This window comes from Homarus americanus, unplaced genomic scaffold (genome assembly GCF_018991925.1).
Source record: "Homarus americanus isolate GMGI-L3 unplaced genomic scaffold, GMGI_Hamer_2.0 scaffold43778, whole genome shotgun sequence".
NCBI classification, from domain to species: domain Eukaryota; kingdom Metazoa; phylum Arthropoda; class Malacostraca; order Decapoda; family Nephropidae; genus Homarus; species Homarus americanus.
The window spans coordinates 1,387-73,475 of NW_024722395.1; the positions used below are offsets into that span (position 1 = coordinate 1,387).

General features: G+C 40.5%; 2 protein-coding genes across 5 annotated transcripts; one reads left to right on the forward strand and one right to left on the reverse strand.

The window, feature by feature from the left end:
• Positions 1–1,552: 1,552 nt before the first annotated feature.
• Positions 1,553–33,647, reverse strand: LOC121862735 (ectonucleoside triphosphate diphosphohydrolase 2-like). 4 transcript variants are annotated; one of them, XM_042361054.1, is made up of 13 exons: positions 33,581–33,647; positions 29,629–29,812; positions 27,696–27,816; positions 26,641–26,768; positions 22,357–22,474; positions 21,502–21,649; positions 20,385–20,553; positions 18,436–18,557; positions 13,603–14,125; positions 11,322–11,454; positions 8,980–9,098; positions 6,624–6,823; positions 1,553–2,712 (listed from the first exon to the last, which is right to left on the reverse strand). In XM_042361054.1, exons 2-13 carry the CDS (start codon positions 29,746–29,748, stop codon positions 2,667–2,669), a joined length of 1,947 nt encoding a protein of 648 aa, XP_042216988.1. In that variant the 5' UTR covers positions 29,749–29,812; positions 33,581–33,647; the 3' UTR covers positions 1,553–2,666. The 4 variants fall into 4 exon arrangements, with proteins under 4 accessions (XP_042216988.1, XP_042216987.1, XP_042216989.1 ...); XM_042361053.1 differs by having other exon boundaries at positions 33,534–33,637; XM_042361055.1 differs by having other exon boundaries at positions 33,523–33,610.
• A 236-nt stretch (positions 33,648–33,883) lies between these two features.
• Positions 33,884–34,523, forward strand: LOC121862737 (AT-rich interactive domain-containing protein 5B-like). The gene is made up of 2 exons (XM_042361063.1): positions 33,884–33,976; positions 34,218–34,523. Exons 1-2 carry the CDS (start codon positions 33,956–33,958, stop codon positions 34,521–34,523), a joined length of 327 nt encoding a protein of 108 aa, XP_042216997.1. The 5' UTR covers positions 33,884–33,955.
• Positions 34,524–72,089: the final 37,566 nt, after the last annotated feature.

The window sequence follows — 72,089 nt, forward strand, 5'->3', positions numbered from 1 at the left end:
TAACCCCCAGGCCTCTGGTCATATCATATGATGTGCATCTGTAGAGCTTTGGGTCACATCACATGAGATTTTGATCTTTCATAAGCCTATTTGAATAAAAAAGGAGGGCCTGGCTAAATTATGTTGCCAAGTAGGTACAGTATTTACCTTTCACTCACACATGAGAGCCTCCCAGTCTCTTCTCATCTTTTGTGATGTGGGCATCTCACCCTTGGACTTAACTCACTTCACCAAGTGTTTCTACCCCCTAACCCCAAGTCTAGTATCATGATCAATTACTAGAGCAGTAATATTGGTTTGTTAATAATTGAACCTAAGTTTTGCTGTGAATGAGGTTCAAAGTGTCACCATATTCAGTATAATGTGTGCATCACTGCCCATTCCTTCTAACAATGGCCATCCCTGAAAATACACTTGAAAACTCACGTGCCTAACCACTCGTGCATACCATGCTACCAATTTATTTGAGAGGTTCATTGTGGAGGTTTTATTCTAAAGATAAAGCCTGGGTGGTGGCAGCTCTGAGTTGCAAGTAAAATAATTACATGAGTGTGTAAGAATAGTCAAGGATGTGGTTCTCTCAGGTTAACCCACATAATACCTATAACTAAATAAGATGGAAATAAACAAATAAGTAAGACACTGAAAGAAATACAGTAAGTACTTTGAGAAAATGCTTTGGAAATGAAAGAAAATAAAAACCTAGAAACAAGAGTAAAAGAGAGAAAACCAAGGTTATAGAAATAAAGTGAAAAAAACAAACAAACGCCAGAGGCATACCACTAGTTTTGGCACACTGATCATATCATATAATTGGATTTAGATCATATTAATAAATATCAATTTAATGGCGGATCCAATTTTGATTGACTTGACAAATAACATGGAGTCGCTTTAATTATGGATCAGCATGTCAGCAACCAGTGCCGACACGAGAACATATCATCACTGGTCAATCAAGTCAGAATCTTTTGGGGAGGTCAGGTCAATTATGAGTTGACCACATATGTGACCCTGATTTGACCTTACGTGATCCATACTGACTTCTCAAGTTATCCCTATTGGTCTATTCTCACAAGGACTTGACCTGAATGTCAGAAGAGTTCAAAGATACCAAATGGATGACTTTTTCCAATGTTCTGTAATTTGTGACTGTAAATTACTATGTTTATGTATTGTGGATAAAATAATTTTAATAAGAAAAATTGTAATAAATTTATCTTTTCAGTCTATATGGAGTGTCAAAACTTACCCCATGAACATTCAGCTTACCTCATAATCTGCAACTTAGAATACCATACATATTCCCATCTACAAGTAAGCTAATACTATACAGTATATTATATAATGAAATAAAGGTAATGGTATTAAGGTTCCGTGAAGCCTTGAAAAGCCTTGACTTCGGCTTCATTACCTGTTTAATATCTGGCTTTGGCTTCAAAGCTGGAGGCTTGGCTTCAAAGTCAGAGGCTTGGTTTCATCCCCATGCCTGCTCATGACTTATATTTAAAAAAAAGTGTAAAGCACAGTAAAGATTAATTAAAACAAAATGCACAGTGTATTATAAAATTTATATCACAAAACATTTACAAAATTTGTTACAAATGTATACTTTCTGTAGTTTATGTAATGGAATGGCTGATTTGAAGGTTATTGACATGCTGTCTTGTAAAGCTATATACCTGTAATAAAATGAGTATTATAAAATATGAGGAACATGAATCAGTGCATCCTTCAGAAAGTGCAGTACTGTATAACTACAGTATAACATGTAAAATTTTAATACCCTTAATAACTGGGTCACTTGGTAATTCATCCGCAGCTAAGACGTTTCCCTTTACTACTTCTCCTAATTCATCTCATTTCTGTAATTTCTTTCATGATAGACTTTAGTAAATTATAGGTCATTGCTTACATTTCTCTCTCCAATACTATTTGTCTGCCTTTTTTGAGGTTTCTGAACCAGTTGATCTAGCCCACACCGAAGCAGGAAGAAAAAATATACCGTAATAGGTAAATGGAAAACTTCCTTCTCCAATAGCTGACCTAAAAAATTTAGTAAATCTTTAAACAATAATGAACTCTGTACATATATGTGTATAACACACACCACCAATTTTCCAGGAACTGATGGTCCGGCACCTCGTTTAGTCCGGACAAAATTACAAGAGGGCACTTGAAATTCCCGCAACTGCCAGACTGTATCATTTATACTAATGTACGTATTTCATTAAATCATTTAATTTACATTTAATATGTTTAATTAATAATCCTGTTTCATTGATACTAATAAACTTGTATCATTTATACTAATGTACAGGATATTTCATTTAATATTTGTTTAATTTAAGTTTCTAACAGTCCATGGTGCTTTAGAGACACAGGAGGTGTATAGTGATTGGGTCAGAGGTGTGTTGTTGAATTATTATTACATGACCTTTAAGAAGTTTTAGGGTCACTAATGTAAAATTCCTTTCCACGTTTTACTGAAGCTACAGGTTCACATCTTAGTTGGCTGTTATTCTGACGTGGTGTGGCCAAGCTGGCCACCACCATTGTCATTGCTCTGGGAAGGGCCATCTCTTCTTGCCGAGAGGTCATTATCCCACAAATTATGGGAAATTGTGTAACTATTTTTTCACTGAAACTTGGTCTGCATTTTCATCTCATATAAATCTATGAAGCTCCTGATCAATGTGGTCTGCAATAACCCTGCAAGGAAATAAGGCATGAGACACCAACTGTTATATATATATATTTTATTATTCAAAAGACAACTTTATTGTACTGTACTACATCACTTAATATCAAAGGCGCTCCACTTCATCTCTGATACATTTTAGACAAGGAAATAATTTTTATTAAAATTATTTTTTCTTTGCACTGTACCTTCATTATCTTAAAATAAATGAAACATTTTTGTTGCTTCCCATAAATGTGGGATGGCAGACCTAAGGCAAGAAGGGATAACTTAGATCAGAGCAATACCATTGCTTGTGTTCAACTCAAACCTACCTGGCCATGTTGATGACACTGTGTCTCATGGCTTTGGGAATCCACAGCACTACCAAGTCATAGAGTGTCAAGATTTTCACAATACTGTATGAGAAAATATTTGTATTTCTACTTCACTAATTTATTTTTATTTATTTTTTTTTTTACGGGAATTAGCCCACCCGGGCACAGGTCAAACGACCCACAACGGGGCCTGGGGGGCAAAAAAAAAAGAACAAAGAAATTGAAAATAGAAAAGAAAAATGTTATACTGTATTAATCTACACCACGAAGATGCCGGAAAACCATCTTTTTAAAGTGAGACATTGTATAAGTATGGAAACACAGGAGGAGGCAGAGCATTCCACAGTGTGGCTGTGTGAGGAAAGAAGGACGTACTATAACGGGTTATTCTCGTGTGAAAAGAAATGTTTAACATATAAGAGGCAGTTCTAAGGTTTGTAATTCAAGCTGGATTATAATTTCAGTACATCATCTATTTTCCTAGACTTCTGCCATTTTTCTAGAGTCCATTTTCCAGTGCAAATCCTCGTTTTTATACGTCATTTTTGTTTTTGTTTTAATTAATTTTTTTTTATGAAGTCAGAGTGCAGTAAGACAACCTCATATTCATGAGTATGTGCAGAACCCCAGGCCCTGTTCCCAGAGTTAGCAGTCAATCAAATTATAGTACACTACTTCAAATCAACATACTACTATGCACCTCACTTGAATTTTGAACTTTCCACAATAAACAATAGCACTATTCTGAGATACTTCTGAAAGCATGACCTATTTAAGTAAAATTTTGCAGAGGTATATGCATTGTTGGCCTACTTTTGTAGTCTTGACTTAAAATACAGTAATGAAAAAAAAAAGGATGTGGTAGTATTTTTGTCTGCAAAGCTGTCAGTGTGGCCAAAGCAATGTTGGTGTAAGCAAAGCAAAGCAAAATCTCTACTGTATTAGTGATACTGTAATGGACACCTACAAGTTTTAATTACCATACATTTCCTTTACATGAAAACACAAGTGAAAATGCAACATCCCCCCCATCATCAAGTCTGAATAAAGAGTTATACACTCTACCTTCGTTAAATGGGATCGTTATAATTTGGATTTCAACTTAATTCGTACGTTTTTTTTTTAAATGAACTAAACTATTTGAATTCGGAATGAATCTCAAATAACCAAGTGGTTTAAAAAAGTCGATGATTATTATTATAGGAATATAATATGAAATAGATCAAGCTGAATGAATTATAGGAATAAAATGTGAATTATACAATACAGTACTGTATTAAGTGTATAAAATTATGTTTGGGCGCGTAGCAGTGGAGAGATGGCGGCGGGAGGGAGAGAGGACAACTCGCAATCTCCTGCTCGGTAGCCCGTGATCCCTTTATAACGGCAGCATATAATTTCACCCATAACTCCCATATTATTTAGGTTCATTTAGTGCAGAGTTAACAAAAAATTATCAAAAAATAATAATTAAAAAATAAATAAAAATCCCACACTCAACCCCAGATAAGCTGTTGTGCTGTAGTATATTCCTCTCATTTACAGAGCGGCAACAGCTGATCATTCATGCTCTCCCTAACAATGTTGCCAGCACTCGCCATCTCTCAACCACTGTTGTTGTCACTGCTCAAGAGGATTGGTGCTTACCACAGGATCTGTCTTGAGCGAGTAATATTGTAATGTATTTATCAGAACTTAACCATTATTATTGTAATGTATAATGTGTATCCATTAGCCTTGGTTTATTTACTGATCACTTGTCTTAAGTGCAAAGCAGTCAAATTGAGCCATCATGTATTAATTAATTTTAAAATAGGAATTAGAAACTAAAATGATATAAGACAATGGTTTAGTAGTGCTGTTAATGCGTGTGCTGTGTAAGTGCACTATAACATCGCCTCGCTTCATCGGCTCACCTCAGTGTTACATTTATTTATTACTGTATTATTTACTTTATTATTGTATGTACATTTAAAAATATTCATGTTTGCACAGTAATTATACAGTAGATTATTTTATGTGGCAGCCAAGGCATGGCCAGATACAAAACCAGAACAGAAAATTTAAGAATCAAACAAAAATATCTTTAATTGTCGAATGTCAAAATATTCTGAACTCGGTTAATTCGGTAATTTGAGTGACCCAGACCTTTTTTTTCTTAAATTAACGAGGGTACAGTGAATGCAGTATTTACCAAAGCCTAATTAATCCTCTCGTGCAATCATTGGGTAGCATTATCTGCATTGGTGACGTGAATAGCATCATTAAACTGTTAAAAATTTGCCAAAAAAAGTTTTAAGATAAATGCATGATCTTGAGGGAAGCTTCCAGAAAGTACCAAAGCGCAGGTGGAGCTCTGCTGTCCATTAATGTTCTCCTGTCAGCCGTGCTGGTAGGTCACATTTGTCTCATTATTTCCTCTCCCACCCTCCCCACAATTAGTCGCATCAAAGTTCCAAAATCACCATTGGAAATCTCACAAAATTCCACTTTACGCGTTTCTACGTTTACGCGGTACCCTGCCGAACACGGAATGCTCACTTTCCGCGGTGTGTGTACCCTTTTACGCGGAGAGCGGCGCGAGCAGGGTGCACACAAGGTCGCCCGGTCATCAAAACATCACCGAGTTCTTCACCCGCCACCCACCACAGCCGGCCCAAGTCAGTGATAGTGAGGATATGGACTTTGAGGGGTTTGACAAAGAGGCCCTGCAAGCCTCTGTGGTGGATAGTGATACAAGTGATACAGGTGAGGGCCAATAATCTGCCCTCTGTCTCGGAACCAACCCCCCATCCCCGTGTGCCCAGCCATCTTTTCTACTAATGTAAGTGTTAATAAACCTAATATTATTGATATTTCTCTTAATTATTAATTGTGTGTGCATACCATCATAAAGTTAAGAAGTTATTTTTACTACAACGTAGGTATTGTGTCTGAAAAAGTGGAGTTTGGGGGTCGGCCCGGTCTCTATTTCAATTAATCCCATATGTTATGTTGTTCACTTTACGCGGGCTGCCGTGGGTTCAATTGACTGCGTAAAGTGAGGGTTCACTGTGTATATATATATATATATATATATATATATATATATATATATATATATATATATATATATATATATATATATATATATATATATATATATATATATATATATATATATATATATATATATATATATACAGTATATATATTTTGTATTGATATATGATATTTCTGTATAGGTTTGTAAGAAAATATTTAAGATATGATGCCGAGAATGATTTTTGTTTTCTTTATTCGGACTTTTGTCATGATCACGGAAACTTAAAAGCTTATTACGTGTGAGAGAGGGTTAATATGCGACTACTTTTCTTTTTACACAAAATAAATGACAAGTTTTTGAGAATTATCCCACATATATATGTACAAAACAAGTAAGGAAGCAGGTAATTTCTTTTTATTCAACTATACCAAGGTTGCTAGGAAGGATTCAAACAAATGTCACAAGTAGATTAAAAATAGAACAATTTAAAATTTATTTTGAACACATCATATCACAGAATGCTACTCTAGATCTACACTAACACCACCCAACAGTTAGCTATGCCTGGTGAAGCTCACACCTTTGGTATGAAGCACTATTCCTCTTTATTTTTAGTGAATGTCGGAGGAACAGTATGCCACTGATGACAAAGGCTGAGAAGAGAAGCACCAATAACATGAATGTAGTGATGGTCAACAGTTGTTGAGGTGTCTCGGAGACAAAGCTGGAGGTGCGGTTCATCATAAAACCCTGTGGCCACACTACCTCAGTGTTGTTTAACTGAAAAAAAAAAAGCATTTAAGTATTAAAAGTAACAAGTTTAGTGTCAAAAAATATATAAATATAACATATACATGTGAAAACTAGAAATAATTCTCTGGCCAAAGGAGCAACTAAAATAAGCATAATGATTTAAGGTATGCCACAACTCCGCAAGTGACATGGGACACTCACACGTGGAGCAAAACAGACTCGCTCACTAACCCAAATACTGATTTTACAACTGGATGAACATGACTAAATAATACTTACTTCCATATTCATATCAAGAATATAATCTCATGATATTACTTATAAAATCTTAATTTATCAATACAGTCCTGTACTTTCCAGCCAAAAATTAAAAACACCATTTTAAGGAATACCGGTAAGTGTTTCCAACATTCCAGTTATGAAAGATTTCAGTCACGACAAGCTCATGGTGCATACAAACAAACTGCTAGTTGAAATGATCCTATTAACTGTGTGGAGAGGGAATGTCTATGAATCTTCTGTGCCAAAGGCTGATAAATTTCTCACATAAATATGACTTGGTAAAGCCTGGAAATTGGAGAAAGGCAGGAGTAGTGCAGTTTGTGATCAATGTTACCCATTACAGGTATCATGAAGCTGCAACAGAGGCACTCGAATCATACCTAAGGGGCAGATAAAAATTAACTGCAGGCCTCAATGTAAATCAGGATACTCGGGCTAATGTAAACCAGGATAATCATGCTCTGGGAAGATTGAATCATCCAAATAAACTCGTTCGTGACAGGAGTTGCAGCCTCTTCAGTTTTAAGTACCAGTAGCTGTGGTCAGTGGCTATAGAAGTTCATGGAAAGGGGGGACGGGAAAGTCTCCTGAATCTCAAGATAAGGCTATGTAAAAGGATACCCATTTTATTTTTCATTCACATTTTTAGCAAGCATATTTTATTTACAAAACAGTAAAATAAGCAGATATACACCATGTTTAATTTGCAGTTGCCTGTACAGTGTACAGGCAATAGTATTCATAGAACACAAAAGTTTCTTAGCAAAAAATATACAGTACATACATGTTAAAATAAAACACATTGTTCTCTTCTAGGATTGTTGCAAATTAAGTACTTAGCTATGAAGTTTATAGACAGACAGAGTACTAGCTTACTTGTGGGGGGGGAGAGAGAGAGAGAGAGAGAGAGAGAGAGAGTATATCAGCTTACTTGTGAAGTCCAAATTCAAGTAATCAGTTCTTACGACCAAATTCATTGATGACCTCATCACAATTCAGTTACATATCTTTGTGGACAAACAGTAAAGCTAATCCATTTAGACTGTGTTCTACCACAATGTAACAGAAACAACTTCAGATACTTTAGGCAGCTGAATGAGCATTCACTTGTAGCAGTTGTCACAGGAAGTATTGCAAGAAATATATCAAAGTTTGGATGTTTTGGTATGTGCCAAATTCTATGCAAACTTTTAGTGAGTCAACAATCGTTTTTGGTTTGTCTTTCTCTTCACATCTTTTCCAAGTGTTCTGCCATCTTGCAAATTCTGCTTGTACACTCGGGGTCTGATGATTTTCCAACTGAACATTCCCGTTGTCTCATGAGGGTTAGATGGCCTGAATGCTTGACATTTCGTATTTAATTTGGTAGGCCGAAATTAGCTATTTCATTGACAATATTGAATTACTTTGTTACAATATGAATATGTTATATTAAATGTTCCACACACCGTGGACTACAGTAACCATGGAAGTGGATGAGTTGCCATATAGGAATGCATTTTATGTTTAGCAAAATTAGTGGATATAGCAAAGGTATGATATTATTTTGCAACACTTCTGACACCTATCACACAGCACCACAAGCTTGAATTATCATCATCTTTCACCTGCAGTGCTGCAAGTGTCAATTTTCGGGCAAGTTTTTTGATTATGGTAGGTTATTTGGGCGGAAAATTTGGGTATTGAAGTGGGAAGCTAGGGGTTATTATGAAAGCTGAAGGAGGCAAAAGACCGGGAGGAATGAGCTTTAATAACTCGGAATGGTTAGAGCCCCATATATTCAAAGTTATCAAGAGTTTACTGTACCTGTCTTAACATGGACAATAATGATACATACTGTAATAAAATATGAAAACTTACTTAAGAGTCAAATTAACATCCTTGTACTGTACACTACTAACCTCATCAGTAAACTGAACATTAGTCCAAGTTGAGTTGTTGATGCCTAAACCAAGAGTGAAGAGGGTGTACACAAACATAGCATCAAAACAAAGATCCTCAACTATCTCCTTCTCCAGTCCTGAAAGTATCATATAAATCTGTCAAATTAACTTCAACAATAAATGTCTAAATATACTACATCTTACCAACAAATAGTTTAAGTTATTTTTGTCAGCTTTGGTGCTGTTCTGTAGTTTACTCAACAGTAAGCCATCCAAACATATCCAGAACCATTTACTGTAGATATACTGTATATATGTATTATACAGGCACTGTAATCTCTGTAGGGTAACAGGATTGAAAAGTTGTGTACAATAACCTCAATACTGTATCAATGGAAATGTTTATCAAAACTAGTTTAAAGAAGAGTACTGTACAGTTTGTGTGAATAGCACAAGAAATGCCGTTACAATGAGACATAAGGAAGGCAACAAGCAGGTGTCATGGAGTTGCAAGGTACAGTGTGTCAGACGTCAATTGCACCTTTCACGGACACTAAGATCTAAGAAAAAATAAATAAAAATAGACCTACAGTATTGGGCTTAAGTAACTGGCATTGCACTGTACTCTGTGACAGAAGATGTACTAGTGTGAAGCAAATGTAAAATTTCACTGTCATATTTTTTAACTATTTTGCCTTTGCATTTTCATATGGAGTGGAAGATACCAAGACTGAAGCTGATGTAGATAATGAGGGGGGGAAGAGAGAGGCTGTGGAATGTTAAAATTAATCACAGTACAGGATGTACTTGAATTTTATGGATTTAAATCAACAGGTAATCCAGAAAATCATATGAGGAAGAGACAGAAGGAAGGTTGAAAGCTTATAGATGAACTACTGGCAATAGAGGAACTGACTAATTGCTGGAATAATGTACCATAGGATAAAGGTTGGAGACAAAGAAATCTACACAGGGAAACACTGAAGATTCTAGTTAAACGAGGTTCTACTAGGTAAGCGAGCTTAAGCTAAATTTAAGATGGTTTCTTTTTTTCAGCATCTTTTAGTTCCCAATTAATTTAATTTTAAGCATTTGGAAATACAGGTATCCCCGTTGTAGAAATTTGCCCATACAGAATTTGTAAATTATGACCACTAAATTTGGGATACGGCTTGTAAATTCAACTTTACAGAAATGGGGTAAATTTTGAAAAATGCAAAAATTTATATATATATATATATATATATATATATATATATATATATATATATATATATATATATATATATATATATATATATATATATATATATATATATATATATATATATATATATATATATATATATATATATATATATATATATATATATATATATATATATATATAAAATCACTGTTCAGTGTATTACCCTTATTCAAGATGAGTGGAAAGAAGCCATCAAGTGCAAGTTATAGCAGTAGTGCTAAAAGATCCCATAAAAGAATTACGTTAAATATAAAACTTGATGTTTTATGGGGTTTGATGCAGAAGAAAAACTTAACCAGATTGCAAAAACATTAGGGCTTGCTACATCTCCCAATAGTTCCCAATGCACTACCTCACCTCATGCAGCACTCAACATTGTTTGTGGCAAGTTTAATTCAAGTGTTTTATATATTATCATAAAATAATCAGTGTATGTGTTTAAAAAAAATTATTTTCATTCAAAAGGGTGCTTGTATTACTTCTTTTTGCTGAAAAAGTATCTTTAGGAATGCATCTCCAATTATATAAAGGAAGTCAATGGTACAATGGGGTTCACGTGACAGAATTTCACATTATGTAGTCAACTTTTCAAGGACACATTTCTTCAGTAACCCAGGGGATTACTGCACTTGTACTGCAATTATATACAAAGAGTTGATACCCAATACATCTGTACAGTATTTACAGGTGTATTGGCTAAATTTACCAGAATTTTTGTCAGCCTATTGCGCCTGTCTAGGAAAGGCACTTCTGCACTAGCTTACTAGTTCCTCAACATAATTTTTCTGTAATTACTACCCACCTTAAGTACTGTACAAGTAGCCATGTGGTAATTGGTTGAATTTATGTAACCATATTTATACATACCTAGTGCCTCTGTATTAAAGATAAGTATTTCTGTGTATTGTTGTGTGCTTCTCTCTAAAACATTATGATATGGGTTGGACGAGAGAAGGGTGCTGTCCAGTGTGACTCTACTCAACATTGCACGATTCCTCCAACACTAACACTGGAGAAAAAGCCAACTGACTAGTAAGCTGATAAGCAGTGAAGAAGTAAAAAAAAAAAAAAAAAAAAAAAATTAACACTACCAGGCAGTGAAACCACATACCAGGGTATGCAGTATAAAGCACTTCTGACTCCAGAGAACAAACATCAAACACAGCTTTCTTGAACTCTTCTAGTGTGATGTTTGGTTGTACATGGAGTAGCAGCATCAGGTGGTAGAACAGACCAGAGAAGGCCTACAAGAAAATAATAGTACTGTAATAATACACAACAACCTCACACTCACCACTATCTGTTTATTTAATAACAGATGAAAAGTACCTTTCTACTATTAGTGACAATAAGAGTTTATCAATACTGTATTTCAGTCATTTCTAACTCTTGCATAAGTTGCCTCTAGCAATTCCCTTCAGGTTTGTTTCCCTGACTCGGAATACTACAGTACAGTATTGATAACAGATACACCAGAACCTCAACATAAGTGAACTTAACTTTTGCAAATTCAACCATCCACGAAGGAGCCTCAGAGGTTTATAACTGAAATAACAAAAAGGTAACGTGCCTATTTTAAAAATTGCAGGCGTCTCCCTTGATGTGACATCATGGCATCCTGCCATATCCCACGCTGCTGTATTCTATTGCTGCCATGTTATTGCTGTGCTTCAACAATGAAGGTCTTTAAGTGCAGAGCATGGTTAATAGTATTGTACAATGTACACTAGTCCAACAACAATAAAAAATGAGAAAGAACTTTGTGTTCTCCCACCAGTCTTGTCTTCAGTTGTCTCTGTTGTTGCCAGGCTGAAAAAATTCTTACTCCTCCTTTTCCTCCTGAGCAATTCTAATTTTAATTATAACTTTGTCATGGCTCCCAAAATGAAATTAACTCGTGGCAGTGCATCTGGTGCAAAGAGAGTGATGAAAGTGATGACTCACACAGAAAATTAAAGTGTTAGATAATATCACTTGCGGCATGAGTGAGTCATCTGTTGGCCATGTGTTTTGAGTGAATGAGTCAACCATTATGACTATGACCCATCAATGGTGCTAAGCATCATTGTGAAATGGAATATCAAGAATGCTTTGCAACCATACCAAGAAATCTATGAAGAACTAAAAAAGAAAGCCAGACAATTGCCAAGCACAATGCTTTTAATGTCGAGATCCAGCCGCCCCCCGACTCCCGTCTCTCTCCTCACCAATCAGCTTGGAGTCATCTGCATCACCCTTCCTACACTCACAGCATGCCTCTCTTCTTCACTCCATTGATACAGCTTCCTCACCTGCTAGCCCTTCATCAGACATTCTGGATGATCCCTGTCCAGAGGTCTTAAAGGAGGAGCAGTAATACCTTCGGTATCATTACTGAGGCCTCTCTACACCAGCTCATTATGAGGTAAGAAAAGTAAACTTCATATACAAAAGTAGCACTGCTAATTATTTTGCTTTCATAATGTTGATATTACATTTATGACTGGGATAAATTATATATTCTTCCCAGTATAAGTTTGTTAAAGGAAAACATAATATTCAGTATGTATACATGTTTCATTCACAGTGATGCATGTCAGGTGTGCGTTCATGTGTGTGTTGATGACACAGTGGTGATACGAGCAGTGTGGGGCAGGCCACATGCCGCAGACTACACGTCAGCGCTACTGCAATCCAGTTGACTTCCCTAATATCACACTTGCTTTCTCATTTAATTTCTTTTTCTTACCACTAAATACAACTGTATAAAGTAACTGTACATAAATGTGTAGCATTTAGAGTACTTAAGTAAAGTTTTTTGCTCTATTATGATATTTTTAGCCTTTGGTCTTTAATTTAAGGTATAATATATATCATATATAATATATATAAAATATATATCATGTTTTGTAAAAAAAAAATTCTAAAAATGTCTCTCTTTATAAATGTTCTTAAAAAAGCAGCAGCTGTCAATTATATTAAAATTTGCTGTTAAAAACATTCACCATTCATCTTACAGGTTTATCTTTTTTTTTATACTGCTCTCATCTGACATTCTCTAACCATGTTAATTTCACATAAAACAAACTTGTTGAACACGAGTTAAATCTTCCTATTATATGGTTGTATGTTTCATCATGAAGGACTTCCTCTGAGGAATCATTCCTTTGAGGAAGTCCTTCATGACGATACATCAAGAGTAAAGTTGTCGTCTCTCTCACCCTGTGTTTCCATTGCTACCATCCAACTACTTATCCAAATGAATATTACTTTTCCAAATAAAGCAAAGTTTCTTGACTTAAAATTGGATTAAGTATGGGATAAGTTAAGTGTGGTTAGGTTAAGTCAAGCTATGATACATTAGGTTAACTCGAGGGTTGAGGATTTAAGGAGTTCTATTAAAAAATACTTACAACAAGGGTACCATTGACAGTGGGGACAGACTGTGCATCCATGCAGTCACCATAAGTGAAGGTATTTTTGCATAATTGGACATCAAACAACTGACTCATCTTCTGTGCACATGTGGCAGCATTACTGGATCCTTGGACATAGAGGGGACTTGACTCATCATCACCTTCACCATCCTGGGTTGGGGTAACTTTTTCTGCACTAGTTTGTATGAGAGTAATGCCATGAGGTTCACTATTCCCCTTTGCACTGTCTCTCTGATAATTTTTGAATATCTTTTTCAATTTTTTGTGATCAACATTAGTAATTCCTAATAAAACAGGCTTTGAATCATCTGTAAGTGTACAAGGTCCATTAATATCTTGTGGCAAGATTTTATGGGTAACACCTTTTGCTAAGCATGGATCGATGGTCACTTCTGATGGGAGGGATCCCCCTTTGGTTTTATTTCCATTAATGAGGAGAAAATCATACCGATGTTGTGCTTGTCCAATCCCATAACAGAGAAATGACTGACTGTAGACCCTATAAAAAAAAAGAAAAATAGTCAATCGTATTAATAAAATGAATTTTTTTTGTTTTATATAATACTAGGCGATGTCTGAGGAAGGTATAAGCATGAATACAATGATTTATGTACAAACATTTAGTGAATATAAAGAGTGACAGACAATAAATATTATACGTACAGTAAACCCGTGATAACTTGGTACAGTATTTGGAATTTCATATAACTCGGCATGTACGAGTATATGGTCTCGGAATTTATTTAAAAAATTTCGGGAAATGCTGAGCTATAAAAAATTATCCGGGAAAATCTAGGCATATTTAGCCGCGTGGTTAACACTCGCCATGCTGCGCTCCACACTTGCTCAGTCTGGTGTTCGTTATTGTTGTGGTCGGGCGCACGCTGGATCACTCCACCCAGAACATAGACATGGAGGGTGCTGTAGCACCCCAATATTTCAAGTATAAGGTACTATACACTGCATCAGAGTATCTAGGACACCAGAATTAATATTTAGCACTAAATATGGTTTTTGCAGTACTGACCCAGTAACACCCAACAACCTCCCCCATTCATGTCAAGCCGCTGTATGCAGAACATCTCCACTATTATGGCAAATCCAATGTCGTAGACTTTATTTAATTTAAGGTGCAGTTCATTTTATTCGAATTCCAACTACAGTATCTGAATCTTCCAGGTATCCCAACTTGTCCCCTTTGATAAAAACTCTAATTTAGTCCAACAATCCGAAAGCAACTGAAGTCATTTATTCGTGTGTCTGACACCTGGAGCGCTATAACCGCTTTTTAAACAAAAATTGCTGTCTTAAACAATAAAATTGATACACAGCATATCATAATATACAATATCACAAATTTTATGTAAAAAAATAGTTCCTTCCACACTCAAACCATCATCTAAGTGACGCCACAGTTCAGCCTGGCAGTCAACCAGCTGACAGAAACGTGTATGCATCTGTGCATGTGCTGTGATGTCACATGGGAGGAAGAGAGCTGGGCGAGTCAGCCTTGCAGTACAGCTCACTGCCTTCACATATGTTCACCCCCCCCCCACACACACACACACTTATTTTCTTAATTGTTCTTAATTTTTAGTTTTATATTATATTTTCTTTATTTCTAAGGCATATTAGAGTTAATTTTTACTCTTTTGCTCTATAATAAAGAAAGCAGTTTTACTCGGGTGGACTATAATCTCTTTAGTGATCTAATTTATGTTTATTTACATACCGGGTACTCTGATTTATTATACGTAGACAAAACAATTATTTTTGTTACAATTTATTTTTTATTTTGTACAAGTGACCAATTACAGTAGTATGCATAAGTGCCGCACTGTTTGCTGTTATGTCGCGTTCCCCCATCACCTACCATTCCCTGCATCACCTACCATTCCCCTGCATCACCTACCATTCCCTGCATCACCTACCATTCCCACCACCATTTCTCACTTCCTGCATCACCTACCATTCCCCTGCATCACCGACCATTCCCCTGCATCACATTCCCTGCATCCTACCATTCCCCTGCATCACCTACCATTCCCTGCATCACCACTTCCATCACGATTCCCTGCATCACCTACCATCCTATCACCCCATTCATCACTACTTCTCACTCCATTCCTGCATCACCATTTCCTGCATCACCTACCATTCCCCTGCATCACCTACCATTCCCTGCATCCCGCATACCATTTCCTGCATCACCTACCATTCCCTGCATCACCTACCATTCTATTACATTCCCTGCATCACCTACCATTCTCCTGCATCACCGACCATTCCCTCTCACCATTACACATTCCCTTTCTGCATCACCGACCATTCCTGCATCACCACCATTTCCCTGCATCACCGACCATTTCCTGCATCACCTACCATTCCCCTGCATCACCTACATTCCCTGCATCACCTACCATTCCCCTGCCACCATTCCCTGCATCACCACCATTCCCTGCATCACCTACCATTCCCTGCTCACCTACATTCTGCATCACCTACCATTCTCCTGCATCACCACCATTCTCCTGCATCACCTACCACTCCCCTGTGTCACCAACCATTCCCCTGCGTCACCTACCATTCCCCTGCATCACCTACCATTTCCCTGCATCACCTACCATTCCCCTGCATCACTTACCATTCCCCTGCATCACCTACCATTCCCCTGCATCACCTACCATTCCCCTGCATCACCTACCATTTCCCTGCATCACCTACCATTCTCACCATCACCTACCATTCTCCTGCATCTACCATTCCCTGCATCACCTACCATTCCCTGCATCACCTACCATTCCCCTGCATCACCTACCATTCCCCTGCATCTACCATTCTCCTGCATCACCATTTTCACCATCACCCTACCATTCCCTGCATCACCTACCATTCCCCTGCATCACCTACCATTCCCTGCATCACCGACCATTCCCTGCATCACCCGACCATTTCCCTGCATCACCGACCATTTCCCTGCATCACCTACCATTCCCCTGCATCACCTACCATTCCCTACATCACCTACCATTCCCCTGCATCACCTACCATTCCCCTGCATCACCTACCATTACCCTGCATCACCTACCATTCCCCTGCATCACCTACCATTACCCTGCATCACCTACCATTCCCCTGCATCACCTACCATTCCCTTGCATCACCTATCGTTCCCCTGCATCACCTACCATTCCCCTGCATCACCTACCATCCCCATGCATCACCTACCATTCCCCTGCATCACCTACCATTCTCCTGCATCACCTACCATTCTCCTGCATCACCGACCATTCCCCTGCATCACCGACCATTCCCCTGCATCACCGACCATTCCCCTGCATCACCGACCATTTCCCTGCATCACCGACCATGCCTCTCACCTACTACAATGCTTCATTCTTCACCTGCATTGCTGTTAAGTGTTACTTTTTTTAAATTAGGAATTACAGGTGTGCGTACATGGGCCGATAATTTTTTATTGTTGTATTTTTGTAGGGGGGAGGTGGAGGAAGTGCCTCGATAAGTCGTAATTTGGGATAATTCAGCAAGGCCAGAGCCCCATACGTGCCGAGATATCGAGGTTTTACTGTACGCACCAACAGACATTAACTAAACACAATGACTAAGAAAGAAGCAATAAACAATGACAAAATTATATTAATTTGACATAAACACTAATGAATTACCTGGGTACATGACTGATAAACATAAAGGGCATTTGTTTAATACACTCTGACAGACATGAGTTGAATATAAACTGACAGGCAGAGTTAAATACCAAGATTAACAGACATTAACTGAATACAACTACCAACAAAATTTATGAACCAGATGTCTAAGCCCACAATACACTGAGAATCAATATTAAATAATAAAGTTGATGCTGAGAATAAATTTAGTATGTGAAATGAGGATACCTGTATGAGAGAATCTGTGGGTATTTCTCCTTGTTGTCTTAGCTTCTATCAGTAGCCTTCAACACATATCTTGCATCACTCTCCCCTCTTATCTAACCCTTTCTTAAAGAGATTTCTGTATTCCTTGGCTCCATCCTAAACAACAAATTATAGTGGGAAAAGAGTAAAGATAGTGTATAAACAGGGAGAATATTATGGGCTAAAAAAAGTGAACTGATAACTAATTACTGGTATTACACACAATGGGTGTCACAAGTGTTTCTTATCCCTTGAAGATTTTGTGTGTCATTCATAGAGGTTGAGAGAAGCCATACATACTAAAAGAATAGATGCACTGTGGTGTATTCCCTATTAAGGAGATAGTGTATGATGGGTAGCTGCTGTGAATTAGTGCTTACAATGTAACCCCATCCCCAAACTTGGTGTAACAACTCATATGGGCTGTTTGGAATGGCATAGAAGGCAAAGAGTGTAAACTGTGGAGTGGTGGAATGGGTGAGGAGCAGTTAACTAAGATGATATGGAAATGTGAGAAGGATACAGGACAGGATAATAAAGGGAATGTAGCAAATGTGTTGGATAGAAGGAAATGATCTACATTGTTGAAAGAAAAGGTAGAATAAAAAATTAGGGAGGAAGCAGAGTGGAGAATAAGGCCAAAGGAGAAAAGCAGTAATAATGCAAGCTGGAGATTCTTTTGTCATGGCCACCCCCACATAAGGCATCTTCCTGGAGGAATGAGGATTCACAAAAATGGTTCTCAAACTGTCTAAAATGTGAAGTTGCCACCCAAGGGGTCACGCTATGGGTTGACTCCTAAACGTTCACTGCAGGTTACATTCCCCTTCAATCATCCACAAAAAGTAATAACATACAGAGGACATACACTTACTTATGAGTTTGATTAAAAAGTGTGATATTTGTGGTTGTGAGATTATCGGATTGCGATTGCTCACTTGTCACCTGCATGGAGGCCCCTCCAACATCCAAGACAGCAGCCGTTGCTTTCTGCCACTGCATAGAAAGAATAAAATTCATTAGAAGCTACAAAATCACAGCTTCTAATGCACATACAATATTCTAACAAATCTTACACAAGAATAATATGATCCATTACCTTTTCAAAAATCTTAATACAACTCTAAAAAAAAGAAAATCGTGATTAGATTATATAAGATAATACTGTATGTAATGAGCCCCTCACTTCCATACATGATTAAGTTTAAAGAGCCAAACTACAAATCACTGACGATTATTTTCAATAATTATTTGTTGTTGGGTTGCTTTATGTTTGCAAGTTAATATCAAAATATTTATGCAAATTTTTTTTTTATAGGGATACTGGTACAATGTACCAGTGGTACATGTTCTACAATGAGAGAATGATGCTACATTGTGTGAAGCAATATGAGTAAACCAGATACAGTAGATATCTTGGAACTTACTTAGGAAGGGGGGAATACTGTAAGTGAACACATTAGTTACAGCAGTGACAGTGACTTAATAACAGCAAAATAAGGGGAAGCCTTCACTCTCGCTTGGCTCTAGCCACTCTGCAGTGTGGTAAGAAAAAAAAAATTGTTGAGGACACAAATAAAGAAAGTGGATATGGCGAGTATACAGCGGGAACAGTTTTGTGAGGACACCTGAAGTGGATCAAGGAACTCAAGGAGCCAAGTCTCTGATCTTTAGCTCCTTGTGTATGGTGTTGCCTCTGAGCTGAATAAAATTGTCTGCATTAGCCAAATAAATTATTATAAGTGGCATCCATGTCGCTAAAGAGTTAATGAAGGTCTCCCCTGTGGCCTATTTCTCTAAAACTTTACCTTACATCCAGGCACATCTTGTTAACAAAAGTTCCCGAATGAAGGAAAAAATCTGTCAATTACAGTACCTTTAACCCCTAGGCTTCAGGTCATGTCATATGATGTGCATCTGTAGAGCTTCGGGTCACATCCCATGAGATTTTGATCTTTCATAGGCCTACATGAATAAAAAGGGAAGGCCTAGCTAGATTATGTTGCCAAGTAGGTATTTATCTTTCACTCACTCACACATGAGAGCCTCCCAGACTCTTCTCAGCTTTTGTGATGTATGAATCTCGCCCTTGGACTTGACTCATTTCACCATGTGATTGTACCCCCTAACCCCCAAGCACAAGTCTAGTATTGCCAAGGATTGTTAATAGTGTAAATAGTAATAACAGTAAAACAAGTGTCCTGCACCTCATACTGCCTACAAATTAGTGTTGTTTACCTCGTTACTCCTGCATCACACACACACGTCACTTCACAAACATACTCAACTCTTCCTAGCCCATGTTGCCAACCTGTGCTAAAGACATTTATTTATTTCTTGTTTATATCATGCATGGCCCGCTTGTAAGACTAGAATTGCTTTTTATTTGTTTTTTAAATGCTCCCGAATATACCCGTGTAGGGGTAGGGGCAGATGCTGACCACAGCCCGAAGCCAAGGGGTTAATACTCTCCTACTTTTGGGAGGGGTAAATCAAAATACAATGCTGAGAAGCTATAGGGTAGTGCAAGGCAAGTGGAAGAGGCTAGAACAAGAATAAATACTGTATGGCAAAAGCACTATATCTACCCTTATACAGGGAGACATAAAAAAATACACCAGACTGAAAATATCAGCAAGAAGCAAAACCAAAGAATATAGAAAAACAAGATGGAAGGTAAAGAATGCTATCAGAAGTACAGTTTATGACAAAAATGTTTTACCTTTGTTCTACAACTGAAAATTCAGTCATAATCTTTGAGACCTGAACACCCACTATGACCAAATATCAAAGCACTACACTAAAACATATTACACCATATACCTGTTTTAAGTGATTCATCAAATAATTGACGATGATCCAGCCACTTATGCCTTCCTCTGAACCAGACAAAATGTTAACATTGTCATGGACAACTTGGAAGGTCGTGTTTGTGCCAAGAAACTCTCGTATCGTTGCCAGTACTGCCTGTGCTCCCTCTGGATCAAATTTTCTGGATGATAAATAAGTGATCATAATGAAAGTATTGGATATTGAGGAAACTTAATACAAACACTTAGAATTTAAATCTAATATTGATACCTAACTTTTCCAGAAGAAGTGAAGGAAGTCGGGTGCAGTGATGACCTCCCTAACTTCTTGTGTATCAATGGCTTATTACACAATATGCTGTATCCATATTGTCTCTAGCGGGCCATCAGGACTAGAGGACCCACTTTCGCTTTCAAAACCTATATCTAAATTTAGATATCTATGACTTAATTCAAATACTGTACTGTACTGTGCAGACACTTTATAACTAAATCTTGGTGATTGTACATTTCCAAATCTTTATGTAATTATGTAATACAGGTCACAAACTGTAGTAGGCAGCTACCAAACAGGGAGGTACTACCATCTGGAAAGACATTGGAAGCATAATCTATTGTCTAATAGTAGACCCTGCTGCCATATGGCATCAAGAAAATTGTGACCAAGTCCCAGGTTGCTGATCTGACTTTCTGCCTCATTTACACACAATTGCAGGGTCTCAAGAGTTTCTCTTACTTTGACAACACAACATACATACGTATATTGTTTCTCCCTTTATTATTACTATTATTATTATTAATATTAGTGTTATTATTACTGTATTATTATTATTTTATTATTCTATTTTTAATTTTGTATTTTGTATTATAAATTCTACCTTTGGTTTGTCTAATAATTATCCCGACAGTGATACAGCCGAAAACAGATCCACCAATCACAATCACCTTTACCAAGTATTGCCAGGTAAAATTGTGAGCACGAGACCCAGGGTGGGGTCAGTGCATTTTTGGCTGACTGTACAATTCTCTCTCGAGTGGTGCAGCCAAGTGAGTAACAAGCCAGACCCCGGGTGTCTTGCGGGAGAGCACCAAGAGTGTTAAGTAGCTCCTCCAGCTCATCTGAGACTAACCTAAGTATCCTCATTCCAGCAGTGGCTCCAACATACAGCAGGGCATCAGGGCGATGGAAGCTGGGTACAAAGGCCTCGGTCTCAGCCAAGCAGGGTCCAAAATACCGCCTCAGATCATCAGCATGGGTGGCAAAACTATTTACACCACCTGAAAATTTAATCCTGTCTAGTTTTGACTTTACTTGGGTCTTCTGAATTATTACTAATAAAAATAAAAATGGAATATACAGTAATAGTTTTTTTCTGCTCTGATGCAGTGACTAGAATCAAAAGCAATATACAGTACTACTGTACTCTCTCTCGCTCATTTGCTGTCCCAAAATTTACATTTTATACAACCCCATATCATACATCAGCAGCTTGTCCATCCCCATAAACCACTTGAAACCTTGTTCCTCAGTCACACACACAGTGTAGTGCTTCCTTGATGTTCATCCCTGTCCTATGTTGTACAGTAACTCCTTCATCCCATCCTTTTATCTCCTTGAACTCTTGCTTTCTACCAACAAACCACTTTTGAATTACATGTACTGTACAGTACATACACTTTCTTTCTAATTTTTATTTCGGATTCTCTCAATATTTGTGTCACCTTACCAAATTCTGATTGGCTTTTTTAGTCTGATACCCATATTTAAACAAAACATCAGTTGTCATATCCTTTATGTCATTTCCCTTAATTTATGGGATGGCAAACCTTAGGCGAGAAGGGCTAGTTTAGCTCGGAACCTGAGTATAGTTGATGGCCAGTTCCACCTGGCCAAAGGATTTAACCCATATCTCTTGAGCTGGGAGTCCTAAGTACTGCCCAGTGAGTCATCAAGTCCTAAAGACAGAAAACAACACAAAAAATACCTGAAATAAAACAGCGATGAAGAAGCTTGACGTCGGCAGTTCCAAGAGGCATTTCACCATTCCATGTGAAGACAAACACCTCACTGTGAGATGATCCAGCATCCACCACCACACCAAACTGGACATGAAAGATAATTTCTATATAAAGAGAACAGACACATTTCAAAGTTAAATAAAATTAATCATTTTTGTTATGGAATGTAGATATACTGTAGCCTGTGTTTATGATAGCGTGTCTACCTACTCATCTATCAATCTATTGTGAGTTCACATAATTTCAATACATCTAAATATTTACTGGTACAAGTGCTTAAAATAATTTTTGGGAAGTGCAATAAACCCTAGATAACTTGGTAATTGATAACTCGGCATGGATATGGTCTCGGAATGTATTAGTATAATTCGGGAAATGCCGATATATAAAATTATCTGGGAAAATCTCAGCATATCTGGCCACCCGCATCACCTACCATGCCTCTGTGTCACCCACCATGCCTCTGTCACCCACCATACCTCTGTGTCACCCACCATGCCTCTGTCACCCACCATACCTCTGTGTCACCCACCATGCCTCTGTCACCCACCATACCTCTGTGTCACCCACCATACCTCTGTGTCACCCACCATACATCTGTGTCACCTACTATGGTGCTTCATTCTTTGCCTGCAGTGCTGGTAAGTGTTACCTTTTTACATTTAGAAATTACATATACCCTGTACACATAATATGGGTCAATGATTTTTTATTGTAGTAATTTTGTAGGAGGGGGAAGTGCCTCGATAAGTCAGAATTTGGGATAACTCGACAAGACCAGAGTCCCATATGTGCCGAGTTATCAAGGGTTTACTGTAAGCATATTGCATCTTTCTGTTATCATCAACTGTTTTTGTCACTGGTATTCATGTACAGTACAGGTAAAATATACAATTCACATACAGTACTGTAGTTATTAATGATGAATACCTATGTAACCTGGCTTTCAATACACAAACACAAGTTTATAAATGAACAGGACATCTTGATCAGCCCAGTGTTTCTCCAGTCTCTTCTCAAAGGCCTGGCTATTGCGAGATCACCTAACAAAATACTGATCCTAATGACAATATAAAAGTCATGTATCAGTTGATCTCTTCATGTCAAATCCCCTTAGTAATGTAAAGGTGTCTATAAAACAAATGAAAAACACAACTTAAAAAAATTAAAAAATGCCCAGGATGCACTTAAAATAAATAACTGTACAGTACAGGTATTGTACTTGTCAATTTTGATGTGAAGAAAAAACTTGGTCATGTACAGTACAATCATTCTTATATGTATTATTTGATCAGTTTCATGTGATTTGCCCCATATTTTAACTCATAAATTTTGAATCTAATATGCTTCACATTCTGTCAATCCTTTCGTAATCTCATTATATTAGTACAGTACACTGTATTCTGCTTTACAAGTGAGCATATGATTAAGAAAAGACTAAATAAAAAAATGCCATTTAACCTTTTTAGTTGGTTCTAATATTACAATAACTACCATGCTTTTTTTATTACAGTAAAAATTCTCATATTTCCAGACCCCCATGTTAACCTCATTTGATGTGGTGTGTAAAGCTCATAAATTTCTCGGTTTTAACTCTTAAACGATGAAATTTTCTAAACAGCCTTGCAGGGGAAAATTAAGGTTTTAAAAATGGGCAAAATTAAAAAATTTTCTTAGGAAAAGAAAAGGTTTTGCTCAGTGAATACAGTGATATAATATTCCATTAACAACCTGTGGTGTACTGGACAGCATGTCCGCCTTGCAAGCGAGCGGACCCGGGTTCGATCCCCGGGCAGAGTGAAACTATGGGCAAGTTTCTTTACGCCATTTACATCTGTCTACCCAGCAGTAATTGGGGACCTGAATGTTAATCAATCTGTGGATCGTGTTCCAGGGTAATGGTTAGCCAGTGCAGTTGATGAGCTGTCTGGTCTTCTTGACACTGGGTTACACAGCTTGTTAATTCAGGGTGTGGTTGTTGTGTTGGTGACAGCTTATACACCTTAAACAAATTCACGCCCAGGTGGCCCCAGGGCCGGTCATCCTCGTGTAACGAGGATGACCATTATTATTTATCATAATATTCCACATACGTACAGTACTATGCCTACGAGAGCCACAAACAATGAGAGAGAAGATTCTGTGTTATGTAACCAGGTGGGAGGTAGAAGGGCCAGCTTAAGACCTGTTTTTATTATTGATTCATTATTATATTCCCATATGATCTGCCAGTCACTTATGGTTTACAATTCATCACAAATATCATATCTTCAATAATCTAACCTTCTCACTCCCTCTCTCCTTTCTGTAACAGTTCAGAGGAATGAAACTTCTAAACAACACAGAAACCACTTACTGTATTATGATAAGTAAAATAAAAAAAAAAGGTATCAAGATGAAAATTATATAAATTCTTATTACAGTATGGTATTTTTACTCAATAATATAATAGTGTAGACCGATGCTTGAAAGGGCTGGGCTTACAAGGAATGTGGATTTGAATCATGAAAACACAGTCAGTACCTATCCATGCACTTCCCAAACACAAGTGCTCTCAGTTAAGTCATATTTCTTTCAGTAATCAAGAAGAACAGGTTTATGGGCCTGGGGCATCAACATGGTATGGTAAAAAACAAACAAAATTCATTCACAGTGATGTTGTACCATCGGTTTTCTCGATGATTTGGCAGTCCTCATGCAGCAAGGAGTCTTTCCACATGACTAGTCACTGGAATTGCTAGAAGCTTCCTCCAAGACGACAAAATATGCAACTGGTAGAAGGAGGGACGTGAGGAGGGGCCAAAGTGAGAAAGGAAAAGTTGCCTCGAGTCACAATAAATCACTCAAACGGGAATCAGGCACCAAACTAAAAAATTATGGCACAATAAAATCTTGATTATATAGATGAACAAAATGAGGGACAAAAGGTACTCATCAGCCATTTATAACCCCGCCGTTTAAGGTTTAAATAGGAAAAGTCGGTGATAAAAGTTTATGTACAGTATTGTAAACAAGGAAATATTATTATGTAATTTCAACACTTAACACCTTCACCTTTTGCCTACATAGTCAAGTGGAGTGTGAAGCTAGGAGAAATATTTTCATCCTTATTATTCCTAAATCATTAATATCCTCTTTTTTCATAAATATTCTACCATTTCCACCAAACAATACTGTACCTGCAACTGAAGTAAGATCATACTGCATCTAGAACTGTCGAGGGTAAGAATTACAGTATTCATCATGATTGATAAAGTTGGGTGTTGTTAGTTATAATAATTCATCCATTCCTAATATATATACTGTACTGTACAAGGTACTGTACTGATTTACTGGATATTTGAATTCAGCAGCCCAGTTTTGGACCACACTTGGTCTCAAAGTAAAGTTTTACTATATATTTTCCACCGTCATGTCAGGTGAGGCACTCAAGTCAGTCATCCAGCCACCAATGATCCCTTAGGGCAGATAATGTATCAATAACTCTCCCTAATTATGAGAGATGCAAGTAAACACAATTTCTACCAACCCAAAAAGTTGCATGATTTCTATGTAATGTAAATTATGTGTTGAATTTAAGCCACCACACCACTTGCCCTATGCAGGAGCTCACACAGTTGAGTCACCAGATTCAACAGGCTTAACAAGGTTGCCGTTGTAAATAGGCAACTCCCCCCCCTCCCACACTACAGCTGCCCAAAAGGTTGCAACCCTTAAAAATAAAGACAGAAACAGAAATTTATTAAATACAATTGAGATCTTACGACCGACTCGACTTACGTCCACCCGCACTTACGACCTGCCTCAGTCGTACCAAAATGTGGTCAAATTATGTATTTTTGAGTCCCAAAGTCAGTACACAGATAAAATTTTCATCTGTAATTCACTTTAAAATGGCTGGCAAGCTTAAAAGTGAGTGTTTTGTAGTGCTGAGAAGAAAAAGGGACCCCATTTTTCGATTTTCTATGTGTTATTTAAGCATTTCCGACTTACGACCATTTCGACTTACGACCTGGATGTCGGTCCCTAACTGTATCCTCCATATGAGGTTTAGTTAAAATCCAGTGCTATTTATTCGAGTTCTTGTGTTTGGAATTTTTGGATGTACATACAGTACTAATTAAAAAGCAAGCATTCCTACATTTCGTGTTGGGGTGGTGGAGGATAAATAAAGGGTGGTGGGGGATAAATAACTACACCAAACACTATTAAATACCCACACAACAGCAACTATTTACAGCACCACTTACCTTCTTTGGTCCATTAAGAGGCTCCAAAAACAACCAAAAAGCAAACATCAGTCCTGTGATGCCAATGATGAAAGATGCTAAAGTCACCATCCACCAACTCCCAAATGCAAACATATGCTCCTCATCATCTGTAAAGATAAACAACACTGTTAGCTCAAACTGTGAAGAACAAATATAGCTACAAATTATTATAAGTTGTATACAGGGGGTCCCCGGGTTACGGACGGGTTCTGTTCCTGAGGATGTTCTTAAGTCGGATTTGTAAGCAGGTCGAAACACATGCTATGTGCATACCATAGTTACAGAACAATTTTTAATTCCCGCTACCTGTATATTATAGCCTTTGTCCTTATATACATCTAAAATCACTTATTTTAAGAGAAATAAGAAATAGAATGACAAAATACAGTACGTAAATGAAAGTAAAAAAGCAGTCATCAGGTAAATGAAATACTGTACTATCAGGAAAAGAAGCTCTACCTAAGTGTTATCAACACACCTCACATACTTCTCTGTGAGATGGGTCAGAGTAATCATAAATTTCAAAGCAAGTGACAAAAATGCCTGAAAACATCTACAAACATTCAAAATACCCTGCACTTGTTCATCTCCTCAACAAACATGTACAGAACTCTAAGTGAATCTTTAGTATCCACAATGATTCACAACATTTCATAGCACCTCAATATGTAAATTGTTCTGTATTACCAGTAAGTTGACTTTTCTCACACATTTAATATTTCCTTAAGTTTGGAACAACAGTCAAATGTTTGTACAGTAGCAAGGTTTTCTCAAGTGTTGTGGCAGGTGATTCAAAGATAATCTGAGAGGCTGAAGACCAAGAGAACAATATTGTAGTAAATCATAAAACAAATGGGACAAACTACAGTACAGTACAGCCACTTCAAGATTAGTTAAGGTCGTTAAAATAATAAGAAAATGTTTTGTTCCAGTAAAAAATCAAGCTGAAAGATCAACCATCAGTTGAGCTGACAGTCATTTCACAGTGAAAACCCTGTATACTGTACTGTACATGATTATTATCAATCACTTACCTAAGAGACCAACAGTAAGAATCTCACCATCTTGAATATTAGCTTGTTTGAGGGTCTTGTTTGGGTTCAGGGGCAGATTGTCTCTACTTCGCATGACATATCCACTGGCCACAGATACACCCTAGGAATACACTCAATCACTTTATTGGGAGAATACAAAAAAAAAGAACTACTGTACAGTAATTGGTTTCTTTGAACAAGAAAATGAAAACCAACCTATTGAGAAGTCCTGTTCAGGAAAAAATAAGAAACTAACACACAAGCCCATTAGGACCATCACTTCCACTAGAAAACCAGAGAAACCTACTCCTGACAAACCGTGCCATTACACTGAAGTGCCACGAATATGGTATGATCTCCCCTCTTTGCTCTCCAATGTCACTTCAATAACTAATAAATTTGACGAACTGGCAACAACAGTCCCATCAGTCGCTGCCAACATTGTTGCCATATGTGAAGCTTGGCAAATTGTTCCTGAAACGTGCCATATTGAGGGATATCAACTCTTTCATCACCTTTGTTCACATGGATGCGGAGGGGGCATTGCCCTCTTCTGTCAAGATGAACTACGCCCATCACGCCTGGATGTTCAAGTCCCAGCTGATGTGGAGGCATTATAGGTACGTGTCATGCCACTGGCCCACCCACACCACACTGCTTCCATCACATACTGTGTAGCATACCACCCACCTCACTCACCCACCAGAGACACTCTTATCAATCAACTCATTACCACCTCAGAGTTAGGTACCCATGTGCCAAGTTAGTATTATGCGGGGATTATAACAAAATTGACACCACTGATATCCGGGACCAGCTGCTACTAACACAAGTTGTGAATTAACCCACACACGGTCAAAATACCCTTGACCTTATCTTAACTGACTTAGCGGACCAGTACCAACCACCTCAATCAATGCCTCCTATCGGGTGTAGCACACACCTATCAGTGTTCTGGTCTCCAGCTCCCACTCTCAGCCAAGTGCAGAGACGCTACATCAAGACCTACAGGCCGATTACTGACTCTGCAGTGTGTCTCTTTGGGCAGTGGATAGTTCACCATCCCTGGACTGAAGTATTTAGTGTGGATGACGTGGACACCAAATTGATAAATTATACCAACACCACCACGGAAGCTCACCACCACTTTTTCCCTGAGAAGTCCGTCAGATCATACCCAGCTGACTTGCCCTGGATCACACCTCGGATCAAGAGACTTATGCAACAGAGACACAGCGCCTTTTATCTAATGACCACAACCGCTACAGGTTCCTTCGCAACCAAGTCTTCTGTGAAATACGCCCTGCAAAGAAGTCTCACTACCCAACCAAGTTACAACACCTGAAGCAGACCAACAACAGTCATTGTTATGTTTTGTGTTAAAACTCAAAAGTTTAGCATTAGCCTTTTCTTGCATACAGTATGTAGCATAACTGGCCAAAGGGATAATGTATTATTTTTTCCAAAAATTCTCAATTTTAAACATGCATGACAATTTAACACAAAAACATCTTGTGACAACACTAATCAAGAAAGCAAACATGTGTAATTTATACATATTTTGTTAATTTTACATGATTAAACCTCAAAAACTGTCTTCAATTTGATATTTGGCCAGCTATTTCAAGTACTGTACTGTAATGACCAATCAACCTTAACACAAATTTGAATTCAGTAATCTTATGATAACTAATATATACAGAACAAGAAACATGAGATTTACTACTTATTGATTTTAAATCATCATAACTAGAGTTCTTCTCTTACCATTCCTTCATTCATTTTATGATTACTGTACCAGTAAGCAGCAGGTCTCATAGGGTAATGCAGCTTTCTTAAAAATATCTACCATGTTTTTAATTCAGAGGGTTCAACCAGCTATCATAACGTAAACATTTTCATTGATATAGCGACTGGTAAACACATACTGTACCTTGTAATTACAGTATGTATCAAGCACTTTGCCGACAGTGTGTGTTGCTGGGACGTTCATGACCAGGTGACCAGACATTTTGCCACTGAGGACACTCCACGCAGTAATCTTCATGGTCATAATATTTAGTCTTTGGCCTTCGTAAATTCCATAACAATCTGGTTATCTCTCAAGCATAAACATGCTGTTGGAGAAAAGAGACAAAAGGTTTTTATCAATCCATGTTATCTTTACTCTTCTCACTTTTGTGTTGGGTGGATCAAGGAGTTCAGAAACTAAAAGGAAGGAAGAATAATGTGAAGCATGGTCAATGCAAGACAAGTATAGACTATTGTACAGGAAAGGCTACAACACCAAGAAGAAAAGGTTAGACTTCCTTTTCTATCTGCCACCCAAAAACAAGTTAGTTAATCATAGCTACAGTATAGTGTACACCCAATCATACACAATCACAAGTTTTGGACTCTTTTGAGGATGGACACCAGCAGTTCTTTTTACTGTACAATGGATTATAAAAAGTCACTTTGTCACCCAAGCGAGAAAGTTTCCAGTGTTTAGACACCATAAAGATATCCTAATTTAAATACAGGATAGGGTTTACAGTGGAAGGAGAATTATTATTTTTTTATCATTAGCTTACTAGCCGTTTGGGCAGTTTTACCAGAGTTAGTACAGGAGGAAACTGGGGACCGGGAAATCTGTGGCGTTTTGGTAGGGTCACACTGGATAACACCCTTCTCACGTGTGTCAGGCCGAGGCTCGAACCCTTGACATACAGTGGGGTATGCTATAACGAACAGATCCTACTACGAATATTCCTATAACGAACGGTTTTACCTATAAAATTGAGAATGCTATAACGAACGAAACTCCTACAACGAACATTATTTAAAAAAAAAAAACAATTATTTATTTATTTTTTTTACTAGTTTATTGTTTTTTTATTACAAGTATTAATGATATTCTTTATTTCAGGGGTTTAGATGCATATGTATGCACTTTTTTACAATTTTATATTATATTTTTCAGTGTTAAGTGGTTGTATTTGGGGGCCTGGAACGGATTAATCCTATAACGAACGAATGCTATAACGAACAAGGTTCTAGAACCAATTAGATTCGTTATAGCATACCCCACTGTATTGGTGAAAGTTAGGCACATTACCGCTGTACCACCAACACCATGCAACAAATTCTGTTCGTTCCTTTTTAATTCTTTATATTTACTTATATTTATATTCCTTATTCTTACTTCTTTCACTCACTCTTATGCTTTCTTTTACTTATTCCTGTTATTCTTTCTTGTTATACTCGTAAGAGGTGGAGGGGGGAAGAATTGAGGAGAGAGGGAAGTTGAGGTATTTGTCTATGGTTGAAGGGAGGAAGGCTGTGGTCAGTGGGAAAATAGGCTAACATACAATAACTTAAACAGAGAGGAAATATGGGACAGTTATTATACAGTATATAGGACTCACCGTATTACTGCATAATACCAAGGCATTTATAACACATCACTCTTTCTCAATAAGGGAGGGATGAATTAGGACTCTTATTAACGGTTACTGTATTTATTGAATGATAGAAGAGTGGAAAATATAAGAGACAAAGGAAGAAGTGGGAAGATAAATATATACTTTTTAAATGTGTTTGATTCCATATAGTTTGGACACAAAGTAAAATATCTCTACCATTTACATATATTACTTTAACACCTATGAAGTCAGATTTCTTCTACGGGGTTTAAATTTTACAAAAACAATAATTTTTCTTCATTAAAAGCTCATCCTAACATATAAAAATGTACCCTAACATCTATTTAGCTTTCTATAATTTAATTTTACCATAATTAAGGTCCCACAAACAATATACAGTACTGTACAATACAGGTACAGCATAATGATTTTTTTTTAAGGATACCACCTCACGTCATGTGTTCATCTACATTCCAGAGCCTGTGCATGTCCAATACCTTAAACTATCTTCTAACAGTAAGAGTCCAAGAAGTGAATAACCACCTGAGGTGTATTTCACACAAACACCACTAACATTGTCCTAGTTCATCATCTATGAGGAGCAGACTAATGTTTTCTTCACACTTCCACTCGAGACTCTGATTTTGGTTACCATAAAGATTTTGAACGAATAGAACTTTCTGAAATTAAATATATTCACGGTTTTGTAAATAACATTGAAATAAGAGAAGCTATCCCTTTCAGCAGAAGGCACCTTTTACCATTAAGTTATATGCATTTAAACATTTACGGAGTTACTGCGCATGCAATAATTTTGAGTTATTTCCAAAAATAAAATTCAAGTGGAAAATAAACACTGACTGATCCCATTTCCTTTACTTTTTCTTTTATCATCTTTGCCACCGATTGGCTCGTTAGCCGCTTGGGCGGTCGGTCACGTCTCTCTTACGTACTGATGGCAAGTACTTGCTCCTGAATATATCGGAACCTGCTCCAGTGTTGGTCAAATCTGGCCTTGAAAGAGCTCACACTCGATGCCGTCACAACACTCTCTGGCAGATTGTGACCCCTTGTGGGGTGGGCATCTGCCAGCTTCAGGTATGTGCATTCGTCCGAGTAGTGCCCCAAGATGTTTATACACTTCAATTAGGTCACCCCTTATCCGTCTGTAATTTAAGCTAGGCAGTTGCAGGCGTTTTATTCTCTCTAGCATAACTCGGGGACCAGAAAGGGCGTGACAGTACTACAGACAGGGAAGCACCTCACTCTTGAGGATCATGACGAGCGACAGACCATCCAGTTATCCAAACAACCTTCTTATAGGACCTACTAGTTTCATTGCTTGATTCACCTTCTCACAATGGCCCGAGAACTTAGGTTCCTTGTCAACATACACACCCAGGTTCTTTTCACATCTGGTCTCAATTAATGCAGTCTCTTCGTCCCGTTGGGACCTATGATACATCTCCTTACTGTAGGTGTGACTCAGGTGCATCCTATGGCACTTCATGACACTGAATCTTAGCAGCCATTTCTTTGACCATTCTTGAAGCTTATTGAAATCTTTCTGTAGCTCTCCAGTCTGTTTGGTTCTTAATTTCCCTAAACAATCTGGCATTGTCCAAAAACATTTGTATGGAGGAATGTATTGCTTCTGGCATGTCATTTATGAAGCAAATAACAACAGGCCTAATAAACTGCCCTGTGGTCCCGCTTGTACACACACTGATTGCGATCGTGAAGAAGGCCTCTGATCCACGCTAGTACACATCCCCGAACCCTGTAGCCTTCCAACTTAATTCTCAACCTTTCATAGCCTTGTCAAAAGCCTTGGCAAAATCTATGTATAATGCAGATATTTCTGCCTTGTTCTAAAATCTGAGTCCAAACATCAAGGACCTTGAGTAATTCTGTTAAACAGGGGCGTCCCGGCCTTAAATCATGGATGGCAATGTTAATGAGGGTAAGGTTTGATAACAAGTGACATACATTTGAATAAAATTATCAATAAAGTTGTTTACAGAAACACGAAGTTTAACTGTGGCCAGAGAACATTGGTAACCACCAATTCAACACCGAAACACAAGCATATCAGAGGAAAAAAGAGAGATATAGTGATACACCGTGAACCAGGGAGCTCACTCAAAGGCTACTACTCCATTATTACCAGAAACACGGAGATTAATTGGCAAGAATTCAATGATAAACCAAATCGTACCAAAAATGCAAGTGCCCAAGTAAACTGGAGCACCTGTTACCTCCATTTATGTTAGTAGAGATACACCAATACTCGGGACGTTTGTCATACGTGGACAAGGCCATTAGCCATTAGGGTGCTCCCGGAAACGCAAAGTTTAATTGGCCCAAGTCCATTGTTAATCTAATTACATAATACTACAAGTCAAAATGCTAAAATAGAACACCTGGGCCTTACTGTCAAGGAACAAAACACTCAAGGAACAATATAAAACGTTATCTTGCCCGTGTTGCCTGTGCTGTTGTTACTGTAAACACCAACAGCTGACAGACGAGTTGAAGTTATGGAACACCATCACAACTATCATTTGTAAAGGAATCATTATTTTCTTTTATTTTATAGAATAACCACTGATTAAATAAAAAAAATGCTAGATTACTCTGAGTTTTTGATAGTTCTCTTGGTTGTATTTGCGTATGTTACGTCGTAAATCTTTTTAAAACTCTTTGTTTCCTGAGCTTGAATGATAGAATAAGCCCCGCCCACTTCATGACGTCACGCGGGATCAACCTGTGACGTCACGTAATTATAGTAAATACAAAGTAGACGATGTGAGTGGCGTGTGTGGCGGATACTGTGCAAATAATTCCCGTTTTACAATGACTAATCACAAGATACAGGTACGTAACCGGTACCCAAGTGTGTCTAAATATACCGGCCGTATTGTGTGAGAAATCCGTGGACATTAGGTCTTAAATCAGGGAGAAAAGAGCAAAAAGGTGTTGAGTGTTCGTAGGCTGGAGATAATGCAGAGCAGGTTTGTGCTTGGCTCGTGAAGCCCGCGCCAAGCCCAAGGATAAGTGCCTCGATAATTGTTGCATTTATCCTGCATTTATCCCTCTTTTCTCTCTTTTCTTTCAGTTTGTGGGGTCGCCCTGTGGCCACCACGGAAATTACACGTTCTACAAAGCGTTCAAATACACGCTACACGGAAAACAGAAAATTTTGTCTCTGGGTGAATTTTTCTTCGTGAAGATTTGGGAGGAAGAAGACATCATATCTGTGGGAGAAGCTCAGTTACTGTGGGAAGACCGATCCTCAGGACAGATTCTCGTCTCACTCAGGATATATTTCCTCCCGGAGAATACTCCAGATGGAAGATGCGAGGAACATGGCGAGGTGAGTGTTGAATACTATGAACTTGTTGACGCGCTGGTGGTAGCATAGGCCTACTTACTCAGTCCTCCCCTCCCGCACACTCTTCACACCTAATTGCCTTACGACATGTCTTGAATAGTACCCTCAACTCTCATTTTCTGAATGTTGATGATGCTAACTTGACTTGCGCTGGTGATAGGCCTATGTGACTTCATTTCCTTCATCATACAAGACTATCCGTCACCATAAAACAAACCCTCAGTAATCTAAGCAGTCATGCTATTTAGCCGATATGGCAGTATGCAAATTTAAGAGTTCTGTGTTAGTTGCCTTCGAACTTGTTGACGACTAGCATAGGCCTAATTGGTGAAACTTTTGGAAGTAGTTGATCCGAATTTAAGCTAATGATCATAAGTTAGTTTTAGTTGGTTCATAAAACAACTTAATGGTTACGGTATATATTTTAGGACAGGTATATGCGAATACAGTTTTAGGTTGTTTTTATAAGGTAGTGACAAGGTGATTCACATGTCATTCATAATAAACCACAGTGAGCACCCATAAAACAAGCATTATATTGCTTCTGTCACTTTGTATGCTCTTAGATCGTTGTGGGAACATAGGCCCATATTACCGTTACCCACTTATCAGGGTAACTATCAAGAACTGCTTCAATCTAAACTTAATTACTTTCCACAGTTATGGTGTGTGGACTCTAAATCTGTATGTGGAATTTAACGGCCCCATTTCAAAGGGTTAGTAAACTTGACTTGAAGGAGAAATGTTGGTACAGTATCAGATTTGGTTAGAACTGGTGACATTTGAAATAGTTTGGGGTAATTAAATAATAATAATAATTACGACTAATAGAAATATTTAAGATATGTGTATATTGTATTTATTATTTGTGAAATTGGTTACTGTGACAGTGAAAATGTTAAATTGAAATAGTCAAACATTTGTAGTTTTGAAGACATTATTGTACCTAACACTATGTTTATGTAGTGTTGTGACTTGGTGTTGAGTGTCAGATTGTCATTGAATACTGAAAACTTGTGATTTCAACATATGTAAACAAATTATAAGTGCCATGAGAAGTTATTGTTTATATTCTGACATTTTCTGTGCTACAAGTGCAAGATTCTTTCAACAAGAAAATGTGACTGCAAAAGTGACTTATAATATTCTAACAAGAAAATATATACTGTATTCACAGTTGAACCCAACACGTTATCAAGAGAAAATAACTGCAAAAGTGTACCGTTATTACTGTGTACAGTATTATTCTATCAAGAAAATATGACTGCACAGTAGTGTACTCAACCTTGCTAACAAGAAAAGATAGTTGCCTAAGTGTTACGGTACTCTGATCATTCTAACAAGAAAATACTGTTCTGTACTGTAGTAGCTACTGCCTACGTGTACTGTACTCACCATGAAAATATAACTGAATACTGTGGAATCTTTCCATGTAAACAAAATATAACGACTTCAAGTGCATTCAATCAATCTAGCAAGAAAAAGTGTGACTTGTGCTCTTAACAGTAAAACCATGCAAGTAAACGTTGCAACTGTTGAAATGTTTAGTGCCATTTAATTGTTTAGTACACAGCTGAGAGTGGCGTAGGACATTTTGTCAAAGGAATTAGTTATAGATATTACTGTAAAACATTTTGAAAATTGTCGTTTCTGTGTACTATGTTTAACTGACTTGGCGTGTGGCTGACGGTGAATTATATGTGACAGGTTTTTTTTCCTGTAACAGCCTACAAGATTTTTGGGAAAGTTGTGTTTGTAAATTATTCAGGACTTTTTGTTGTAGAAAACGATCTGCTGCTGAATGAATTAGATGTCTGCTTTCTTGAACAAAACATGTCAGAAAGATATGTGCATTTGTATATCTAGTGGACAAACTAAGTCGTCAGGTGATCTGTAATTATCACAGAAGGTCGTCGGGGCCAGAGGGACGGGACACGCCCCCCCCCCCCCTACCTTCTCCACAGAAAGTGCAGTCAGGGCCTTCTCCCACATTAGTGGATTATATAACCATAGGTCTATAAGTAGTTGCATTCACGTAGGTTTTCGCAACGAAGATTACCATTGCTTAGACGTGACGATTTGCAGGTGATGGATAAAGGTTTGAAGTGACGATCAACCAGATGGAAATAAGGTGACCGTGTTGTAGAAAAGCACTAGAACAAAAGAACTCCTGTTTCAGCAGTTAGAATTAGCAATTGAAGGTTCAGTGTCGCTCTTTATTTCGGCCACCATTGTGCCATTCCCAGGATTATAAAGGCATACAAGAAAGAAAATTTTGCTAGCGTTGACTGTGACGAGATAATGAATTTATGTTTTTACTTACTCGTCTCGTAGGACACTTTGACCTTGTAAAACCCTTTGTTAGTCGGTAACTGTCCAAGGGTGGTAGATAACATAACGGTACGAAACAATATATGATTGCATGTGATGTGTTAACAAGGATATTGTAGTGTGACGTAGAAAGAATAATATAGGCTTCTTTGGGTATACTTACTCACTTGTTTATATTACATACAAGTTGCGAGGGGCAAAACATCAATGAAGCCCTAAACTCTGGCATTCATATTAGGGGCTCCGTTGACAGAACCCTAAACCTGGAGCGAGTAACCCCACTCTGCGTGAGGGCCATGGGCACTGTCATAATCAAGTATGGTGATTGGTGGACATACGACGATATGTTGTACTTAGGTTGTTTGATCTACCCATACTCTAGTATTTTCTGTTGGCATCGTTAGAATATTTAGATTTCCTCGCTCAAACAATCAAGTTCCACCAGAAAGAATAATTTTTTTGCAGTCGTATCGCTCTTTATTAATTTATCGATATAGTTATCATTTAAGGACTTATTATATCTCTTGTTTATTGTTGTAATATGCGTGATTTACACGTATGAGCGATCGTGACCTTTGTCAAAAACTTTTCCGTAACTGTTCCTTTAATTATATAAAATTGCAGTACTATATCAATATATATGAAATGATCGTAAACAAGACCATAGCCTCGATTGATATTTCTGAGGGATTGTTGAATGATTAATGGGCAGTTTTACAGGGAAAGGGTGAGTGCGCTTGGCTTGGCAGACCGCGGGTTTAGCGGGAGGGGGGGTGGGGTAGTACTGATAGCTAACTCCGTATGATTTCTACATCGACAGTGTTTTACCAATGCCTGTAAGTCGTTGGAATATACCCTAGGTACTAGAAATAGATGGTGCAATTACTGAAACCCGTGATATTTATGAATTGATCTGGTTGTTATATGGCTCGTGACGGAGCAACCTCCGTGAAAATTCTACCCCCTGCCAGTAGTGTGAGGCGTAGTGGTGGGGGGAGGGGGGTAGCGGCTATCTGTCTTATCTTATCTGTCATAAGAGATGAATCCCACCTTGTTGACATTGTGCCGTCATTGTTGTTCATAAATATGACTTCAAGTCTATCCTCTCGCCTTAGTATAATGCAAAAATAGCGTGTGTACATACTATAAATTCTATGTCGCTAATATATAGCTATATTTTAAGATAAAAACCAATCTATTTGCCCATCTTATAATTTGACGTTGGGCACTTTTCGGAAACTTAAAAAGGCTAGTTGCTTGAAATTGCTGGTTATTGTTGGCATTATATAGGTATTATTTAATGGAGTTTAAAAGTTTATATTATATCAAGTACTAGTTAAAACAGGCAAGTGGCTCTCCCAAGCTTTTTGACATGGGGAAATTTATAAAAGCTAATTACATGAAAAAATACTAGTTGTGGATGATCTATATAAAATTTATAATATTTTCTTATGTACCAAGTTCATTAAATCAGGTTTAAGAAACGATAATGAGAAATCTCCTCTGCCCACCTAAGTGATGGGGGATGTGTGAGGGAGGCAGCCGGACAAAATGGCCGGGGTGGTGGTAGTGGTGGTGATGGCCGTGGTGGTCTATACCTAACAACATCCTTGTTTCCTCAACACTTGCAATTAATTCACTTTTAATTTGTTCTTTGTGTCTGTCTTTGTGAAAGATATATGAAGAATGATTGTGCTTTAGAAACATCCACATAACGACGTCACGACTTGATAATATGTTTTATAATGTTAATATAGTTTATGGAAATATTTTAGTTTAACTGACAATCATAATTATGTATTACATAACTAAGCATACAATCTGACATATATATGTAAATCTTAAGTCAGTGTATCACACAATGTTAATGTAACTAATTGGAGTATTTCATCCTGAATTGTATTCGATATAAGATATAAATCAGCATACACTACAGTGTGTACGTGTGTAAAAATGTGTGCGTGCAGTATAACCGGCGATGAACGTGACCTTGCTGATGCGTCACAGTCACACTAGTACCGCTGGGTTTACGCCGTAACCATGCATCTAACACATCATTATCATGCACTCCGCCCTTCACCCATGCGTTATTGCCACCTCTCCTTGACGGCACGTAGGCCTACGCCAGCTGGCCTCCCCGGCGTTATTCAGTTTATCCAAATCTCTATTCGTATTTTGCTGGCAATGGGTAACGACGAAGAAATACAGGTGAGTAACAAGCATGGTGAGCTCAGTGCACTTTGCGCCATGGGGCGTACCAGCGTAAGGCTGGGATTGCAGTGGTGGCGGGTAGAGGGTTCAGCCACTATATCCCACACGTTCACGATATTTCACTTTTCTTTGTTCTTTGGGATGTGTTGAGCTTTGGGATGTCGCGAGACAACGTTTTGATTTATTTAAGAAAATGTTTTGTTATATTTTTATTAACAAGCATGTTAAAAAAGTTAACAGGATGACCCCGCCGCTGTGTTGGGGAGGATGGTTCACTGAAGGGTCAAGTCCCGAGTTACTTTTAGTTGTGTTTGGGAAGAGTTGGGACAGTCTCAAGTGGACAAGAGGTTTCGATCGGTCGTAGGGAGGAAAGCTAGAGCCAGGAGCTCGCATATCAGGCCTGGGTTGCCACTGTACAAGTCTGCCTGCGACACTTACGTAATACTTACTGACCGTAGCTTACACACTTCACTTACCCTTCCATATGTGTAGATGGAAAACACACCACAACGTATCCCTTGCCACCATTTTGCATTTGTAACATTCACTTTACGTGCAGTGGTCTCTGGAACGTGGTATAATTGTGATGTATGGGGTAACTGGTAGGTTAATGAATGATATTAAGCATTTTATAGGCGGTAGTTTTTAACGAGGTTCCTTCCATTTAAATATTTCTGGCCTGTTGTGGGGGTGGCTCCGTCACGGCCAACATCTCGGGTCGCTGTGACAAGCCCACCCCCAAGGTTACCCTCCCTCCCGCCGCACTTAACTCCCGTATTTGTTATTATGGCGCAAAGTTGTGCTTTAAAAAAAAACCTTAAGGCTTTTTCTTCGATTGTGTTGTGTAATGATAAAGGATTTTAAGTTTGTTATGGGTATTTTTTTTTTTACAAACATTCTTTTGCCGTTTGTCTATTTCCAAGTTGAAAGTTGGAATTCAGGTTACTTTGGCGATATGATAAACTTGTACCTGTTACTTTAATACTGGTACTGAATACTAAGATGTATTTTGTGCAATTATTGGAGCTTATGTGTTAATTTTCGTATATTGTGTGTCAAAATTAACGTTTTGCTCTTATGTAAATTAGAATTATGTTGAGTGTTGGTAAATTATCATGAATGTCTACATGTAACCTGTTCAGATTTTGGTGCGCAATCTACCCATTATTTTCATGACATATTTAATTCTAAATTAAAGCTTTAACAAAATGAGAAATGTGTTAGGTTGGAGGATTGCACCACCTCTATCCTCCCGGAGCTGGGCCGAGATTTTCAGAGGTTCATACGATCAATGTTCCTCGTTACTGCGGACACATGAATACACCTAACTGTCAGATTTAATCTGAACCACAAAAATTGCATTAAAACTCTACTGAGCCTATAATAACTAGACACCTTCACCCAATAACTGTTAGCTGGTATAATGTAGGTACGGTAAATAATCTTTACCTATTTTTTTAATCTTATCTTCAAACAGTAAGTGAATAATGCTGAATTGAGGTGAAGCTTCATAAATTATACCGTATGTATATATATATATATATATATATATATATACAGTATATATAATATGTGTGTGTGTGTGTGTGTGTGTATTAGGAGCGTTATTTACAGTATGTGCATTAGCGTGAGTCAAACTAAGTGTTTTCTTAAATCTTCAGTTAAGGAACATGTATCGTGTGGACCATTATGAATCAAAGGATCGTTCGTTTACTTCCATCTCTTATTGTTACGTTAGAACGCATTTAACAGGCTTGCTTCTTGAGCTTCGAGTCAACGATATCTTTAAAAAATAGAAATTGTCGTGAAACGTTACCGTTAATAAGATACGTGATACTGGATGGTATGCAATGACAGGAGTGAACCACATGCGTTGTTACAACCTCATTGTGAGAGGGTAACACCCAACTCGCAGGATACATGTCTTACACAGCAATTTGAACAAGTGGGGGAGAAGAGTGTGCTTTCTCTTGGATCCAGTCATTCTGCACCAGTGAGAGAAAAGGAAGATTCTTTGCCATCAGCAAAGTTTGCTTGTGTCTGTTTCGTCTGCCCATTCTCCCCTGTGTCCCGTCTTATGGCTGTTGTGGCAATATATATATTTAAGTTCACAATAGAATTTTTAACATCAGACCATTCGGCAAAATTTCAACAAAATGTCGCCTATTGAGCTGTTTATTTGTGTAATAGGTTACTTGACAACATCCTTGCTGACAGGTTACTATTCAGTTGAGGTTATAATTAACGTGGTGAAGCTAGTTTCCACTATGATACGTTTTGGTGAGAAAATAATCAAACAGTTCGATAATGTATTTGCACTCCTTTGAACAGAATCGTCATCAGGGAAAATGGCGATCGGTAACACGAGTTAGGATATAAAACTGTTAGGTTATTAGGAGAAAATAATGAAATTCATTGCATAAAAAAGTGTGCACCTTGATGGACCTATCGTTGTTTAAGCTTTTTGATTAAAAAAAAAATATTTGCTTTTTTTGACGTGTTGACATCTAGCTTGTGGCCAATACAATATCCTCCCACCTCGTCACCGGGCTGGAGGCGGAAGACGCTGTTTGTCTGTGAGGGTTGTGAGCACGATAAATTGTAAACAAATTTGTTACACGGATATGTAACAACACTGAAGATAATAACAGTGTAATATCATTATGATAGTGAGTTATGGCTTCGTCTGGTGCCATACCCACCCGTAATGCAAACCGTGTGATTTTATGTTCAGTTTTTGTGTACTGTATTTTCCTGTACTATTGTGTGTAACAATATCATAATACGAGCTACGAACACCCCTAGGGGATGTTAAATTGTATAATTTTTTCACTGATCCTCTCACAAGTGTGGGCGGGTGGAGATGGTAAATATTTGTTGTGGGAAAGGAAAACACGTCTGTTACAGTAGTAAGAATGAATGAGTTTAACACATGTATCATAGCAAAAAATATATAGTTGCTTTATCCAGGGCAGTTGAGCGTCCTTCCCTCCTCCGCTCCCCCTCTCCCTCCCTGAGTGTTCAGTTATCGTGAGAGGCCGGGGAATGGTGGGAGGGGGGGGGGGATAGTTGGCATTGCCGGGGGAGAGTGTGGGGTTGTCGTTAATGTTGGCCCCTTAAATCAGTGTCAGTCACTTTCTGACCACTAAGTGTGCTTTATATTGTGAATTGTTTTGTTGAGAAGCGTTATAAATCAATTTGGATGTTAAAGAATTACTTTGCAGACCAATATTGTACGTGTAAGTTGAGGATATTAGTAAGTATATGGATATTTCTACCAGTTGTTTAAGCTCGTTACTGTCACTTTCTAAACTTGTCTTGTGTAACGTGTGTGTAAGTTGAGGATATGAACGAGAATGTGTGAATACTTCTTACTGTTGTCTTAACACAATACTGTCACCTTCATTTGTCTTGCATTACTCTCCTCTCTTCTTGCCAGCTTTATTTGATAGTTTGTTTACCCCATTATCCATCTCAGGCGAAATTAGCTGGGATGCCTAATCTTCAAGTGATCCGCGAAAGTAACAGAACTGAGAGGTTACGTTGATTGTTAACTAGAATGGCTAACGATGCTACTTTAGTGCTAAGATCATTGTTGATTTGTGAACTGGGAAGCAAAGTCAGTCCACGAAGAAGAGTGATGGAGATGTGCCACCTGAGAGCAGAAGACAGAGAGGAAGTGATATATGGGAAGGCGAGTGTGACTGAACAAGTTACTTTAGATAGGAACTTGTGGGGAAAGTAATGTAAGGTTTTAATGTGAACAACGGTAGAAGACAGTGATCAGTTCACATATTTCTTTGGTTTATCTATAAGGAATGCTGTGGCTAAGTGGATACAGCACACTCTCCTCATTTTCATAGGGTCGCTGGTTCGATCCCGGGGCACTCCAAGTTCATAAACCCCTTAATAGGTACCTGACTACCGTTGGGGAAATGAAGACGGTCGAGTGCAGTGTCGGTTACGGTATCTCCTTGCGTACTGGTATAGGCCGTGGTGCTTGATTGTTGTTGGTGAGGGTGACTGGTCGTAGTTAGTGGTTTGGGTGGTGGTAGTGACAATTTTTTTTTTTTGGGGGGGGGAGTTGTTTTTGGTTGTGTGTATAATGGTGATTTTCGGGGGGGGGGGTAATTATTATTAGTAGTTGTGGGATGATGGTAATTGTTGTTGGACGCGTGAATGGTGATGGTGGTGGTCTGCGCGGGAGGCAGTAAGAAGTATTGCGCAGTCTTGGGGGTTCAAGGCTGGTTGGCGTTGCTACAGCTGCTCTCCCAGCCAGCGTGGTTATTAATGCTGACTATTGTGACACCATTTAACGACATCTTGGGGGAAAAACAAAACAAAGATAACATATCATAAGTCCGACTGTCTGTCTGTGTAATGTCTTTACTGTTCTGATATATTTTACTAGACTAAATCAAGGGATGCAGAAATGTCAAAGGGAGGAATTAATAGGTGGGAATGATGCAGAAACAGAAGTAGAAAGTGACAACAAGTAAAAATATCCACACATGCTTATTCATATCCTCAACTATACACACAAAATATATCAGGTGAATCTTAACCATTCACGTTAATTCACGACACTTGAGAATGAATACTCACTGTGTGTTTTAAGTTGAGTCGTCAGGGTCGCTCATGATGTAGACTCAAGGGACTTAAAGAGTCACTTTTGGGGATAATTGATAAAAATTGATTGATTTGTTTTATTATTTGCTGCTCAAAGTAGCGTAGCCTTGTCACTCTCCCCCCTTTTTAACGTGCAGTATGTTGCAAGTTGATCTGTGGGAGTAAGTGACCTTGTGATATTTATTGCTTGTGTGTGTGTGTGTACGTACATACCTAGGCACAGTTGGCGCGACAAAGATTGTTAATATTGATTGAAGACGACTGTTTTGGTGCTGGTCTTAGTGGAATATTTTTTCTCTTATCTGTCTCGTATCCGTTTGTTGTTGTCGTGTTTTGTCAGTATAAGAGCCATTAACCTCCCTCAACTATTGTTATTTTTTTCAGAAGTTCTTTCAAGTGCGTATACACCTCCCCCCCCCCTGTCTCTCTCTCTGTCCCCCTCCCCCTCTAACCCCTTCCCCCTCTCACCCCCCACCCTTACTCTCTCTCTCACCTGACTCACCGGATCACGCCACTGACGAAAACGGATTGGTTGCAAAGTCAAACGAGCCCCAGTCTAATATAATCATTACAGTTGGGGTCCAGTTCACATGGTTTGGTTGGGGTCCAGTTCTTACGGTTTGGTTGGGGGCCAATTCTTACGGTTTGGATGGTGTCCAATTCTCATGGTTTGGTTGGGGTCCAATTCTTACGGTTTGGTTGGGGTCCACCTTTGTTTATGTTAGGTCCGATCCTCACAATTAGATGGAATCCGTTGGCCCAGTATAGTGGTGAGTGGTGTCGAATTTCAGTGTTTTATTTATGTTGATTTGTTATTCAATTAAGAAATTATAACCGTGTTGGTATTATCGACTTTCAGATTGTCATGCCACAGCTCGTACCAATTAATTATCGATGTGTGAAAGTGTGACGACCCGATTGGGATAGTGTGAACTTGTGGGTACTGTACTAGGCCTTCGGTACACAATGAGGTGGTTTGGCTGGTACTGCACTCGACCGCCTTCATTTCCCCAACCGTGGAAGGGGGATGCCTCAAGCACGAACCAATAAACCTCATTGTCAGGAGGTGAGAACTATATCCACTCGGCCACCGCACACTATGGGCACACTAACTGGAGACTATGCAGTGGGCGGATTGACTTGAAACTTGACTGATATGTTAGATGGCCCAGGAGTTTAGACGAGTGTGATAATCGGTACGGTCCGATTATATTCACCAGGGGATGCAGGGCGCTCTGGACCGGGATGTCAGTTGTCCAGTTTTACAAGAACACCTACTGTTCAGAACACCTGGGCGTCGGGGAAAGAACTCAATATTAGTTTTGTAGTTAACTTCTTATTGTTACACTATTATTATTACTATTATTATTATTATTATTAATATTATATTGTTACTTTTATTTGGTATAATTTCATTGGTTTTGTTTTTATTGTGATAGTAGCTAATTTAACTCACCGTTTAACAGTCGTATTTTAATTCGTGTTTAAAGTAACAGTAACGTCACGTAATGTTTGTACCTTCACTGTTATGTCTAGTTGAGTCTATAATAGTAATTACTGTAACAATTGGGAGCACGTGAAGATTTAGACACCCCAGCTTATTTCAACTGACGATTAAACGCAATAACGCTAACCTAACCTCACCCCCCAGGTAGCTTTAGGGTGTTAAATGATCAGGTGAAATAAAATGAGGTGCTTAATCCTCACGGGATCTTATTTCTTTATTATACAAGCACAGTATTTGAATATATATATACTCGGACCCCACCTGAGGCATCACCATCACCAACGTCTGCGCAGCTCCTCCTCCCCCCCTTCCTCCCTCCCACCCCCACATTACCATCCCCTTCCTCTCTCCTACCCTACTCCCCGTCTCCTCCCTCACCCTCAGTTCTCGCCCCCATCTCTTCCCTCCCCTCAACCAACATTGCACCCCTCCCTCCCTCCCTCCCTCCGCCACCCATGAGTCGTTTACCCACCTCCGCCAACATAACCGACTTCTGGTTGCCTCTCTCACACACACACACACAAACACACACACACACAAACACACACACACACACACACACACACACACACCAACAAACTAGATTTCGTCAGTGTAAATGTTACTCATGTATAACTAGGACGCTATAGTGTTTAGATAGTGCAGTAATTCCTGTTGTAATATTCTCACTGTTGTTATTGTTGTTGTTGTCTTGGTGTAAATATGAAAAACAACAATTTGGGGAACACTTCCAGTAAATCAATAACTTTATTGTACTGTACTCGTAATAGTAAATTCGGTTTAACGTTTTTATATTCATTTGAGTAGGTTTTCGTGTTAGTTTTGACGTTCGTGATATACTGTATATAAAATAATGTGGTGAAGATCAAGGCGCCAGGTGTACACAGTGTTGAGGTGTGTGCAGTACAACTACAGGGATCCTTCTATTAAGCACATTGTGTGACTCCTCCACACACTAAAATGGTGGCAGCCACCTCGCCATCTTGTTGACGTTGTGACCTAGTGTGTGTGTGTGTACATATACAATATATATATATATATATATATATATATATATATATATATATATATATATATATATATATATATACGACCTCACCAATTCGCGTGTTATATGGACTAAAATGAAATATATATATATATATATATATATATATATATATATATATATATATATACACAGTATATAAACAGTATGTGTGTATGTGTGACTGACTGAGTGAGTGTGTATGTGTGTGTGCGCGAGTGACTGACTGACTGAGTGTGTGTGTGTGTGTGTGTGTATGTCACAAACACCTCACTAATACTTGGCAAGGGGTCTCGGGGGTTGTGGGGACCTCATCTCCCCTGGGGGTCCCTTTATGCTTTGTGTTCTTTCTCTGGCGGGGGAGTGACTGAGTGTGTGTGAGGGGGGCTGTGTGTGTGGGGGGTGACTGTGTGTTGCTATTTTGAATTGCTACTCCTATTATTATTATTATTATTATTAATAGCAGTAGGTGAGAGAGTTGGTTTCCATGATCGTAATTGTTGTCTGTTAAGTTTTTTGTTTTTTCTTCCTGGTAGATTTTTTTTTGTGGTCACATTCTCTGTTGTTAGGATTCATAATCTTGGTCGGGGTTGTGGAGTAGTTTACTGCTCTTTGAGACGACTATTTTTAAAATGTGTTACAACACACCCTGGTTCAGGTCTCAATCACGGCCTGTGTACCAATAACCGTTTATGACAACAAACACCAACCAACCAATCCAGACTATCCTTATTAAAATAATCACTCTTGCTCATATATGTCAAAGAAGGTTGGCAGTAAACATAGGTCACTCTCCCCGCGCATCACTGTATAGTCTACGGAGCCATAACGTTACTACAAGGGCTCAAACTACTAATCATGGAACTCCACTGATATATTGCCGTGTTGTGTCCCCATATCAAGCTTACTTAAAAATGATTGCTATTTAATCAAGTTGTATCGTTCATAACTCGGACTCAAGCACGGACGGACGGCAAGCAAGCATGCATTCCTATGTCGGCCTCCCTGGGCGGCTGGGAACAAGACTGAAGAGGTTACGTGCCGCAAGCTGCCCACTCTAGTGGTCGAGCTCATGGTGATGAACTACAAGGGATAAGGAGATTATTTTTGTACTGGTATGTCATAGTTTAGTTTTAAATTGAGAAAGTACTGGGAGGAAGTACCGTACACTTATAATTATCATCAGTGTTTGTGGTGTGAGGTTGACACTCTCTTGGAGAGAGCGAGGACCTTGGCTTGTGGTCAAGAGCTGACTGACCTTGGTCGACAAGAGCGATGCTCCAGCAGCCCATCTTTAGGCTTCCCTCCCTACCTGCCTTAACCGAGCCATAGTTAAGGCTTCCTTCCCTACCTCCCATAACCGAACCATAATTAAATTTAGTTGGAATTTCTATCCGATAACTCGTCAAATGGGTTCCAATCCTAACAGGCCCAAATTGCAATGTTTAGGTTGGGGCCGAAACACTGACTGGGCCCAAACCATTAGGGTTGGGGCCTAGTCATAGTTTAGTCCCAATACTTAGGTTGGGGTCTAGTTTGACCTTCAGCCTTCACTGTCCCAGCCCTCACCCCTACTCTTGAGCATTGTCCCCGCCGTCTAGGGAGGGTGACGTAGGAATGCAAACTTTCGCCCCTTTGTCAGGCAGTTGTGAGCATGATAACTTGAACCAACAACGACTGATTTCAACCACACTCGGTATGTGGATATATCACAATAACACCTCGGAGGAGTTCAATAATCAACATGTCACAGTAGAGTTGTGACGGATATCCTGAAGATTAGCTCCTCCCAGCTTAAACGCCCTAAAGCTACCTTGGACGGGGTTAAGTTTGGTGTGTGTTAGGGTGGTTAATCATAAGGTGTAATAAATTGGGTGGAGGGGCTAATCTTGAGGTGATCGGTCGTGGCGCGGAGATGGACTTGACTTCATCCTTACTCTCGGGTCTACATAGTCTCTCTTGGGACATCCTATATCCCGCGGTTAAAATAAAATCCTCCCCCTTCCTTAAAGAGTTATCGTGAGTCACAAGGAAGGATTGGTCTGGCAGCTACGCATCAACACGCACGGTCCTGGTGATAATAACTTGTGAATGTCACCGATGGTGTAATGGTGATAACGATGATGATGATAGTAGTAATAAAAAAGATGTTTCCTTATGAGAAGTTGGTGTAAATTCCAATGGAGGTTAGAATGAGTGGAGGTAATGTTTATAGCGAGTGAGTGTGGACAGAGGGGGATAGAAAGAAACTAAGGAGCAGTGTATTTTACTCCGGGTGCCATAAACTCCCTTAAATACAATATAAGTTAAATGTAATACAAACTACTGTATCTGCCTTGTTACGGTTGGTTTAGAAAGTGAGTGTGTTCGTTGCTCCCAAAATTAATTTATATTATTTAGTGGTAGTTTTATTTTCACTTAATTATTTTCATTTTTTATTAGTAGGTAATTTTGATTGATTTACATAGATTATACTTCAGAATGTGTAATGTGTGGAGGGGGGGGGGTTACTTAGTGTCTCAACATCCGGGGGGGGAGGTGGGTGTGAGACCGTGACGTCACCGGTGTAAATACCTGCCCCAGGGTCGCTCTCAGCCAATCACGGTCACCCGAGCCTCCCGCCTTGCCCAATCATCTCACTCCACCTTACATTCCAAAAATAGCATCATTATATGAGATAACGTGAATGTTAAACAAATGTAGAGAATAATGTGAATGTTCAACAAATGTAGAGAATAACGTGAATGTTAAACAAATGTAGAGAATGACGTGGGTGTAGAGAATCATGGTTTAAATTTATGTAAAAATGGATAAAATAATTTCTTATTTTAATGTTACATGTCACTTGGATGATTAAGGATGGATGTGTGTGTGTGTGTGTGTTAGTCGTGGGCTGATTGTGTATATAATTAGTCTATGTGGTGATGGTGGAGAATGGCCTCCATCGTTACCACCTTTCGAGCCACTGTAACTACCATCATTATTATCACTTACCACCAGCTGACCACACGCACCTCACACACACACACACACTCACTCACCACACATATACAGACACATACGCACACACACACACACCTCACTAACACGTACATACTGTACACACAGACAGACAGACTGACACACACACACACCCCTCCGTATATTATGTTGTAACGGTGGCTCGTTTTATAAGTACACCAATTATCAACATACCCAGATGTGTTGTGTCTTATAGAAAACGGGGTGCGTGTTGATTCTCCCCCCTCCCCCCTCTCTCTATCCCCTCCTCCTCCTCTCCCTCTCTACCCTCGCCTCCCTGTACCCCCTCCTCCTTCCCCTCCCTCCACCACCTCCTCCTTCCCCTCCCTCCCTCTCTCTACCTCCCCTCCTCCTCTCCCCCTGCCCTTGTCTGAATTGGCACTGTCACCCCCTGACTTGAGTCCATTACTTGTTGCAGCCACCGTACCACTGTCCTGCCCTGTGTCAACCTTGTGTCCCTGTCCTACACCTGTACCAAGTCTCCTCCCTCATACCTGTAAGTCTCCTTCCCTACACCTGTAAGTCTCCTTCCCATACCTATAAGCCTCCTCCCTACACCTTTGTCTCCTCCCTCATACCTGTAAGTCTCCTTCCCCACACCTGTAAGTCTCCTCCCCATACCTATAAGTCTCCTCCCTTACACCTGTAAGTCTCCTCCCCATACCTATAAATCTCCTCCCCTACACCTGTCTCCTTCTCTACACCTATAAATCTCCTCCCGTACACCTGTAAGTCTCCTCCCGTACACCTGTAAGTCTCCTCCCGTACACCTCTGTCTCCTCCCCCCCATACGTGTACGGGTATCTGTATAAGTGCCGTGTGTATCAGTGTTCCTAACTATAGAACGGACCCGAGTCACAATATTTGGATCGCTTACAACGTAGCCCCCCCCCACGATTTATTCCACCTGGGTTAAGTTAGGTTTGGTTAGGTTAGGTCTGGTTAGGTTAGGTTAGCTTCGGTTTGGATAGTTTGTAGGTTAGATTGGGTTGAATTAACGTAGCGTGCGTTAGGTTGGGTGAGGTTGAATTTGGTTGGGAGAGGTCAGTTAGGTTAGGTTAGCTTCGGTTTGGATAGGTTACAGGTTAAATTGGGTTGAATTAAGGTCGAGTGCGTTAGGTTGGGGTAGGTCAGTGTTAGGGTGGTTAATCTTCAGGTTATTTCAGTATTCTTGTTTGTTATGTATGTATTTGCTGTGTTAACCCGGCAGCTGGTGTGTGTGTGTGTGTGTTGGGGTTAGTCAGAGGTCAATGTCACAGGCTAGCAAAAGGCACCTTCCACTCCTCCGTGGCATTGGCACCTGGCCTGAGTGCTAGTTGTTGTGGTGGTGGTGGTACTGGCGTGGTGGTGGTGGTACTCTTGTGGTGGTGGTGGTGGTACTGGCGTGGTGGTGGTGGTGGTACTCTTGTGGTGGTGGTACTGGTGTGGTTGTGGTGGTGATACTGGTGTGGTTGTGATACTGGCGTGGTTGTGGTGGTGATATTGGTGTTGTTGTGTTACTGGTGTGGTAGTGGTGATACTGGTGTGGTGGTGTTACTGGTGTGGTTGTGTTACTGGTGTGGTAGTGTTACTGGTGTGGTAGTGGTGGTGGTGATACTGGTGTGGTTGTGTTACTGGTGTGGTGGTAGTGGTTGTGGTGGTGATACTGGTGTGGTGGTGAGTGTTTTTTGTATGGCTAACGACAGGAAGTTATGAGTCTCTTGTCTTGTTCTGTCTCTCGTATTTCTTTTTAACACTTTGACATTTTTTTAATACGAGTGAGTGTACGGTACAGTGTTGGCGAGGTGGGCGTTGTTGACTTCTAGTTAAGAGTTGATCAAGTTCGTGGAATATATTAATTAGTATCAACATTATTATTTTCATTACCATTATTATTTTATCAACATTATTATCATCATCATTATTAGTGTGTGTGTGTGTGTGTGTGTGTGTGTGTGTGTGTGTGTGTTTACGTCCAGGCAAGAAGGTTGAGTCACTAGCTGTCAGTGAACAGAAAACAGGATGTCCAACAGAAAACGGGATGGGGACTGTTTGCTTTCTCTGTTTTATATAAACCTTTAAAACAACCTCACTGAACTTTTGTCGTGGCGCTGTTTAAGGGGGGGGGTAGGAGGTGAACTTTAAGTAGGTAGGGGTAGGTAAGGGAGGAGGGTGAGAGGGGGGGGGTGTAGGTAAGAAAGGGAGGAAGTACTGTAGGTTGAAAGGAAGGCGAGGGGAGGGAAGGGGGTACTGTAGGTAGGTGGGGGAAGGGAGATGGGTGGGTGATAGGGTATGGTGAACTCTCTCTCTCTCTCTCTCTCTCTCTCTCTCTCATATGCCACAGTATTGTTGGTAGTCTTGTCATATAAGAGTGGTTATGAAGTGAGAGAGAGTGAGAGAGAGAGAGAGTACAGGTAGCGGGTTACAGGAGGGAGGTCTTTAGGGATTGTTTATTAATAATGGACGGCGTGGGGGTCCTTGTGTGTGTGTGTGAGAGAGAAAGAGAGAGAAAGTTTTAAAAGGTCATGTGAGTGAGAAAGTTTCGTAAGGTCATGTGAGAGAGAGAGAGAGAGAGAGGTTTGTAAGGTTATGAGAGAGAAAGTTTTATAAGGTCATGTGAGAGAGAAAGTTTTGTAAGGTCATGTGAGAGAGAAAGAGAGAGGTTTGTAAGATTATGTGAGAGAGAAAGTTTTGTAAGGTCATTTGACAGAGAAAGTTTTATAAGGTCATGTGACATGTGAGAGAAAGTTTTGTAAGGTCATGTGAGAGAGAGAAAGTTTTGGAAGGTCATGTGAGAGAAAGTTTTATAAGGTCATGTGAGAGAAAGTTTTTAAAGGTCATGTGAGAGAGAGTAAAGGATGTGAGAGAGAGAGTAAGGATGTGTGAGAGAGAGAGAGTAAGGATGTGTGAGAGAGAGATAGTAAGGATGTGAGAGAGAGAGAGAAAGGATGTGTGAGAGAGAGATAGTAAGGATGTGTGTGAGAGAGAGAGTAAGGATGAGAGAGAGAGACAGTAAGGATGTGAGAGATAGAGAGTAAGGATGTGTGAGAGAGAGAGAGAGTAAGGATGTGAGAGAGAGAGAAAGGATGTGTGTGAGAGAGATAGTAAGGATGTGAGAGAGAGAGACCCCCCACATTAAGGTTCACTTCCCAGGAAACAACAGTGTAATATGTTTCCTTCACCGTTACCGTGCACAAAAAATCACCTCCTGACGTTTAAAGATCCGGCGACTCATTCCCTCCCTCCCTAGTACCCTCCTTCATTCCCTCCCTCCCTCCCTAGTACTCTCCCTCATTCCCTCCTTCCCTAGTACCCTCCCAACCTTCACCCCTAGTACCTTCCCTCACTCCCTAGTACCCTCCACCCTTTCCTTCCTCTAGTACCCTCCACCCTTTCCTCCCTCCAGTACCCTCCACCCTTTCCTCCCTCCCTCCCATCCTCCCTAGTACCCTCCACTGTATCCTCCAACCCCCTCCCCCCCCCTGTACCCTTCATATCGTCCTATCTTATCTTTCTTGTGCCCGTACTCTCTCTCTCTCTCTCTCTCTCTCTCTCCGTCTGGGTATCCGTCACCCTCCCTCCCTCTCTCCCCTCCCTGCCCTCACACCCACCACCCTTCCTTCCCTCCATCCAACTTTAACTTCCATCCTTCCCTCCCCTGTATCCTCCAGCGTTTCCACTCTCTCTCTCTCCTTCTCCTCAGAACCCTCCCTCCATCTTCCCTTCCCTCCTTCCCTCAACCCCTATTCTTGACTTCACCTTTATCAAAAAAATCTTAAATTTCCCACATTTCCTATATTTGTTGAATTATGTGTGATGCTAATACTACTACACCAACTACTACTACTACTACTAATAATAATAATAATAATGTTATAACAAAAACTATAATAATGATAGTGATCGTAAATATTATTGATGGTGATAATAATAATAATAAGTTATAATCAATCATCCCAGCAGGCGCCAACTGCGAACTGTTAGGCGTAAAATAATAATGTAGTCACCACTAGAGACTATATCCAGTTACTACTACTACTACTACTACTACTAATAATAATAATAATAATAATAATAATAATAATAATAATAATAATATATCCAGTCATCATTTTCTTTAACACCCCACACTAAAAACCTCAGGTGTTATTGTGTGAACTGTTACTGCGGCAACACTTGATCGATTTTAGCCTCCGTTTACACCCAACAGTTGATCAAGTGGTCCTTATCACCATTTGATCAGAGTGACCAAGTTTGATTCTTATTTGTAAAACCGTTCTCGTGTTATTTTGGCCAGAGAGAGAGAGAGAGAAAGAGAGATACCCTAGTCAACAGTGTGGACAAGTGTGGTACTACTATTACTACTCCCACAACTACTACTACTACCACCAGCACCACTACTACTGCTAATGATAATAATAATAACAACTCGGTGGACAGGTTTGATTGCTGCTCCCACCAATAATGACAATGCAGACGGAATTCATCACACGATTTACAGTTCATGGTAGTATTTCGTTGTGTAAGGTGGTGTGGTAGTTGTGCATGGTAGTGTGGTAGTTGTGTATGATAGTGTGGTAGTTGTGTATGGTTGTGTGGTAGTTGTGTATGGTTGTGTGGTAGTTGTGTATGGTTGTGTGGTAGTTGTGTAAGGTAGTGTGGTAGTTGTGTATGGTAGTGTGGTAGTTGTGTATGGTTGTGTGGTAGTTGTGTATGGTTGTGTGGTAGTTGTGTATGGTTGTGTGGTAGTTGTGTATGGTTGTGTGGTAGTTGTGTAAGGTAGTGTGGTAGTTGTGTATGGTAGTGTGGTAGTTGTGTATGGTTGTGTGGTAGTTGTGTATGGTTGTGTGGTAAGGTAGTGTGGTAGTTGTGTATGGTAGTGTGGTAAGTTGTGTAAGGTAGTGTGGTGGTTGTGTAAGGTAGTGTGGTAGGTATGGTTGTGTATTGTGTATGGTTGTGTGGTAGTGTGGTAGTTGTGTATGGTAGTGTGGTAGTTGTGTGGTAGTGTGGTAGTGTAGGTTTGTGTATGGTTGTGTGGTAGTTGTGTGTGGTTGTGTGGTAGTTGTGTAAGTGTGGTAGTTGTGTGGTAGGTTAGTTGTGTGGTAGTGTGGTAGTTGTGTGGTAGTGTGGTAGTTGTGTAAGGTAGTGTGGTAGTTGTGTATGGTTGTGTGGTAGTTGTGTGGTTGTGTGGTAGTTGTGTAGGTAGTGTGTAGTTGTGTATGGTGTGTGGTAGTTGTGTAAGGTAGTGTGTGTTGTGTATGGTAGTGTGGTAGTTGTGTGTGTAGTGTGTGGTGTGTGGTAGTGTGGTAGTTGTGTGTATGGTTGTGTGGTAGTTGTGTATGGTTTGTGTGGTAGTTATGGGTAGGTGGTAGTTGTGTGGTAGTGTGGTAGTTGTGTAGGTAGTGTGGTAGTTGTGTATGGTTGTGTGGTAGTTATGGTTGTGTGGTTGTGGTAGTTGTGTATGGTAGTAGTTGTGTAGGTGTAGTGTGTAGTTGTGTGTAGTTGTGTATGGTTGTGTAGTTATGTATGGTAGTGTGGTCGTTGTGTATGGTTGTGTGGTAGTTGTGTATGGTTGTGTGGTAGTTGTGTATGGTTGTGGTAGTTGTGTATGCTTTGTGTGGTAGTTGTGTATGGTTGTGTGGTAGTTATGTATGGTAGTGTAGTCTTTGTGTATGGTTGTGGTAGTAATGTATGGTTGGGTGATTGCTGTGTATGGTTGTTTGGTAGTTGTGTATGGTTGTGTGGTCGTGTATGGTTGTAGTCGTTGTGTATGGTTGTGGTAGTAGTCTATGGGGTGTGGTAGTTGTGTATGGTTAGTGTGGTAGGTGTGTATGGTTGTGTGGTAGTTGTGTCTGGTAGGATAGTAGTTGTGTATGGTTAGTGTGGTAGTTGTGTATGGTATTGTGGTAGTTGTGTAAGGTAGTTTGGTAGTTGTGTATGGTTGTGGTAGTAGTCTATGGATTGTGTGTAGTTGTGTATATGGTTAGTGTGGTGGTTATGTGTTGTATAGTTAGTTGTGTGGTAGTTGTGTATGGTTAGTGTGGTAGTTGTGTATGGTTAGTGTGGTAGTTGCGTATGGTTGTATGGTAGTTGTGTATGGTTGTGTGGTAGTTGTGTATGGTTGTGTGGTAGTTGTGTATGGTTGTGTGGTAGTTGTGTAAGTTAGTTTGGGAAGAGTGTATGGTTGTGTGGTAGTTTTGTAAAGTAGTCTGGTAATTGTTTTAAAGCATTTTGATGGTTGTGTGGTAGTTGTGTAATATAGTGTGGTAATTGTGTAAGGTTTTGTGGAATTGGTGTATGGTTATGTGGTAGTTGTGTAAGGTAGTTTGATAATGGTGTAAGGTAGTGGTAATTATGTAAGGTTTTGTGTATGTGTAAGGTTATGTGGTAGTTGTGTATGGTTGTGTAAGTAATTGTGTAAGGTTGTGTGGTAGTTGTATAAGAAAATGTGGTAATTGTTTAAGGTAATGTGGTAATTGTTTATGGTTGTGTGGGAGTATTGAATGGTTGTGATAGTTGTGTATGGTTGTGTGGTAGTAGTGTATGGTTGTGTAAGGTAGTGTGGTAGGTGGGTGGTGGGAGGGAGTGTGGTAGGTGGGGGGGGGGAGATAGCCTCCTAGCCTCGCTCTGGGTCCCAGCTTATTACTGGCCGCCCACCTCCACCACCCGTACACTACCGCCCGTATGGCGCCGCCCACCCTGCCCCGCCCATACTTATATATATATATATATATATATATATATATATATATATATATATATATATATATATATATATATATATATATATATATATATATATATATATATATATATATATACTGAATTACCCTTGAATTAATGTATATAATATATACATATGCATAAATAGATAGATAGATGTACTTTTGTGTGTACATACAGTACAGCTTTTATTAGATGCAATACATTACTGTATTCCAGACCAAATATATCGACAAATTCTTGATAGGCAACTGAGATTGTTGCCAAAGCCAGGGTAAATTTAGTTATTTTTATAATTATATCGTGACGGTCAGTCTTTACTGCAGTAATGAGGCTTACTTAAGTTAATCAAGTTATCCGGTGCTAACTAAATATATCGTCTTCCCACATAATACAAGTTAGGTCTGGTGAGGTAGGCTAGTTAGCTGTTTATTGTTATTATTATTATTAAGTTTTGATAATTGGTGTTTCCGCGTCGACTCTCAGTTTCAGTTTCCATATAGTTTGATTAGAGAGAGAGAGAGAGAGAGAGATTATGATAGTGTGTGTGTGAGCGTGCAGACATTCCTGTTAGTGTATGTGTGTTTGTTTGAGTCCGTGAATCTATGCGTGAATAACCAAACTTTTGTTTCTGTGCGTTGTACTTTGTGTGTATAATAATAATATATGTAATAATAATTAACGGTTTTATTGAAAAGAGCTTGGCAGCCAGAAGGCTGAAAATATAGTTACATATGTGTATGTGTGTGTGTGTCTGTCTGTCTGTGTGTGTGTGTGTGAGGGGGGGAGAGGGGGGGGGTTGTGTGTTATAGGCCAGCGTGTCCCGGGAAAGAAGACACCAAAACTTTAATTAAATATCACGGTGGCTTGTGTGTAGTGGAACCATCCTGACACAGGTACATCGCCCATCCACAGTACACCTGTCATCTCAACTTTCCTTTAGTGTCTGGAGAAGGTTGTTGGCCCAGTTGATATTACACACTTGTGAGTATTGATTAATCTGCTCTCTCACACACACACACACACACACACTATCCTATACACCCCAAATTTTCAAAGGAACCCTCAAAATTTTGACAAGGACACCCCCCAAAACGAACCCCAGATTTTTGTAAGGTAGCCCCAGTGTTTCGTAGGGGGGGCTTCATTCAGGGATAGACGACGCACCTGTATGGTTAGGACCCAGGTGGTGTGGTGGTGGTCCTGGCCTGGCCCGCCCCGCCACTCCACCACCACCGCTACCACCACCACCCCGGCAAGTGTTCATTCTATTCTCTGCTTGAGGCTTGCATCCTCCTTCGTTTATTTGAGATTTGTTACATTTCCTGTTACCCTTTTACTTCTTATGCTGTAACCACTACACCTGTTGGTGCTGTTTGGATTTTTTTTTGCGGTGTTTACGTTTTCAGGTCAGGGGGGGAGGTTCTAAATCTTGTAATAATGTGTGTGTGTTCACGGGATTAACCCACCAGGGCACAGGTCAGTGACCCACCTCAGGGCCTGGGGCGAAAATGTAATAATAATAATAATGGACCATAAGTAAATACAAAAAAAATCAATAGTGAGAAACGATATATTTATGTTGTGTTATCAAAGTAAGAGAGACGATTGAGACCTTGCAAATGTGTGTAAATGAGGCAGAAAGTCAGATCAGCAACCTGGGACTTGGTCACAATTTTTGTGATGCCATATGGCAGCAGGGTGTACCATTAGATAACACATTATGCTTCCAATATCTTTCCAAGCGGTAGTACCTCCCTGTGCTTTGATATATTATGTTGGTTATCTCACACACACACACACACTGGCCATCTGTTGTTATCAGGACCCACGATAAGAGAGATTCTCCCTTCTACTGTCTCCCCTTGACGCTCCTCACGCTACGTTACCTCACTTGCTGTTATTATTATTTATAGTTGACCAGCCAGAAGTGGATTAGTATAACATTTGAAGGTTAGTTTCAAGGGATTATTATGGTAGCTGTTTATAAGGAAGTTGTGGTTGTAATAATGAGGTCGTACTATTGAGGTTCGGTAGGTAGTTGTACTATTGAGGTTCAGTGGGTGGTCGTACTATTAAGGATCATAAGGTGGTCGTAATATTGAGGCTCATTAGGTGGTCGTAATATTGAGGTTCAGTGGGTGGTCGTAATATTGAGGTTCAGTGGGTGGTCGTAATAGGTCTTGTCTGACCTTGTGTTTCGTGTTTGGTTAATCATAGAACAAACTGTGTACGTGTATGTGTGTACGTGTGTGTGTGTACGTTGAAGGAGTGAGGACTATAAGTAAGTAGGTCAGTGAAGTCCTCGCGGCGCTGCTACTGGACCATGATCACCACACACACACACACACACATTGGGCTTACACACAAGACGACACATCCAGCATTTTTTTTTTCTTCGTCTACCAAAACGAAGCAACGAACATTAGTGGAGTCGTCCCCAGTTACCTGCTGAGGGAGACGTGGAATTCCATGATCACCCGTCCTTCCGTCCGTCCCCGTCCGTTCGCCTGCCCGTCCGTCCGTCTGCTATAAGAACATAAGAACATAAGAATGGAGGATACTGCAGCGGGCCTACTGGCCCATACTGGGCAGTCCCGTTTACACCCAACCCCTATTGCTCATATAAGCATCCAACCTATGTTTGAAGCTATTCAGCGTGTTCGAGTTAATGATGATATTTGGTAACTTGTTCCATTCATCCACTACTCTGTTTCCAAACCAGTGTTTACCTATTTCACGCCTAAATCTAAATTTATCTAATTTAAAACCATTGTTACGAGTGAATGGGATATCTTGTGCTAACAGAAATAGAAAGATATCGATGGATTTTTTTGTATGCATGGATGTATGTATGTATGTATGTATCTGTGTATGTATGTATGTATATATGTATGTTTGAGGATCTCTGCCTCATTTTGTCTCTTGGGGACGAGAGGCTCTGAACCCTTTGTGGCCAACTTGTACTTGTGGAGAGAGAGATGTGACCTACTGATAAGGTACCTGGCTCTGTGAGGGAGTGGGGGGTGTGGAGGAAGAGTGGGTGTAGGTATTGGTGGTGGTGGTGGAGTAAGTGTAGGTATGGGTAGTAAGGGTGTGGGGGGTTGCTAGACGCCGCCATCATCACACGTGACAAATTACACCTAGGTCAAGTATGTACAGGTGTTTGCCTCTGCCGCTCTAGGGGTCTATCTCCCGTTGTCTCGCTTTATCTCTCTGTCTTGTGTCTCCTGTTGTCTCTAATTTGGCTTTTGTCTACATTGTTTGTCTCTGTCGCTTGTTACGTACGTGTGTTATTATTGTGTGTGTGTGTGTGTGTGTGTGTGTGTGTGTGTGTGTGTGAAGAGAACGTTTATGGTGTTGATGCATTGGGGGAAGGTGAAGGGGTGAGAGGGGGTTGAGGTGAAAGTGGGGAGAGTGAAGGGGTGGGGGTGGAAGGCCTCTAGGGGGAGAATGGTGGGGGGGTATTGGCGCCACCCTCCTGTAAACATTGACTATTTATGAAATCCTCTACCCTCGCTGTGGGGTTGAACGTTTGTTTATGTGTGAAGAGAGAGAGGTGGAGTGTGTGTGTGTGTGTGTGTGTGTGAGGGACAGAGAGTGGGTGTGTGTGTGTGTGTGTGAGGTGGTGTTGGTGTGTGTGTGTGAGGGTGTTGGTGTGTGTGTGTGTGTGAGGGTGGAGTGTGTGTGTGTGTGTGTGTGGGGGGGTGGGTGTGTGTGTGTGAGGGACAGAGGTGGAGTGTGTGTGTGTGTGTGAGGTGGTGTTGGTGTGTGTGTGTGAGGTGGTGTTGGTGTGTGTGTGGGGTGGTGTTGGTGTGTGTGTGTGTGTGTGAGAGGTGGGTGTGTGTGTGTGTGTGTGTGTGTGTGTGTGTGTGTGTGTGTGGGTGGTGTTGGTGTGTGGTGTGTGAGAGAGGTGGGTGTGTGTGTTCGATATTAAGATTTTTTCAACTTGTTTACCAGTGTTGTGTCATCTGTTCTAATTTTGTGGGAGTAAACACTTTTCACTGAAGTATGGTTCATTTTATATGTGGGAACACGTGAAGAGTAAGCATCCTAGCTTAAATTACCGTAAGATTAACCTTCGCTAACATTAACTTGAGCTAACCTAACCAAGCTTAAATTACCGTAAGATTAACCCTCACTAACATTAATCTAACCTAAACTAACCTAACCACCAAACCATAACCTAACCATCTAGTTAGTGTTCGGTTGTTTAATTATCAGGTGAAATAAGCTGGGATGCCAAAAAAGACGTGATCTTGTTTGTTCTACTTCCTATCCCACCTTATCTCCCTTGTTTCATGCCTTCTCTCCCTTGTTTCACACCTTCTCTCCCTTGTTTCACACCTTCTCTCCCTTGTTTCACGCCTTCTCTCCTTGTTTCACACCTTCTCCCTTTGTTTCACACCTTCTCTCCCTTGTTTCACGCCTTCTCTCCTTGTTTCACGCCTTCCTCCCTTGTTTCACGCCTTCTCTCCCTTGTTCCGCCTTCTCTCCCTTGTTTCACCTCTCTCCCTTGTTTCACACCTTCTCTCCTGTTTCACACCTTCTCCCTTTGTTTCACATATCTCCCTTGTCATGCCTTCTCTCCCCTTGTTTCATGCCTTCTCTCCCTTGTTTCACACCTTCTCTCCTTGTTTCACACCTCTCTCCTTGTTTCCACCTCTCCCTTGTTTCACCTTCTCTCCTTGTTTCACACCTCTCCCTTGTTTCATGCCTTCTCTCCTTGTTTCCACCTCTCCCTTGTTTCCACCTTTTCTCCCTTGTTTTAAACCTTCTCTCCCTTGTTTCCCCTTCTCCCTTGTTTCACCTTCTCTCCTTGTTTCATGCCTTCTCTCCTTGTTTCACACCTTCTCCTTGTTTCCACCTTCTCTCCCTTGTTTCGCCTTCTCTCCCTTGTTTCACACCTTCTCTCCTTGTTTCACACCTCTCCCTTGTTTCACCTTCTCCCTTGTTTCACACCTTCTCTCCCTTGTTTCACACCTTCTCTCCTTGTTTCACCTTCTCTCCCTTGTTTCACACCTTCTCTCCCTTGTTTCACACCTTCTCTCCCTTGTTTCACACCTTCTCCTTGTTTCACACCTTCTCTCCCTTGTTTCCCTTCTCCTGTTGCCTTCTCTCCCTTGTTTACACCTTCTCTCCCTTGTTTCACCTTCTCTCCCTTGTTTCCACCTTCTCTCCCTTGTTTCACACCTTCTCTCCCTTGTTTCACACCTTCTCTCCCTTGTTTCACACCTTCTCTCCCTTGTTTCATGCCTTTTATCTTTGCCTTGGATTCCTACTTTCTCTTCCCCCCTTGTTTTCTATCCTTCAAATTTCACTTTCCATTGAATTGATCTTTTAAATGAGCTCCATCCACCCATAATGTGACCCGAGCAACCGTGAGAACTCAGACACGAGGGACAGTTGCTTGGGTAGACCCGGAATGTATAGTAACAACACCTTTATTTAAACTATAATGACCACATCAAACTTGTTCTGGGGGGGGAGGTGGTGGGGGTGGAGAGTATGTTTCTGGCATTTATTTACATAACCAACACTTGAGGCTGAGTAATGCTCCAGAGTGTGAAGGAGAGGTCGTCAGATGTTGGTTTGTCTGAGTCAATGTCGCAGGTAAACAAGGTCGTCGATCATTATTGGCTCGTTATTTACAGGTGGCCGAGGCTGTCGATAGGTCAGTTTCTCACTTCTGGATTATTATTCTCCTTCCATTAATTCCCACTTACGCCTAGAATTTCCTTCCTTCCTTATAATTCCCACTCCCATTCTTTCATAATTTCCTGCGCAGTATTGATTACCTATTCCCCCCCTCTCTCTCTCTCTCTCTCCCCTTTTTCCCACTGCCTGACGTTTCATTATCCTGTGGTCCACTCCTAAGCCTCCCAAGAGTCGTGGCCAAAGGGGCGTTCGCTTGGGCTATGCTGTGTCTAAAGTGTAAACATTTGACTATTTATAACGACTGTGTATGTGTGTGAGAGGCCATTGTGCTCGCCCTTCACCGTCACCCAATCACATGTCTCATCGTCAGCCGCTAACCAATCACACGTCTCTTTCCATTAGCATGTTGAGACGCGTTTTTTTTGTTGGTGTGTTTTTGTAGCTGTTGCTGTTGTTGTCTTGCCTCTTGTTACTCCTGCCACGTGTTGTTAGCTAGTTGAGTGTTGGGTGGAACCTACCTACCTTCTCTCTCTGCATTGTGTAAAATAAGGGTTTTTTTGTTTCTTGCCGTGTTCTTTTTCTCCTCCAGATGTTGATTGAATGTGTTGTAACGAGGATGAATACCTGATGACGGTGTGTGTGTGTGTGTGTGTGTGTGTTGCTAGAACATGCCCAGATTGTAATCGGCTGGCACGCCCATCTTCCAGTTTGTGAATGGTCGGAACTCGTGACGTATAATATGTGCCAAGTGAACTACACAAACCAATCAAAACTTAATTTAACCAAACCTTGACATTGGACAGGGCGATGAAGATAGTGGCATTAAAAATATATTTAAAACAACAATCTAAAGTCGATGTGGAGCTAATGAGTATTGTTGCCATGCCTGTTTTGGGGTAATGCCTAAAACTAATCGGGAACCCCCAGGCCAGGCGGCTTAACCCAACGAAATTTTAGTTAATCTGACCAAAACCTAACGAAACATAACATTACCAAACATCACTAAACTTAACCAGACGTTACCAAGCCTAACTAGACCTTACCAGACCTTACCTAACCAGACCTTGCCAAACCTAACCAGACCTTACCAGACCTAACCAGACCTTACCAAACCTAACCAGACCTTGCCAGACCTTACCAGACCTAACCAGACCTTACCAAACCTAACCAGACCTTGCCAAACCTAACCAGACCTTACCAGACCTAACTAGACCTTACCAAACCTAACTAGACCTTGCCAAACCTTACCAGACCTAACTAGACCTTACCAAACCTAACCAGACCTTGCCAAACCTAACCAGACCTACCAGACCTAACCAGACCTTACCAGACCTAACCAGACCTTACCAAACCTAACCTAACCAGACCTTACCAAATCTACCTTAGGAACTTTTGGTTAAAGAAGGTTAGGGTTGGGTTAAATGTTGCTCTCTGCTGACCACTTGAAAGGCGATGTTAAAAATGGCTGGTCGTGTTTGTAGAACCAATATGTCACATGTGCTAGCCAATCAGAACGTGGATGATTGGTGGGGAGGGGGTGCTAGCCAATCAGAGTCTGGATTGATGGGGAGGGGGTGCTAGCCAATCAGAGTCTGGATTGATGGGAGCGAGGGTACTAGCCAATCAGAGCCTGGATTGATGGGGAATGGGTGCTAGCCAATCAGAGTCTGGTTGATGGGCGCTCACTGACCCTGCGTGTTTGGGTGTTGCTAAATTCCTGTTTGTTGTTGGTGCTTTCTGTTGTGGCGAGTGGTGTCTGGGGAGAGGGCTGAGTGGGCTGTGGTTTGTCATTTATTTCGAGAGATAGACTTACTTGTTATATGAACCGTGAGAGAGAGAGAGAGAGAGAGAGAGAGAGAGAGAGAGAGAGAGAGAGAGAGAGAGAGAGAGAGACCTTGACACATTATCACGTATAACAAAATGCTTGTAGGTTGACATCATTATTAAAGTGGTCATCTTGGTGATCTAGAAACCTGTAATTTCCTATCAATCGTGTATGTGTGTGTGTGTGTGTGTGTGTGTAAAGTAAATCACACACACACAGTAAGAGTACAATAGTGCAGTATGGTCTATTATCGGAAGAAAAATAATCACCTCATGAGATCATCAAACGCATTTTCTTCAACCGTCTTAAAGAAAATTTGCCATTGGCCGCGTGAGGCAAGGTGTGCACAGGTGTGGTCGGTGTGTGGGTGACAGCTCCAGAGTTCATTCAACTCCCAAGTTTGCACTGCAGGGTAATACGGCTGTCAAGTTGCTCTAGGAGTGCAATCATGCCTGGTGTACTGGTGCTGTTTTCAAACTGTGACCTTGGCATTTTATCTAAATACAAAGCAGCTACGGGGGATCTGGAAGCTACAGGCGGGGGGGAGATCTTGGGTGGCTACAGGGGGAGATCTTGGTGAAGCTACAGGGGGGGGAGATCTGGTGGCCAGTGCGGGGGGGAGATCTTGTGAAGCTACGGGGAGATCTTGGTGAAGCTACAGGCGGGGAGATCTTGGGAAGCTACAGGCGGGGGGAGATCTTGGTGAAGCTACAGGCGGGGATCTTGGTGAAGCTACAGGCGGGGAGATCTTGGTGAAGCTACAGGCGGGGAGACTTGTGAAGCTACAGGCGGGGGAGATCTTGGGGCTTATAGAAGGGGAGATCTTGGTGAAGTTACACACACACACACTCTGGTGGATGATGGTTGTGACCTGGTTGAGGGTCATCCAGGTGGTGGGTGATGTTTACCGAGCATAAGGACGCCAGTGGGAGTTAGTGGTCTAGTGGGGGGTTGAGACACTTTCTCTATAGTAATAAGTTCTCTTGTGTTCTCTCTCTCTATAGTAATAAGTTCTCTTGTGCCTCTCTATAGTAATAAGTTCTCTTGTGTTCTCTCTCTCTATAGTAATAAGTTCTGTGTTCTCTCTCTATAGTAATAAGTTCTCTTGTGTTCTCTCTCTATAGTAATAAGTCTCTTTGGTTCTCTCTAGACAAGTCTCTTGTGTTCTCTCTATAATAAGTTCTCTTGTGTCTCCTCTATAGTAAAAGCTCTTGTGTTCTCTCTCCATAGTAATAAGTTCTCTTGTGTTCTCTCTCTATAGTACAGTTCTCTTGTGTTCTCTCTCTATAGTAAAAGTTCTCTTGTGTTCTCTCTCTTTATAGTAATAAGTTCTGTGTTCTCTCTCTATAGTACAAGTCTCTCATGTTCTCTCTCTATAGTAATAGCTCTGTGCTCTCTCTCTGTAATAAGTTCTCTTGTTTCTTCTATAGTAATAAGTCTCTTGTGTTCTCTCTCAATAGTAATAAGTATCTTGTGCTCCTCTCTATAGTAATAAGTCTCTTTGTGTTCTCTCTCTATAGAAGTTTCTGTGTTCTCTCTATAGTAATAAGTTTGTTCTCTATAGTAATGTCTCTGTGTCTTCTCTATAGTAATAAGTTATCTTGTGTTCTCTCTATAGTAATAAGTTCTTGTGTTCTCTATGTAATAAGTTCTCTTGTGTTCTCTCTATAGTAATAGTTCTCTTGTGTTCTCTCTCAGAATAAGTCTCTTGTGTTCTCTCTCTATAGTAATAAGTTCTCTTGTGTTCTCTCTCTATAGTAATAAGTTCTCTTGTGTTCTCTATAGTAATAAGTTCTCTTGTGTTCTCTCTCTATAGTAATAAGTTCTCTTGTGTTCTCTCTATAGTAATAAGTTTGTTCTCTCTATAGTAATAAGTTCTCTTGTGTTCTCTATAGTAATAAGTTTGTTCTCTCTATAATAAGTTCTCTTGTGTTCTCTCTCTATAGTATGTCTTGTGTTCTCTTTTTATTCCACCTAAACAGTTGTTCCTTGTCATAGAGTCGTACTGAGGGACTTGGTGTTGAAAATTAGTGTATCGATTAGTTATGTATGAAAGCTTTAGAAATCGATTAGTTATGTATAAAAGCTTTGAAAATCGATTAGTTATGTATGAAAGCTTTAGAAATCGATTAGTTATGTATGAAAGCTTTAGAAATCGATTAGTTATGTATAAAAGCTTTAGAAATCGATTAGTTATGTATAAAAGCTTTAGAAATCGATTAGTTATGTATGAAAGCTTTAGAAATCGATTAGTTATGTATAAAAGCTTTAGAAATCGATTAGTTATGTATGAAAGCTTTAGAAATCGATTAGTTACATGTGAAAAGCTTTAAAATTCAATTAGTTATGTAAAATGCTTTAGAATTCAATCAGTTATGTGTGAAAAGCTTAAGAATTCTGGTGTTAACAAATAGAGCAGTGGATCGATCGTGTGTGAGATGACTTAAACTAAATGCGTATATTCAGGTGGGAGGAAAACAATTATACGCCACACGGGAAAGACGCATGACAGTGAAATACGCTTGCCAGGCTGTCACGGGAAGGTGTGTTGGTTGTCCTTGACCATGTTTGTTGCTGTCATTGGGGCGCGAGACAGTGTAATAACAATAACAACAACCACAACAACCACAACAACAATAATAATAATAATAATAATAATAAAATGTTTTACTTAGTTATAGCAGAAATCATACCAATATTTCACTGACATGACAAGTGATGTGTTAGTTTGTGAGGTTAGGTTAGGTTAGAGTGTTATAGGCTAGCTAGTTAGGTGTGTCTGAGTTTCGTGAGGGCGATGTGTCGACCGGGTGTTCGCTTGGGTGTGCCTGTGTGCATTCATAACCCTCGAGGTTTTGTGCTGTGACGTGTGTGTGTGTGTGTGTGTGTGTGTGTGTGTGTGTGTGTGTGTGTGTGTGTGGAAGAAGGGTGAGGCTCCGGTGAGAGAGGGAGGGAAAGAGAGGGCAGAAGGGGGACCCCTCATACATAATGCAGATGGAGGAAGAAGGGTGAAGAGAGAGAGAGAGAGAGAGAGAGGAGAGAGAGAGAGAGAGAGAGAGAGAGAGAGAGAGAGAGAGAGTGAAAAATAGAGGAGGGAAGATAAAAGAAAGGGTGAAGGAGAGAGAAAGAGAGGCAAGTACACGAGAAAGAATGAAGAGAGAGACAAACTGGTTTGGGGACCTTTACACACACACATTGGGGGGCACACATAGCCCTCCCCTGTTGTGAGCTCCCCATATAACGCAGCACGTGGTCACCGTTACTACTCAGTTACTAAGTTGTGGTAACTGGTTGTATGTACACGCAGTGGTTGTGACCATAATGACCCCCAGGTGCATGTGTGGTGGTGGTGGCAGGGTGTGGTGGTGTGGGCAGGGTGTGGTGGTGTGGGCGGATGTTGACAGTCTGGCGAGCGTTAGTGTTTGTTTACATGGTCAGCATACAGCTGCTCCCGGGAGTAGGCAGACAGGCAGGTAGATAAGCAGGCAGACAAACGAATAGACGTGTAAAGGTATGTTGGATTCACACTCTTCTGTACAACATGAGTAGATGATCAAGGGAAGGAAGGTTGTGGGTACGTGTGAGGTAGTCAGTGAGGACACCCACCACCCTTAACACAGTATAGGACAGGTGATGCCTTCCTCAGTCTGCTCGATGATGCCTTTCCTGACCTGGATGACAGATTTTTTTTCAGGTGAAGGGGTGTGTGTGTGTGTTATAATTTGATAATGTTGCAGGTGGTAGTGATAATAGTTGAGGTGATGGTGATAGTGGTGCATCTGGTGGTGGTGCAGGTCATGGTGGAGGTACTGCCATTGACAGGGAACGTTGAGGTGTTGTGGGTGGCGGAGCACTGTACTGACCCTGACGTCAGCTGGCACGCTCCCTCTCCTCTCCTTCCCTCTCTCCTCTCCTCTCCTTCCCTCTCTCACCTCCTCTCTTCCCACCTTCTCTCTTTCCTCTCTCTCCCCTCTTCCCTCTCTCACCTCCTCTCTTCCACCCCTTCTCTCCTTCCCTCTCTCCACTCTCCTCTTCCCTCTCTCACCTCCTCTCTTACCCTTCTCTCTTTCCCTCTCTCTCACCTCCTCTCTCTACCTTCTCTCTTTCCCTCTCCCTCTTCCCTCTCTCTCACCTCCTCTCTTCCACCCTTCTCTCCCTTCCCTCTCTCCTCTCTCACCTCTTCCCTCTCTCCCCTCCTCTCTCCCCTCTTCTCTCCCTTCCCTTTCTCACTCTCACCTCCTCTCTTCCACCTTCTCTCCTTCCCCTCTCTCCTCTCTCCACCTCTTCCCTCTCTCACCTCTCTTCCCACCCTTCCCTCTCTCCTCCTCTCCCCCTCTTCCCTCTCTCTCTCTCCCCTCTTCCCTCTCCTCTCACCTCTTCCCTCTCACTCTCACCTCCTCCCTCCCACCCTTCTCTCCTTCCCTCTCACCTCTTCTCTCTCTCACCTCCTCTCTTCCACCCTTCTCTCCTTCTCTCTCTCACTCTCTCCCTCCCCTCTCTTCCACCCTTCTCTCCTTCCCCTCTCTCCTCTTCCCTCTCTCACTCTCTCCCCTCCTCCTCTCTTCCGCCCTTCTCTCCTTCCCTCTCTCACCTCTTCCCTCTCTCCTCTTCCCTCCTCACCTCCACCCTTCTCTCCTTCCCTCTCTCCCTCTTCCCTCTCTCACCTCCTCTCTCCCACCATTCTCTCCTCCACCCCGCCTTCCACTGGCACCACGCCAAGTTTATACACCTCAAACTAACACCATTACTACTGTTACGTGGGTGTACTACAGTGAGTGATGTAGCCAAGGTTAGTACATGTACTCCCCAGCTAATAATGGCCGTTTTACTGTACATCCGTTTCTTACCTCACATTCTCGCAGTACTGTAGTAATATGGTGTACTCTGCTTTATCTATTTTGTAAACATTATCGAAACTTAACCTTCAAGAGTTATCAAATAATTATCGTGAGTCTGTCTGTCTGTCTGTCTGTTTGTCTGTCTGTCTGTCTGTCTGTCTGTCTGTCTGTCTGTCTGTGTATCTCAACAAGTGAGCCATTTCACTCACGGCTCCGTTACAGTACTCTTCGCGATGGTGATGACGCGACCTGGAAAATTATGTCGAAAACCTCTTCTTCTCTCTCTTTCCTGTCTCTCTTCTCTCTCGTATGTTCTCTCTCTCTACCTCTTCTTCTTCTCTCTCTTTCCTGTCTCTCTTCTCTCTCGTATGTTCTCTCTCTCTACCTCTTCTTCCGCTCTTTTCTCCAAGCTCTGTACCCCTTGTTCTGGTATCTGTAGTTGGTTACCTTCCTGGTGTACCGGATATCACACCATGTCTTACGGGAGGTTGTTGTGGAGGTGGTGTAGTAGGGGGCGTTGATCGGGTAGTGGTGGTGGTGGTGTTTGGGCGGTGGGGAGTGGTGTAGTAGGGCCGTTGATCGGGTGGTGGTGGTGTTGGGCGTGGGGGAGGTGGTGTGATTGTGATCGGGTGGTGGTGGTTTGGATGGGGGTGACCAGGTCTTCTAATGATGTTGTGCCTGTGTTTGTGTTAGTTATGTAATAATAGTGATACAAGGCAGCAATACTACTACTACTACTACTACAATAATAATAATAATAATAATAATAATAATAATAATAATATATTTTTCTCTCCACAGGTAAGGGAGTGATGGTGCTCACATGTGGTACACAACCAGACATTTACCATGACAGTCAGCTTAAGTGAGTGTACTGTACCTTGTTGCTGTGTCAGATTATGATCAGGGAGTGAAATTGTTCCAGTGCCTGGCTGTAGTGGAAGTAGGAATATAAAGTGAGATTGCTGTATCGTAAGCTGTTTGAATTTAATCTCAGCCCAACCTAACCTTACCAAAACGTCTGACTATTTTAGTGAAGTGTCTGGAGAAAGCATCAGTAGACCAGTTCTAAACCTTCACTTATGGTTTGGTGTGAGTGACCGTCATCTACACCTGGGCTATGGGAATGGCGATATATATATATACACCTCTTAGCGTCTAGTTTGAACCTGCAGATAGAGAGCGACCGGGGATGTATCGCGGGTTGGACTTTAGCTTAACGCGTACACCCTGCGTCCTGCTGGTGACGAGATGAATCAGTACATGGTAACCTTACCTGGCACAGGTGTGCTTCTGGAGGGGAGAGGGACGGCTGTGCTCGCATCCCCTACCCCACCTGTGTTGGATGTATATTTAACCCTTCCCTCTTCCACCTGTTGTGTATGCCACAGTTCCCTCCCCCCTGCCCCCCCCCACCTTCTTTATCCTCCTCCACTTTTTCTTCCACCATATCATTTTTCTCTTCTTTTTCGTCCCCTCCTCCATCTCCTCTTCATCGTCTTCTTATTCCTCCACCTTCTTTTCGTCCTCCTCGTCCCTCTTCTCCTCCTTTATTGATTTACCATGTAACCTAACACTGTGCGTGACCCTCCCCTCCCTGCCTCAAGAAGTACTTAACCGTGTAGTATTGACCTGACCTTGGTTCCTGTCTTGACCATAATAATAACCACAATGACAGTGACCCAACCCAGCTGTTATTCTACCCAATTAAAGGTGCCAAACTACGTACAGGGTGTTCATAAATGATTACCGTAAAATAGTAATGCTCTCATGTTTTAATCAGGGTAATCATTTATGGACACCTGTTATTGAGGTGATGACGTATACATAATACATACACACATACATTTAAATATATTCATTTATTCATTTCTAATTACGTGCGGTCATAAGACATGTGGTTAAGAAGTGAATCGATAACATGTCGTTTTAAGGGAGACGTGAATGAATTGTGGTCGCATCTTGTCACATCTTACAGTCCAAACGTTATATATTGATCATCGCCTCGTTTGTGTCGGTCTGTGTGTTGTGATATCAGCTGGTATGGACTGTGGTTGTGGGTTGTGAGGTTGGTTGTAACTCGCTATCGTTTCCATGGATCTCCTCCTATGTAGTTTATTGTCACAGTGTTGTTGTTGAGATGTGGTTGACGTGCGGTTATTGAAGATGGGTGGGGGGCGGGGGGTGGAGTTTTGGGTTGTGGGGAGGCTTTGGTTGTAAGTTGGTTGTAACTCCGTGTTTTTGATGTTATTGAGGTTGTTTACACGGGGGGTGTGCTAGGTTTGACCTCCTTCCCCCTCCTACTAGTGCCGTCATCTGCGTCATCTCAGAGCTCACCCCCCGCCTGTCCCCCCTCTCTCCTCCCCCATAGCTAACGCCATCATGGGTTGTGGCCCCTCATGGTAGGTAGCTGCTGTAACTTTCTATTGATCGACTCTTCTCCCCCCCTCTTCCTTCCCTCCCTCCTTCCCTTCCCTCCCAGCCTCCACGGTGTTCCCCTATCCTCCTCCTCCTCCTCTCCCTCCTCCTCCCTTTCTTCCTGTCTACCGCCATCTCCTCTCCTCATTATTCCTACCTGTCCATTTCCTCCGTTCCTCTACCCATCTCTTCTTCCATTTTCTCCTTTCCTTGCTTATACCTACCGTACCTATCCACTATTCCTCATTATTCCCCTACTCTTCTCTTCTTCCTCCTCCCCTCCTCCTCTTCCTTCTCCTGTCGACTGCCATCTCCTCCCCTTCTGTCCCCTCTCTTCCATCCTTTCCTCACGTTTACCGCCATCTTCTCTCCTACCTACCTGTCCACTTCCTCATTTTCTTCTTCCTTCTCCTGCCCGCTTCTCCTCTTCGTGCTTATACTTCTTTCTGGACTATCTCCTCCTCCTCCTCCTCCTCTCTCCTCCAATAGTAACCCGTTTTAGCCTCGTGAGGATTCGTTAACCATAGCACATTTCCCTCTCCCACCCTCTCCTACCCCTCTCCCCTCACCTCCACTCACCCCTCTCCCACCACCCCTCTCCACACACCACCACTCATCACACTCACCCACCACACCCCTCTCCCAACATCCCTCTCCACACCTCCACTCATCACTCTCACCCACCACCCTCTCCCACCACATCCCTCTCCACACACCACCACTCATCACTTCCAGTGTTATCCCCTCTTCCCTCACATATCCTCCTCCCCCCCCACCTCTCTCCCCCATTCCGTTTTACCTTAACCTCCCTCTCAACCTCTCCGCTCACACACACACACACACACACACACATTAGGATCACATCGTCCTACTTGCCCTTGCACAGTGTTGGGAATCTCTTTGATGTTTTAATGCAGTTCCCCGTCCACTGTATATCAAAGGTTAAAGAGGTGGAAGTAGCCCCCCCCACCCACCCCTCTAAAAACTGAAATATAACATTGACCAGGTGGGAATTACTGTACCTCCCTCTCCTCATTATTCCTACCTGTCCACTTGTTCCTCTCTCCATCTCTTCTTCTTTTTCTTCTTCTTATTCTTCTTATTCTTTTCCTTCTTTCTTTTTTTCTTCTCCTTCTTCTTCCTCTTCGTAAATGTTCAAAATCTTCTCATTACATTAAAGTCTTCAGGTAAATAATTGACTCTTACCTGTACAATACTTTCTACCCCAAACTGTACTTCGATTTGTTATTTTTTGGGGTTAATCTATTCCCCTAGTGTGAGTTTGTGAGGGTTAATAGTGAGTGTGTGAGGGTAATAGTGAGTGTGTGAGGGTAATAGTGAGGGTGATAGGTAGAGTGTGTTGCTTTAGTGTTGCGTTAGAGTCTGTTGGGTTAGTTAAGTGAGATGACGTTGGAGACAGTTTGTTTAG

Coding starts and splice junctions, on each gene's coding strand:
- LOC121862737 (XM_042361063.1), top strand. CDS start 33,956: ATGACTAATCACAAGATACAG. Junction 33,977..34,217: donor TGACTAATCACAAGATACAG/GTACGTAACCGG, acceptor CTTTTCTTTCAG/TTTGTGGGGTCGCCCTGTGG.
- LOC121862735 (XM_042361054.1), bottom strand. CDS start 29,748: ATGACCATGAAGATTACTGCGTGGAGTGTCCTCAGTGGCAAAATGTCT. Junction 22,475..26,640: donor CTCTTAATGGACCAAAGAAG/GTAAGTGGTGCT, acceptor TTTCATGTCCAG/TTTGGTGTGGTGGTGGATGC. Junction 2,713..6,623: donor AATAGTGCTTCATACCAAAG/GTGTGAGCTTCA, acceptor ATTTCCTTGCAG/GGTTATTGCAGACCACATTG.